At 35.5% G+C, this 72,089-nt stretch overlaps 4 protein-coding genes and 1 pseudogene across 5 annotated transcripts in view; all 5 read right to left on the minus strand.

The window, feature by feature from the left end:
- Positions 1-4,327, minus strand: part of LOC309869873 (olfactory receptor 6C1-like) — a gene marked incomplete at its 3' end in the record, with an annotated part of 4,882 nt that extends 555 nt beyond the window's left edge. Inside the window, exons 1-2 of the mRNA XM_082741648.1 lie at positions 4,055-4,327; positions 1-406 (exon numbers count right to left, since the gene is read on the minus strand). The exon at positions 1-406 is cut by the window's left edge and continues 555 nt beyond it. Coding sequence (XP_082597774.1) covers positions 1-384 — 384 coding nt within the window. The 5' untranslated portion in view covers positions 385-406; positions 4,055-4,327. The remainder of the gene's footprint in view (positions 407-4,054) is intronic.
- An 11,176-nt stretch (positions 4,328-15,503) lies between these two features.
- On the minus strand, positions 15,504-16,732 carry LOC309870317 (olfactory receptor 6C1-like; annotated as a pseudogene). Its single transcript has 2 exons — positions 16,689-16,732; positions 15,504-16,512 (listed from the first exon to the last, which is right to left on the minus strand). The product of its transcript is annotated as an olfactory receptor 6C1-like (transcript).
- Positions 16,733-20,995: 4,263 nt separating this feature from the next.
- On the minus strand, positions 20,996-21,934 carry LOC309869861 (olfactory receptor 6C3-like; the record flags this gene model as incomplete). Its single annotated transcript, XM_082741635.1, has 1 exon — positions 20,996-21,934. One exon carries the CDS (start codon positions 21,932-21,934, stop codon positions 20,996-20,998), a length of 939 nt encoding a protein of 312 aa, XP_082597761.1.
- A 15,362-nt stretch (positions 21,935-37,296) lies between these two features.
- Positions 37,297-38,235, minus strand: LOC309869863 (olfactory receptor 6C1; the record flags this gene model as incomplete). The annotated part of the gene is made up of 1 exon (XM_082741637.1): positions 37,297-38,235. The coding sequence occupies one exon, from the start codon at positions 38,233-38,235 to the stop codon at positions 37,297-37,299; it is 939 nt and encodes a 312-aa protein (XP_082597763.1).
- Positions 38,236-65,791: 27,556 nt separating this feature from the next.
- Positions 65,792-66,730, minus strand: LOC309869884 (olfactory receptor 6C6-like; the record flags this gene model as incomplete). The annotated part of the gene is made up of 1 exon (XM_082741658.1): positions 65,792-66,730. The coding sequence occupies one exon, from the start codon at positions 66,728-66,730 to the stop codon at positions 65,792-65,794; it is 939 nt and encodes a 312-aa protein (XP_082597784.1).
- Between the last annotated feature and the right edge of the window lie 5,359 nt (positions 66,731-72,089).

A 72,089-nucleotide genomic window follows, 5' to 3' on the forward strand; every position in this document is an offset into this window, starting at 1 on the left:
CAGAGGCTTGCAGATGGCAATGTAACGGTCATAGGACATGGCAGCCAGAACGTAAAATTCAGTGACTCCCAACAGAATGAAAAAAAACAACTGAGCCATACAGTCATTAAAAGAAATGGTTTTATCTCCTGTAATCAGGGTGCCCAGGAACTTGGGTATGCTGACAGTTGTGAATGAAACCTCTAGCAAGGAGAAATTTCTGAGGAAGAAATACATGGGAGTCTGGAGGTGGGAATCCAGCAGGGTAAGGGTGATAATGGTCAGGTTCCCAGTGATGCTGAGCATGTAGGTGATGAGCAGAAAGACAAAGATCACCCCCCGAAGCTGTGGATCATCTGACAATCCCAGGAGGATGAACTCTGTTATTTCTGTGTGGTTTTTCATTTCTTTTCTTCTTTTGTATAGACTAGAGGAGAAAACACATACAGAAGGATTAGAGAAAGGGGATTACATATAGGAAGCTGCTGGGGTTGGTCTGTGGAAGTAAACTAATTTAATTTAGTTTAATTTAAATTAATTTAATGTAAGAGAACTTTAAGAAAACTTAATAAAAGTAGGTGACATGTTGAAAGTAAATTTTTACCCTGTGCCACACTCTGTGTTTTACATAGAATGTTTCTTCATGAAACCTTCATTTCACTGATTGGGAACTGATTCTAAAAAGATTTTTAAAACTCTTATCTGCAATGCATGCCCTACATGAGAAGAACAGGAATTTTAACCCAGGTTTTTCTGAATATTTGATAACTGGAATAGAAATGCTTCCTGTTGACTCTTCAGAGTAATTCCCTGATGGATTCCCTTCCCATTGAGAAAATCTTTGTCCTCTTCCAACCACAAATTGTCTCATTTCCTCATTTCTGTCACATGAATTAGGTGTATTATTACTAAGTATTATTAGTATTAGTATTAGCATTATTACTTAGAAGTATAACATAGAAAAGACAGTATGTTTATAGGGAGGTCACTCAACTGGGGATGTGACCAAAATTTGAAAGTCAATGAAGTTCAATTTTTAACATTGTGACAAAATTCCAAAGTTTTTACTCTGGCTCACATTCTTCTTTTCCAACCTCCTGTGCCTTATCTGAAGCCACAGTTAATGAATTCTTTGACATGATGTCCTCGGACTATAGAAAGCGCAGAGTTGACAGAAGGCACGGTAGAAATTTAGCAGGTCGATTTACACATTCATGGGCTAAAGAAGCAATGTATTTATATCTAAAATTATTTTATAGAACATTTTTTCCTTCAGAGTTTCTTCTATCTAAATGTTGTTGGTATTATTCTTTATATATGAATTCTGCTTTCTATCCCATATTATAATTTTATATCTTTCCTTTTATCTACATATTTATAGAAGCTTTATTATGTCAACACCTTGGAGTACAGGATAAGACAGCCCATGAAATCCCTTTATATTCTTTTCCTGAATAATAATAACTTAAATAATACAATGCATTTTAAAGTGAAGTTAAATTTTTCTCAGTAAATCAAACCAGTCCATTATCATATCCCTCAATCTGTGTATTCTCACTAAATAGTACAGTGTTCAATTCAGAGTCATGAAGGAAGTTTTGCAATAGGATATTTAGTTTAAGATGTAGACTTATTGATTACTGGTATATAATACATCATAATACTGTGAAGTTTCTTGATCTCTTTTTCCCCTACATGTTTGAGTTCTCTTTTCACTCACTTCACACTGTTTAGCAAAGAAGTGTTGCTGTTGATTAACGCAAATTCCAACGAAGATGGATAGTGCCAATGCTATGGCGAAAGCATGTGAAAGTCACAGGAAATGAACATTTCTTTTGGTATTTCTCAGGACTAGAGGAAGCAGGCTGAAGGGCTTTTAAACAGACAATACAGTGACATATTTTGTAAACAAACTTATGGCAGTTCAAATGTATGATCAATATTTCAATCATAGCAGTCATTGTTCTCAATGAATAATCCTCAATAATTAACACTGTGTGTACACTCTTTGATCTGTAAGTTATTTCTGTGATGTTTTTGGTAGAGTCATGAAAAATATATCCAAGACTCTAAAAGATTATTTCAAGCTTTCCTTCCTAACTACTTAACCATGTTTCTTTTACCCAGTCATATGTAACTTATGTTCACAAGATTTGTAGTCCCATTTGCTCCTTTCTTTTCTTTTTTTTAAATTTTTTTTAAAGATTTCATTTATTTATTTGACAGAAAAGTAGGCAGAGAGGCAGGCAGAGACAGAGAGAGAAGGAAGCAGGCTCCCACTGAGCTCAATCCCAGGACCCTGGCATCATGACCTGAGCTGAAGGCAGAGGCTTTAACCCACTGAGCCACCCAGGGGCCCCTGCTCCTTTCTTTTCAATGAATTCTACTCTGTCATGGATATCTATCTAATTGTTGAATCAAGTGTGTCATTCATTGAAAGTGAAAATTAACATATTGTATAAACAAGCTACTTGCTATTTTCACCCACAAATTAACACACAATTTTCTAATTCTCTTTCTCTCTCACGTGACACTCCTTTTCTTGGTGTTAGATTTAGATGTGAGGCTAATTTGTTAAATAAGAGAACAAAATATTGGTTTAATGTGGTATCTTGAGTAATAATTTGGTTTTATAACAACCACTAACTTTTTTTTTTCTGGAATGATTCACTCCATTCCTGACCATGTTTGCTTACAGCTAATGTTATGCAAGAACTTTATGGTGAATATAAAAAATCTCATGAAGGACCAATTTAGTTTCTTTTTCTTCAGATTATTACTTTAGTAAATGTCTCAGAATATTCCTCAAATTGGATCAGAATCTTTTTTCCCTCAGTACCCTGAAAAAAATTACCTGTTTTTTTTCCTAATAGAAAGGGAGAATTTGGATCCCAAATCAGATGAAAGTATCAACCAGTATGAATAGGAATAATGAAGGGAAAGCAGTAATCATAAATTACTCTCAAAATCTGTAGGTTTTCATAAAGATATTCTACATATATCCTGATTATCTCAATTTGTTAACTAGGTATCTATATTTGGGTATAATTTTTAATGTAAAGAAGGAAAGGAATTCTTCAAAAACATAAAGCATCAGACCTTAATATTTAGTTATAAGGAATGATACTATTGGGGCACTTGTGGTCTTTGCCTTCAAAGAGAAATGGATTAAAAATGCAACTCATAGTATTGTGACTTTGGACAAGTTACTTAATCTCTCTGAATTTTACTTTTTCCTTCATTTAAAAAATAGGAATAGGGACGCCTGGGTGGCTCAGTTGGTTAAGCAGCTGCCTTCAGCAGAGGTCATGATCCCAGCGTCCTGGGATCGAGTCCCACATCAGGCTCCTTGCTCGGCAGGGAGCCTGCTTCTCCCTCTGTCTCTACCTGCCATTCTGTCTGCCTGTGCTTGCTCTCTCCCCCTCTCTCTCTCTGATAAATAAATAAAATCTTTAAAAAAAAATAGGAATAATAATTCATGGAATAGTCATAAGTACAAATTTAAGAATAAGTAAAATTAAATCATATAAAATCTGTATAAAATGTACTCCCAAACAGTGGTTAATATTATCTTTATTCTCCCCAAAATAAAGTCAATGAACATATTTGAGGAATATAGTCCCATGTTAAACACCAAAACCATTTTTGAGACAGTGAAAGACTGCAGGCACTTATCTCATTTACTCAGTGTGAGTTATCTATGTTAATTTGAAGACACTGACAATGAAAGAGATTAAGTATAATAAGCAAGATCAGACATCAGATGTTAGCTGATAGTAGAATTGGAATTCCTAAGTCTTTCTGCTTGAAACCAGCACATTTACTACTTATTAAACATGTATTCAATGAGGAAGATCAAATTGAGAGACAATAATTGTATGAAAAGTAATAGAGGAATAAAATATTATGACAAACAGGAAATGTAACATACTCATTTTTCATAATCCTTAATAAATACAGCTGACATAAGAAACCCAAATTATTCTATGTATTCCAAAATAAAGTTAAGGTAAACATTAATGAATCAGTGCTAAGAAAAAGAAATTTTCTGTTGACTACAACTTTACAATCTTACCTCTATTTGTCACACAAATGACATCATCAGCTGGTTGAAATGGTTAAAAAAAATAAGCAAAATAACAACTATTTCAGTTTTAGGTTAAGAGATTCAGTATTTTAAAAACCAGTATTTCTCAATACATTGGAGCTACTTTATTTCTGTAACTAATATTCTTTTACACACTTTTCCCTATAGCTATGGGAGCAAAATTAGTGAAGAGAAGTTAGATTTGGAGTTACTTTGGACCTTTTGGAAGAAGATTTCATGTGGATTTTCTCTTGCCTAATGCACATGTTTTATTTAACATATATACACATGTCTCAGAGCAGATACTCCAGTGAATCAAATGTGCCAACAAGGGCCTAGAGGAAAATACACTAAGGATTGTACAAATGTTATCAACAGTTGCACCAATATTGGAACCAGACACTTTTGGGATAATGCCAAAAGAGATAGAAAGTGCATAAGAAATCAGCTAGAAGCACATGGAATATTTTGCATATAATCTAAGTGAGAAAATAACTAAATGTGCACAGCTTTTTGGGGAACATTTACTGAATTTCCTGAATCAGGATTTCTCTCAAGAATAGAATCTCCCATTTCTTCTTTTGCTGAGTAAAATACTGGGACAACTTAATCTTATATGAAAACATTACATTTTTATCATACTAAAACATCTCCATAAAAGTGGCACTCCAAGCTAGTAGGTATCAAATAAAATATACAAAAACGCTGAATATAGAATGATAACAAGAATGCAGGGAATGATCCCAGTCTTTTGGTACTGGTTGAGACCTGATTTGTGACCCAAGATGTGATCTATTCTGGAGAATGTTCACTAGAGAAGAATGCATATTCTGTTGTTTTGGGATGGAATGTTCTGAATATATCTACAATGTCCATCCAGTGCGTCATTTAAGGCCTTTATTTCCTTGTTGATATTTTGCTTGGATGATCTGTCCATTTCAGTGAGGGGGGTTTTAAGTGCCCTTCTATTATTGTATTATTATTGTTGTGTTTCTTTGGTTTTGTTATTAATTGGTTTATTTAGTTGGCTGTTCCCATGTTAGGGGCATAGATATTTAAAATTGTTAGATCCTTTTGTTGGACAGACCCTTTGAGTATGATATAGTGTCCTTCCTCAACTCTTATTGTTGTTTTTAGCTTAAAATCTAATTTATCTGATAAACGGATTGCCACCTCAGCTTTCTTTTGATGTCCTTTAGCATGGTAAATTGTTTTCCACCACCTCACTTAAAATCTGGAGGTGTCTTTGGGTATAAAATGAATTTCTTGTTGGCAGCACACTGATGGGTTTTGTGTTTTTATCCATTCTAATTCCCTGTGTCTTTTGGTTGGGGTATTTAGGTCATTTACATTCAGGTTAACGATTGAAAGAAATGAATTTAGACATGCTATGCCATTGTATTGCCTATAAGGTGAGTGTTACTGTATAATGTCTCTGTTCCTTTCTGGTCTACTACTTTTAGGCTCTCTTTTTGCTTAGAGGACCCTTTCACTATTTCCTGTGGACTGGTTTGGTGTTAGCAAATAAATAGAACAAATTGTGATGTATATGTAAGACAAAATCACCAAAGCCAAAGTAAATAGCAAAGTACCCCAACCAAGCAAAAGTCAGTTACTACAAAGAGTCACGTATCTGAATGAGACCATTGCAAAAAGGAAAGATAGTCACATGCAAAGTGTTCAACGACATTGAAAACACAGTAATCCAGCTGAGTAAACCAGTATAAGTGGTGGGAAAATGATCAGAAACCTGCCCAGCAATGCACATAGCATAAACAGGTTACAGAGTTTCCTGTTCTTGATGGTTGTATAATGAAGGGGCTTGCAAATGGCAATAATAGTGATCAAAGGTCATGGCAATTAGAATTTGAAATTCAGTTGCCCCTATGAAAATAAAGAATAGTTGGGCAACATAACTGTTATTGGAAATGATATTATCCCTGGTGATAATTAACCCCAGAAATTGAGGAATACATGTAATTGAAAATGAAATTTCTAAGAAAGACAAGTTCTAGCTAAGAAATACAGAGGCCTCTGTAGAGGAGAGCTCACCCAAGTTAGGGTGATGACTGTCAGGTTTCCATTGACATTTTACATGTTTGGGATAAATAGGCAGAGTAAAATAAGAATCAGAAATCAAGATCATCACACACAAAACAGACAATCATATCAAATAATGGGCAGAAGATATGGACAGACACTTCTCCAATAAAGACATACAAATGGCTATCAGACACATGAAAAAATGTTCATCATCACTAGCCCTCAGGGAGATTCAAATTAAAACCACATTGAGATATCACCTTACACCAGTTAGAATGGCCAAAATTAGCAAGACAGGAAACAACATGTGTTGGAGAGGATGTGGAGAAAGGGGGACCCTCTTTCACTGTTGGTGGGAATGCAAGTTGGTGCAGCCTCTTTGGAGAACAGTGTGGAGATTCCTCAAGAAATTAAAAATAAAGCTTCCCTATGACCCTGCCATTGCACTCCTGTGTATTTACCTCAAAGATACAGAGGTAGTGAAAAGAAGGGCCGTCTGTACCCCAATGTTTATAGTAACAATGGCCACAGTCACCAAACTGTGGAAAGAACCAAGATGCCCTGCAACGGACAAATGGATAAGGAAGATGTGGTCCATATATACTATGGAGTATTATGCCTCCATCAGAAAGGACGAATACCCAACTTTTGTAGCAACATGGACGGGACTGGAAGAGATGATGCTGAGTGAAATAAGTCAAGCAGAGAGAGTCAATTATCATATGGTTTCACTTATTTGTGGAGCATAACAAAAACCATGGAGGACATGGGGAGTTAGAGAGAAAGGGGTTGGGGTAAATTGGAGGGGGAGGTGAATCATGAGAGACTATGGACTCTGAAAAACAATCTGAGGGGTTTGAAGTGGTGGGGGGTTGGGAGGTCGGGGTACCAGGTGGTGGGTATTATAGAGGGCACAGATTGCATGGAGCACTGGTTGGTGAAAAAATATTTCCTGTAGAGCTGGTTTGGTATTTGCAAATTCTTTCAGTTGATGTTTGTCCTGGAAGCTTTTAATCTCTCCTTCTATTTTCAATGATAGCCTAGCTGGATATAGTATTCTGGGCTGCATGTTTTTCTCGTTTAGTGCTCTAAAAATATCATGCCAGCTCTTTCTGGCCTGCCAGGTCTCTGTGGATAAGTCAGCTGCCAATCTAATATTTTTACCATTGTATGTTACAGACTTCTTTTCCCGGGCTGCTTTCAGGATTTTCTCTTTGTCACTGAGACTTGTAAATTTTACTATTAGGTGACGGGGTGTGGGCCTATTCTTATTGATTTTGAGGGGCATTCTCTGAACCTCCTGAATTTTGATGCTCATTCCCTTTGCCATATTGGGGAAATTCTCCCCAATAATTCTCTCCAGTATACCTTCTGCTCCCCTCTCTCTTTCTTCTTCTTCTGGAATCCCAATTATTCTAATGTTGTTTCGTCTTATGGTGTCACTTAATTCTCGAATTCTCCCCTCGTGGTCCAGTAGCTGTTTGTCCCTCTTTTGCTCAGCTTCTTTATTCTCTGTCATTTGGTCTTCTATATCACTAATTCTTTCTTCTGCCTCATTTATCCTAGCAGTGAGAGCCTCCATTTTTGATTGCACCTCATTAATAGCTTTTTTGATTTCAACTTGGTTAGATTTTAGTTCTTTTATTTCTCCAGAAAGGGCTTTTATATCTCTCGAGAGGGTTTCTCTAATATCTTCCATGCCTTTTTCGAGCCCGGCTAGAACCTTGAGAATTGTCATTCTGAACTCTAGATCTGACATATTACCGATGTCTGTATTGATTAGGTCCCTAGCCTTCGGTACTGCCTCTTGTTCTTTTTTTTGCGTTGAATTTTTAGGTCTCGTCATTTTGGCCAGATAAGAGTAAATGAAGGGGCAAGTAAAATACTAAAAGGGTGGCAACAACCCCAGGAAAATATGCTTTAACCAAATTAAAAGAGATCCAAAATCGTGAGTGGGGAGAAAGGGGATAAAAAGAGGTTCAAAAAGAAAGAAAGAAAAAAAAAGAAAAAAGAAAAGAAAAAAAAAAAAAGAAAAGAAAAAAAATTTTTTTAAAAAAGAAAACACCTGAGAAAAATGTAAAAAAGAAAAAATATATATATTAGATAAACTAGTAAAAAATCGTTAAAAAAGAAAAAGGTAACAGTTAAAAAAAAAAAAATTTTTACCCAAAGGCGAGAAGAAAAAGAAAAAAAAAAAAATGAAAAAGAAAAAATTAAATTAACTGCAAGACTAAAAAAAAATCACAGGAAAAAAGCCATGAGTTCCGTGCTTGGCTTTCTCCTCCTCTGGAATTCTGCTGCTCTCCTTGGTATTGAAACCGCACTCCTTGGTAGGTGAACTTGGTCTCGGCTGGATTTCTTGTTGATCTTCTGGGGGAGGGGCCTGTTGTAGTGATTCTCAAGTGTCTTTGCCCCAGGCGGAATTACACCTCCCTTACCAGGGGCCGGGGTGAGTAATCCGCTCGGGTTTGCTTTCAGGAGCTTTTGTTCCCTGAGCGCTTTCCGTAGAGTTCCGGAGGACGGGAACACAAATGGCGGCCTCCTGGTCTCCGGCCCGGAGGAGCCGAGAGCCCGGGGCCCCACTCCTCAGTGCGCCCTCAGAGAACAGCGCCCAGTTACTCCCGTCTGCCTGACCTCCGGCCGCGCTCCGAGCTCACCGAGCCTGCGATCGGTTCAAGGTAACACCGTGCTGCGAGCTTACTGTCGGCTCTGTTTCTGTAGCCGGCTTTCCCGTTCCAATACCCGCAAGCTGTGCGACATTCAGACACCCCCGATCCTTCTGTGACCCTGCGGGACCTGAGGCCACGCTGACCCCGCGTGGGCTTTGCCCCGGTTTAGCCTCTGGAGCGATGTCCCTCAGCGGAACAGACTTTTAAAAGTCCTGATTTTGTGCGCCGTTGCTCCGCCGCTTGCCGGGAGCCGGCCCCTCCCCCCAGGGTCTATCTTCCCGTAGCTTTGGATTCACTTCTCCGCCGGTCCTACCTTTCAGAAAGTGGATGTTTTTCTGTTTCCAGAATTGCTGTTCTTCTTCTCTTCGATCTGCCGATGGATTTTCAGGTGTTTGCAATCTTTAGATAAGCTATCTAGCTGATCTCCGGCTAGCTGAAGCAGTCTCAGCTTGCTACTCAACTGAAAGAATTTGCAAATACCAAACCAGCTCTACAGGAAATATTGAAAGGGGTCCTCTAAGCAAAGAGAGAACCTACAAGTGGTAGATCAGAAAGGAACAGAGACCATATACAGTAACAGTCACCTTACAGGCAATACAATGGCACTAAATTCATATCTCTCAATAGTTACCCTGAATGTGAATGGGCTAAATGCCCATGTCAAAAGACACAGGGTATCAGAATGGATAAAAAAACAAAACCCATCTATATGTTGCCTCCAAGAAACTCATGTTAAGCCCGAAGACACCTCCAGATTTAAAGTGAGGGGGTGGAAAAGAATTTACCATGCTAATGGACATCAGAAGAAAGCAGGAGTGGCAATCCTTATATCAGATCAATTAGATTTTAAGCCAAAGACTATAATAAGAGATGAGGAAGGACACTATATCATACTCAAAGGGTCTGTCCAACAAGAAGATTTAACAATTTTAAATATCTATGCCCCCAACGTGGGAGCAGCCAACTATATAAACCAATTAATAACAAAATCAAAGAAACACATCAACAACAATACAATAATAGTAGGGGACTTTAACACTCCCCTCACTGAAATGGACAGGTCATCCAAGCAAAAGATCAGCAAGGAAATAAAGGCCTTAAACGACACACTGGACAACATGGACATCACAGATATATTCAGAACATTTCATCCCAAAGCAACAGAATACACATTCTTCTCTAGTGCACATGGAACATTCTCCAGAATAGATCACATCCTCGGTCCTAAATCAGGACTCAACCGGTATCAAAAGATTGGGATCATTCCCTGCATATTTTCAGACCACAATGCTCTAAAGCTAGAACTCAACCACAAAAGGAAGTTTGGAAAGAACCCAAATACATGGAGACTAAACAGTATCCTTCTAAAGAATGAATGGGTCAACCGGGAAATTAAAGAAGAATTGAAAAAAATCATGGAAACAAATGATAATGAAAATACAGCGGTTCAAAATCTGTGGGACACAATAAAGGCAGTCCTGAGAGGAAAATATATAGCGGTACAAGCCTTTCTCAAGAAACAAGAAAGGTCTCAGGTACACAACCTAACCCTACACCTAAAGGAGCTGGAGAAAGAACAAGAAAGAAACCCTAAGCCCAGCAGGAGAAGAGAAATCATAAAGATCAGAGCAGAAATCAATGAAATAGAAACCAAAAAAACAATAGAACAAATCAACGAAACTAGGAGCTGGTTCTTTGAAAGAATTAATAAAATTGATAAACCCCTGGCTCAACTTATCAAAAAGAAAAGAGAAAGGACCGAAATAAATAAAATCATGAATGAAAGAGGAGAGATCACAACTAACACCAAAGAAATACAAACTATTATAAGAACATACTATGAGCAACTCTACGGCAATAAATTTGACAATCTGGAAGAAATGGATGCATTCCTAGAAACATATAAACTACCACAACTGAACCAGGAAGAAATAGAAAGCCTGAACAGACCCATAACCAGTAAGGAGATTGAAACAGTCATTAAAAATCTCCAAACAAACAAAAGCCCAGGGCCAGATGGCTTCCCGGGGGAATTCTACCAAACATTTAAAGAAGAACTAATTCCTATTCTCCTGAAACTGTTCCAAAAAATAGAAATGGAAGGAAAACTTCCAAACTCATTTTATGAGGCCAGCATCACCTTGATCCCAAAACCAGACAAGGATGCCACCAAAAAAGAGAGCTATAGACCGATATCCTTGATGAACACAGATGCGAAAATACTCAACAAAATACTAGCCAATAGGATTCAACAGTACATTAAAAAGATTATTCACCATGACCAAGTGGGATTTATTCCAGGGCTGCAAGGTTGGTTCAACATCCGCAAATCAGTCAATGTGATACAACACATCAATAAAAGAAAGAACAAGAACCATATGATACTTTCAATAGATGCTTAAAAAGCATTTGACTAAGTACAGCATCCCTTCCTGATCAAAACTCTTCAAAGTGTAGGGATAGAGGGCACATACCTCAATATCATCAAAGCCATCTATGAAAAACCCACCGCAAATATCATTCTCAATGGAGAAAAACTGAAAGCTTTTCCGCTAAGGTCAGGAACACGGCAGGGATGTCCATTATCACCACTGCTATTCAACATAGTACTAGAGGTCCTAGCCTCAGCAATCAGACAACAAAAGGAAATTAAAGGCATCCAAATCGGCAAAGAAGAAGTCAAATTATCACTCTTCGCAGATGATATGATACTATATGTGGAAAACCCAAAAGACTCCACTCCAAAACTGCTAGAACTTATACAGGACTTCAGTAAAGTGTCAGGATATAAAATCAATGCACAGAAATCAGTTGCATTTCTCTACACCAACAGCAAGACAGAAGAAAGAGAAATTAAGGAGTAAATCCCATTTCCAATTGCATCCAAAACAATAAGATACCTAGGAATAAACCTAACCAAAGAGACACAGAATCTATACTCAGAAAACTATAAAGTACTCATGAAAGAAATTGAGGAAGACACAAAGAAATGGAAAAATGTTCCATGCTCCTGGATTGGAAGAATAAATATTGTGAAAATGTCTATGCTACCTAAAGCAATCTACACATTTAATGCAATTCCTATCAAAGTACCATCCATCTTTTTCAAAGAAATGGAACAAATAATCCTAAAATTTATATGGAACCAGAAAAGACCTCGAATAGCCAAAGGGATATTGAAAAAGAAAGCCAACGTTGGTGGCATCACAATTCCGGACTTCAAGCTCTATTACAAAGCTGTCATCATCAAGACAGCGTGGTACTGGCACAAAAACAGACACATAGATCAATGGAACAGAATAGAGAGCCCAGAAATAGACCCTCAAATCTATGGTCAACTCATCTTCGACAAAGCAGGAAAGAATGTCCAATGGAAAAAAGACAGCCTCTTCAATAAATGGTGCTGGGAAAATTGGACAGCCACATGCAGAAAAATGAAATTGGACCATTTCCTTACACCACACACAAAAATAGACTCAAAATGGATGAAGGACCTCAATGTGCGAAAGGAATCCATCAAAATCCTTGAGGAGAACACAGGCAGCAACCTCTTCAACCTCTGCCGCAGCAACATCTTCCTAGGAACAACGCAAAAGGCAAGGGAAGCAAGGGAAAAAATGAACTATTGGGATTTCATCAAGATCAAAAGCTTTTGCACAGCAAAGGAAACAGTTAACAAAATCAAAAGACAACTGACAGAATGGGAGAAGATATTTGCAAACGACATATCAGATAAAGGACTAGTGTCCAGAATCTATAAAGAACTTAGCAAACTCAACACCCAAAGAACAAATAATCCAATCAAGAAATGGGCAGAGGACATGAACAGACATTTCTGCAAAGAAGACATCCAGATGGCCAACAGACACATGCAAAAGTGCTCCATATCACTCGGCATCAGGGAAATACAAATCAAAACCACAATGAGATATCACCTCACACCAGTCAGAATGGCTAAAATCAACAAGTCAGGAAATGACAGATGCTGGCGAGGATGTGGAGAAAGGGGAACCCTCCTACACTGTTGGTGGGAATGTAAGCTGGTGCAGCCACTCTGGAAAACAGCATGGAGGTTCCTCAGAATGTTGAAAATAGAACTGCCCTATGACCCAGCAATTGCACTATTGGGTATTTACCCTAAAGATACAAATGTAGTGATCCAAAGGGGCACATGCACCCGAATGTTTATAGCAGCAATGTCCACAATAGCCAAACTATGGAAAGAACCTAGATGTCCATCCACAGATGAATGGATCAAGAAGATGTGGTATATATACACAATGGAATACTATGCAGCCATCAAAAGAAATGAAATCTTGCCATTTGCGACAACATGGATGGAACTAGAGCGTATCATGCTTAGCGAAATAAGTCAAGCAGAGAAAGACAACTATCATATGATCTCCCTGATATGAGGAAGTGGTGATGCAACATGGAGGCTTAAGTGGGTAGGAGAAGAATAAATGAAACAAGAGGGGATTGGGAGGGAGACAAACCATAAGTGACTCTTAATCTCACAAAACAAACTGAGGGTTGCTGGGGGGAGGGGGTTTGGGAGAAGGGGGTGGGATTATGGACATTGGGGAGGGTATGTGCTTTGGTGAGTGCTGTGAAGTGTGTAAACCTGGTGATTCACAGACCTGTACCCCTGGGGATAAAAATAAATGTTTATAAAAAATAAAAAGTTAAAAAAAAAAAAAAAGAAAAAATAATGGTACTGTTATGCTGAAAATAAATAAATGAAAAAAAAATCAGGATCATCAGAAAGGCTCAGCAGGACAAACTCTGATCATTGTGGGGTAGTTTATTTCTTTCTCTTCCATTTTTATTTCTATCAAAGATATGACACAACACTGATGAATCTGGAGGACATTACCCTAAGTGAAACAAGTGGAAGGACAAAAAAATGCATGATTCCACTTTTATGAGGTGTTAAAATCAGTCTATCTCATGGAAATGGAGTTAAATGGCAACTATCTTAGGGTGGAGCAAGGTCAGCAATGGGGAGTTGCTATTAGCTGGTATAAAGTTCAGTTCTGTAAGAAGGATAAGTTTTCAAGATGTTGAAGATGAATACTGTTGAAGAACATTGCTTCCTGTACTACATTTTGCCTGCAGTTAACAATACTATATTGTGCCTTTAAAAATACAAGTGGGTAAATCTCAAGTTAAGTGTTCTCACCACTTTATAAATATAATTTGTACTTATTGACAACCATAGCAGTTAACTATAAAGACAATGTTATAATAATAGCTACTATTTATTGATAGCTAATTATGCTGTGTGCTTGAAAGGTTCATTCTCATCCCTATGGTACATTATATATGCCAGATTTATCTGACACCTCATTTACCTCTTTGAAAATATAGATTGAGAGGTCATAGAAACCCTAACTTTGTCAACTATTTGCCTTCTTTCATATACAAAATATACTTCAGATAGAATGAAATTGAGAAACCATTCATAAGTTGTCTATTACATTTTGAATACCCTTCAATTTTCTATTACTTATTTTATTTTTTTCTCTATAATTCCTGTGCTGTATTTCTCAGTTGAATATTTTACATAGAAATCATTAGGAATGGTATGGCATGAGTTAGGATTATAGTATATTTTCTATTACTAAATAATCATTTATATTATTTAGAATACTTTATTGTATTCATAATTTTCTTTCATTTTCTCTCTCACACACATAGAGAAACACGCATCCATCTTTCCAAAATACTTTAGGCACTTAATACCTTAAGTAGAGTGAGTGGAGGAGTATTTTAACAGGTGAAATTCTAACTTTATATGAAAGTTATGATCTGTTATGATCTGTTATGAAGATTTTATTTTATACAAAACTTAAATGATTTTGCTTTTTAGGCATCAAATAATTTAGACACATGCCCAGTTTCAACCTAGTCCAAAACTAGAAGGGAGCTATACATATGTATTTCAGCATTATCAGAAAGCAAAACTTACACCATGGAATTAGAGAAATCCAACTTATTCTACATATCTAAGATGGTATTTCTTCACTATTTTCTACAGTATGTGTATGTGTTTGTATGTATGCATGTATGTATGTCTGCATCTACTTGTATATCTACCTATATCTAGTGAGTCATAATGGATTTTGGAAATAAGGAGATGTATTTAGCAGCATATCTACAAAAGTATATATGTTAAGTATCTATTCTTTTTTTGACAATAGATAAATTATGTGAACACACCCTATTTAGTGAGCAATATTCTGTGGTTTTTAAATGAAAGCTTTCACATTTTTCAAAAAATCATATGGCAGTTGAAGAATTGTTTTTCCTAGAGAAACTGCAAGATTGGGAAAGGATTTCTGGCAAAGATCACTGAAAATCACAAAATTATATTTTCTGTATAGAGTAAGGAAAATATCACATCAATAATTACAGTGCCTCCTCCATTCTGCGTGATAATCATTTTCCTAAACAAAATGCAAAGTAAATTACATTTACAAATTAAAAGAATTAATAATCAAGACGTTGCAAGTAATCAAAGTTTCAGAAGAATGGGAACCAGAAAAACGTATGAAGTTATTTCATCTGAATGGGAAATATATTAAATGTGCTTATAAACTCTTAGAAAGAAAGAATGAATAAGGATAGCAGGAAGACCACTGCCATTTAAAGGTGGCTCAAATTTCATGTTTGTATATTTTAAATTGTCCTGCAATGTGCCTAATTTGTAAAACCATAACATTTCATTTGCTTGAGAAAAATGCAATCTTCCTTGCCCTGTCCATGAAGGCTCCCTTGACTTGCTGGTTCCTTAGGCTGTAAATAAAGGGGTTCAGCATGGGGGCTACTGAGGTGTTTAGCACAATAACACCCTTGCTCAGAGACACTCTGTCTTTTGCTGCTGGATTAATGTACATGAAAATGCAGCTGCCATAGGAAATGAAGATGACAATCATGGGGATGAACAGGTGGAAAAGGCCTTTGTCCTCTGACTAACAGAAGGAATCCTCAAAATTGTTCTAATGATATATATGTAGGACAGAATTATTATTACCAGGGTAAACATTAAAGTAAACAGAGACCAGGAAAACCCCATTATCTCTAGGAATTTTGTGTCTGAACAAGAAAGTTGCAGCAGGGGGTAAAAATCACAGGCAAAATGGTCAATAATATTAGACCTACAGTAATTAAGGTTTAAGAGCAACATGAGTGCAGGGAATACAATTAAGAATGAAATCAGCCACGAAGAGAAGACAAGGAGTATGCAGATTCTGGGATTCATGATGGTCATGTAATGCAGAGGTTTGCAGATGGCAATATAACGGTCATAGGACCTGGCAGCCAGGAGGTAAAATTCAGTGACTCCCAACAGAATGAAAAAAAAAAAAAAAAAAAAAAAGAAACAAAAAAAAACCAAAAACTGAGCAATGCAATCATTAAAGGAAATGGTTTTATGTCCTGTAATCAGAGTGCTTAGGAACTTGGGTATGCTAACAGTGGTGAATGAAACCTCTAATAAGGAGAAGTTTTTGAGGAAGAAATACATGGGTGTCTGGAGGTGGGCATCCAGCAGGGTAAGGGTGATAATGGTCAGGTTCCCAGTGATGCTGAGCATGTAGGTGATGAACAGAAAGACGAAGATCACTCCCTGAAGCTGCGGGTCATCTGACAATCCCAGGAGGATGAACTCTTGTTAGTTCTGTGTGGTTTCTCCTTCTCCAGTTTCTTATTTGTTGTTCTCCTGTCAGACCTCTAGGAGAAAACACAAGGAAGAAACTCGAAGAGAGGATTAGCAGAGGTCCAAGTTTGGAGACAGAATTTGGCAAAAACAAAAACAAAAAGAAAAACAAAAACAAAAAAACCCTATGTGCTTTCATCTACAAGGGAGATTTTATGAATCTTTGACTGATTCTTCCCAACCCACAAACATCTTGCTGAAATCTCCTGTGAACTCCTCCACTATGCTGTGCATGTCTGAAAGTTTAGGAAGAGTCTGACCTTCAAAGCTTTTGCAACACATTCAAGTGCCTGAAAGTTACAGGGGCTTAAAATAAACACTTGTCTACTTAATTTACTCATTCATTCTGATTTTGTTCTTGCATCACAAACACCCATCAGGTGAAGTTCTCTATTGTGTACCCAATTCCTGGCTGCATATTACATAGGTTGTGTCTTTGTTTTATAAGATGTTTTCCCCTTTCTTTTATAAGAAAGGCCATGTAAAAGAAGCCCCCAATTTTTGACATATAATAAAAAAAAAAAAACTTCATTAAACATTATTTCAAAATAGGTCTCATTAAATTTCTTTAAATGCTTTCTTTTAATTAACTTTACTCCTGCTCAGTAACAATGCTCTTCCTTCATCAGGGTTTGCTTTTCCTATGAAGCACTAGTTTCTCATAACACCTGGGAGCCTCAATATGCATTCTCATCAAATAGGCAATATTTGGTTTCATTTGAATTGAATTTCAATTCAATCCCCAAATTGAAATTTCTGCACTAAATTTACTTCCTTTGGAGATATTATTTTAAAAAGGCATATTATTACTCTTCCATAGGTAATAATGTGTCAATGCACTGCATTTTTAACCTTATTTCAAGGGTTTGTTTTTTTTTTGCATATTCTTTATTTTCTTAACTTTCCTACCAATTTTAACACTTTCTGAAAAAGAATAACTTGACTGAATTACACATTTTGGCTACTGAAGAAACATACGAGGAAATGTATGAAGAGCTGTGAAAGAAGGTATTAATATATATAGAAATGTTTATGTGAGCATTACTGAAAAGGAGTACTTAAAGGCCAATTTCTAGGATCAGTGAATATTGGCTTAAAACAACTCTACCAAGAGAAGATCTAATATCACAGACCTGGGGGAAGCACACTATACTATTATGTAAAAATATTAATGAAAATCAATGGACTATATTCATTTACTATATTCATTCATTTTTACCAACAGTGCCAACATGGATGTTATTCATTCATTCATTCATTCATTCAGCAGGATTTGGGGAGAAAAAAACCTCTATGTTTAACAAGGTGCATATGATTCCTCAAGCCTGAAGCCACCCCAAGGATGTACTCATGCAGAGTATGAAGGATATTCTAAGAATTTAGCCCATCTTTTTATTTCTGAACACAGATCCATTTTTCCCCTGGAAGAATATGGGTTAGGTTCAACTTAAATTATTTTCCACCCATTTGGTTAAAAATCAAGAACCCTTTCTAAGAACCCCTGAGGCATATACTTTGAGCTATTCAAACTGAAAGTTAGTAATAATACTTTGTGTTTGCTAAATAAGATGGCCACAAAGTACCTTCAAGTTTCATTCCAAAAATATCACTGTTCCATTCTTCATTTAGTCATCAATAATCAAATAAAAAAGGAAAAATACATAAACTCATAACAAGATCATGGTATAAAAATCCTATTAATTTCTTACTTGTGACAATCTAAGGTAAATAGCTGTTACAGAAAGTTTATGGGATCTGCAGGTTAGAGGAACATGAGCTAAAAATTCAAATGGGCTGTTTAATGGATTTGTGACTTTAGATGGTACTTAATTTCCCTAAGCATCTGTTTTCTCGGCTTACCGTGGATGTAAAATTTCAAGGGCATTTTGGGAATTAATTGAAATAATATAAATGAAAGTGCTATATAAACCATGTGGCATTAAATATGCTTTAAGAAGAGCTGGTTTATTTATCTTCTTTTAGTGGAATTGTTTTCCAAGTTTGAGCAGAATATTCATAGTAACTGTGATTGTACAAGGGCATTATTTATTCAAATGAAATATTAAGGACTTTTACATTCTATCTCACTAACTTTTATGACACCCTGATAGAATGTTATTTTTGTTCCCAAATGAAGCACTAGGGTACTGTGGTTTTGTACCTTAGATATATTTGTGTTGTTAACAAGTGTTCAATATATTAGAGACTACCTAAAATTAAAGTCTGTTCTCTTAAAGAAAGTACTACATAACTTATATTCAATTAGAAACACAGCCACAGAGATGATAATTTCTTCCTTTTGTTTGAGAATGAATAAATTATATAATAAAGCAAAATATACTAACATCCCTTTACATTGTTAAAAATAAATCCAGTTGAAAAATAAAATTCCAACATATCCTATTTAATCTGACTAAAAGTTGAGCTGATAAGTAATGAAGCAATGACACAGTTTGGGAGACTCCATTGCCTTCTATATGTCCGACAGTCTGATTTTCATACAGGTTCACTAACATTCAGAATGGCCAGCACATAAAAAATACTAGCAGTTGGCATTGTTGCAATCCAGGGAAACCAGCATTCCTGAACACATTTCCTCTTAGTGTACCTCTTTGCTTTCTGTTGTTAATGTTTTTGTCCTAAGTTTCCTGTTATTTCTTGAGTATAGAGAGTGAGAGAGGAGCAGATGTATGAAAGAGAAAAAAACACCAGAAAGTATTTTAAAACACAGACCTTATGTAGCATGAGTTACGTAATGTTTTATCTGTTCTCTCTGCTGATGGTGCAGAAATAATTCAGTGAATCAAAATTGCCAGAACAGGACTGCACTCAAAATAGTAAGGAATATAAAACACAATACACTTTACAATTGAGATTTGACAAAAAAGCTTGGGGGACAGTGTCCAATGAGACAGAAAAAATAACAATGAACAAACAACCATTCTAAATGTGATCTGTTTCTCTTGAGAAACAAACATACTGACAGAAATTATTTTTCAGACAGACAATACCAAAAAAGTATCTCAATTCATACTTCAGAGCTCTACCAAAAGTGCCTTTACACCATGACATTTTTTTAAAATGGTAATCTACCACATTGTACCAAGTCATTCATTGCCTCTATTAACTTTTTAAAAAAATATATTTTATTTATTTGACAGACAGAGATCACAAGTAGGAAGAGAGGCAGGCAGAGAGAGAGAAGCAGGCTCCCTGCCAAACAGAGAGCCCTATGTGGGGCCCGATCCCAGGACACTTGGATCATGACCTAAGCCAAAGGCAGAGGCTTAACCCACTGAGCCACCCAGGCATCCCACCTTTATTAACTTTAATCTGCCTTCCAAGAAGAATTTTTGCTACTCTAATATTGCTAGTGCTTTATACTTTTTTCCTTTCTCACTCTGTTGCTCACCAGCAATGTCAGTTGAGGAGGTTCTTGTTTTGATTGATTAATGTCCAGTATATATTGGCACCTTCCTTGACTTGATCATGATAATATAATCATCCCCAAATGATATAATGTGAGTGTAAAAAACCAATAAAATTGTGCCTGTCTTTAGTAAAACCTAAGCAATATATACAGGTCCGTAAGAGTTTGGAAAATGTAAAGTAGAACAAGCATAACTTTTTAGTCATTTTATATTGTTTCATTTTCAAATCAGATTATTATATCAGCTGTTATAGCTCAAGAACTCAATCAAAACCTCAACCTCTCAATTTACATATTTGTGAAAAAGAGATAATCACCCTAATTTGCCATATAGCTTTGAAAACTAAATATGGTATGATTGAGGACATACTTAGTTGAGTATATGGCATAGAATAAATGCTCTCTAAAAAAGAGACATTAATATTTGTGAAATTCCTATTAGACTTCCAGGTGGCATGAGTGTTACAGTAACTGCCTGAATACTCACTTATCTCATAGTTTTAAATATAATACAGATAAACAAGGAGAGTATGTAAAATAAGACATAACATATACCTTAAGCATAACTACAAAATAGAAGATATATGACCTTCAAATAATTTATAAGCAGTAAAGTAAACATTCAATCCTATACTTGAAGGGAGGAATTGGACAAACACTGCGGATATTATGTAAAAAATATGGCTGTTGCAGATAATATATTTCATTTTTTATAACTTTAAGAAATAAACTGCAATATCAGTAACAAAGTAATATTTAAGAGTAAGTTGACTAAAATGTTTACTCCTTTAGCTATTACCATATACAATATTTGTATTATTCATAACAATCAGCAAAATTAGGTATGTTTTATAGCCACTGCCTTTCTGTATAGAAGTGTAACCCATTAAAGAAACGGAACCTATGGAGGGTTTGAAAGAAAGATATAATATAGCTGCAGAAAAATTAAAGTGCTTTGCCTTACAAATATCTGTGAGATGGATATTGGAGGATACTATAGAAGTTGAAATTTTATTTGTCCTTTATTGGGTCTTCACAATGACATCTATTCATGTTAATATATATTTTCATTTGTGTCTAGAAAGTAGTACTTTATGAAGCAAGTTTCTGAAAGCTTGTTTTACTTGCTGATTCCTCAAGGTATAAATAAAAGGGTTCAACATGGGGGCAATTGAGGTGTTGAGAATAGCTACTCCTTTGGTCAGTGATGCTCTTTCTTTTGCTGAAGGCTTGACATACATGAATATACAGCTCCCATAAGAGATGGAAATGACAATCAAGTGAGAGGAACACGTGGAGAAAGCCTTTTTCCTCTGACTAGCAGATGGGATTCTCAGGATGGTGCTAAGGATGCACAGGTAGGAGAGAATCACTAATGCCAAAGTGAAGAGTAGAGTGACAAAAGCAAAGTAAAAGCCAATCATCTCCAAAAGCCATGTATCTGAGCACGAGAGTTGTAAGATGGGGAAATAGTCACAAGAGAAATGATCAATTACATTGGAAGCACAGAAATCTAGCTGGAGGATGAGCATGAGCGGTGGGAAAATGGTAAGAAATCCTCCTAGCCAGGACCCAAAGACAAGCAGGGTGCAAAATTTTTTGCTCATGATGGTGGTGTAATGAAGAGGCTTGCAGATGGCAACATAACGATCAAAAGACATGGCAGTGAGAAGAAAAAATTCAGAAACACCCATGAAGATGAAGAAAAATAGTTGAGCTAAACAATTGTTATAGGAAATGGTCTTGATATTTGTAATGATTGCCCCCAAAAATCTGGGGATAGAGACACTGGTGAATGTGATTTCTAAGAAGGAGAAATTCTGCAGGAAGTAATACATAGGAGTCTTGAGATGACAGTCTATCAAGGTGAGGATGATGATGGTTAGGTTTCCAGTGACACTTAATAAATAAGCCATAAATAAAAAGATGAAGATTACAACCTGAAGCTGTGGGTCATCTGAGATGCCCAAGAGAATGAACTCTGTAATCATTGTATGGTTTCTCATGTTGCCTTTTATTTTCTTTAAGCAAAATCTACTGTTGGGAAACAAGACAAAAAGAAAGAGTATGTGAATAGTAAAGGAATTGAAGGTTTAAAAATTTTTAATGTTCATATTAGTAGCTCCAATGACATGAAGCAATGGAACTTTTTTCCTGTGTGCAGTTTTGCAATATCCACTCAGTCTGTTAAAGCACATATATCTTACACATCCTCTCTTGAAAAGGAAAACCATATCATTAGGTCTATGTTAAAAGTCCCCTCATGAGTGACTTTACATAACACCTGTACCTGTAAGCAAATTGTCTATATATGCAAAATATGTCTTAATTTTTATTTCTTAATTTTTATTTTGTTTTAATTCCAGTGTTGGTAACACACACTTATATTCAATGCACTTGTACAATATAGTGATTCAACAATTGCATACATCACCCAGTGCTCATCAGGGCCTGTGTACTCCTTCCTTAATCCCCATCCCCTATTTCTGCCTTTCTCCCACCCATCTCCCCTCTGGTAATCATCAGTTTGTTCTCTACAGTTAAGAGTGTCTTCATTCCATAAGGGAGGAAAGAACATCCAATGGGAAGAAAGAGAGTCTTTCCAACAAATGGTGGTATAAACTGGTCAGCTACATGCAGAAGAATGAAAATACACCACTCTCTTACACCATCCACAAAACTAAACTCGAAATGGACGAAAGATCTAAATGTGAGACCTGAAATTGGCCACAGTAACATTTTTTTAGATATGTCTCCAGAGGCAAAGGAGATTCATTCCTGCAATACTAGTTATCACATCTGTAATTTAGATATTGAAGCATTGTTTTCCAGTTTCCAAGATTCTGTGTTCTTAGGACTGAAATACCTAATTCTGATTTTTAACTTTGATTCCACTTACAAACTTCATCTTCTGATTTTGGTGGAAGCTCATGTCTCTGTTATAATTCCTGAGTTTAATAAGAACATGATTATTGTTATTCTTAACATATATACTTTTTAAATGTGACCAGAAGAAATAAATGTATTTCCTGTCTTAGAAATATGAGACTAGAATTGCCTTAGTTGTAAATGAGAGTAAAATTCTTTATTTGTATGAAAGAAAAGAGAAGCCAGAAATATCATTTAATACACGGAAAAAGCATATAAAGAACATAGTTTATACAACATAGTGATCCATTCATGTCAGCTTCATGTTCTTTATTTAAATTAACAATTGACATCCTTTTTTTTTTTTCATTTTAAAGTATGTTCACTTTGTTTTGTTACTCTCCATATTTGAGGACAAGATGAGTTCATAAGGGAATTTTTTGATCACAAAATATCTCCTTGTCTTCTTTCCAGAAGAGTAAATAAATAGAATTAATAAAATTCTCTGTAAAATGTACATTATAGAAACTATAGATTATTAAAATGTAATCAATATAGGGCACATGGGTGGCTAAGTCAGTTATACATCTGCCTTCAGCCAGGCCATGGTCCCAGGATCCTAAGTTCTAGTCTGGCATCAGGCTCCCTGCTCAGTTAGGAACCTACTTCTCCCTCTGCCTCCAGCTCCCTCTGCTTGTGTTCTCTCTCCCTGTCAAATAAATAAATAAAATCCTTTAAAAAAATGTAATCTATATGTTGGCTAACTGAACATAATAAGAAAATTTTTAAAAAATTATTTAAAAAATGAAGCTCATTTTGTTACAATTAAAAAAAAAAAAACAGTTAACCAAAATAAATAAGTTTCTTTTTTAGCAAATTCAGTGAATTTGGTTTTAGAGTAATGTTCAATGCAGAAAATTGTAGTCTGTTTATGATTAAAAAAATGTAATCTTATATGACTTTTATCCATCATGTTCTGTCTTTATTCTTAGAAACCAATATTTTATCTATGCTATAAGTTCTCAATAATATTTGTGGTATTATTTTCTTCCTGTAGGGGATAAGTGTCAAGCTTATATTGTGCCTCTTTTTTTCTTTTAATTTTTGCTGACAATCAACTTTTCTTCCTTCAGGAATAAACACACTACTAAATATAAAACACCAGCAAAACTGTCAGATCAAAAGACAGAGATTGCTACCATATTTTGAAAAATGACTGAAGTATTAAATCATAAAATTAGTAATTATAAATATACTAATGTGATAACTTGGGAATCCCTGCAATATATTTCAACAAAATAACCTCAGGAATGGGAGGTAAGCACATTCACTGACAAGTATGGAACATACTTACTTTTTGTTATGTCTAATGATTCAAGTCATAAATATAACCCCAGATTTTCTTACTTTATTTAAAATGTGAGAGGCAGTGCATTCATAATCTACTTCAGGAGGTTTTTGTCATGAGTTTATCCTTGTCTCTGTCATGTAAAAGCCTCTTACATTGAGAAAATGCAGGCTTGATTGCACACAAGCTTTCTATAGCCTCTGCTCCAATCAAAGAAATTTCTTTTTATCACTTTTATCTTTCCATATTACCATAAACATTTTTCTGACCTGAACATCAAGAATTACTATTGTAAGCCTATGAGTTCTTTAAGAGATTTCCACGGGGTAAAACCCTATGATTGGAAGGTAAAATATTTCACGGCTCCCTGGATAAGATGAAGATTGACTGAATACTATCCAAATACTAAACAATCTTACCTTCTCTGGTCATTGTATAAATCCCTGAACGACCAGAGTGAAGAAAGGAAAAGTTGCAAAAAGTGATAAACTCAAGAAGTATAGTGATGCCGTGACATTCATCTTCCTAGAAAGCTAGCAATGCAGTGACATAAAAGCAAAAGTATACTTACCAGCAACACAATCAGACTAGTTTCCATTTGTGTGTACTTATTTTTCCTGATATGCCCATGGAGCTCAGTCTACACTCAGGAGATCGTTTATTCTCAGTTCCTTTGGGACGGGTTAAATACAGGGCTGAGCTACACAGTAGTGGATCCTTCACCAAAAGTAAGCAGCCAGACTTTATTAAATGATACACCTCCACCTGTAAAAAGTAGAATGAATAAGCAAATTATTTTATTTATTTATTTTTGTTGTGTGTTTTTGTTACTAACTTTAAAGTGAAAATGGGGCTTTGAAATGAAAATGCCTCAATTACCAAGTTCATTGTTAAAAAAAAAGAAAAAAATCCAAAGAAACATTTTCAGACTTTAGTATTAGGCTATTGATCACCTTCTTCCAAAAACTAGAGAATTAAATCCTCTGCCAGATCTAAAATCCTCCTTTATCTTGTCAGCTCTCAGCCCCAACCTGCTTACTGTATCCACAATCCATGGGACCAGTTCTGGATCTCATTATTCCCTTGGAAATGTCTGCTCTGTGCTCAACAAACTTACCTATTCTTTCTTTTTTGTTATTAATTAAAAAAAAAAAAAGACTATAGTTGACCTACACTTTTACGTTAGTTTCAGGTACACACTTAGTAATTTGACAAGTTTATACATTACGTTATGTTCATCACAAGTCTAGCTACCATCTGTCCCCTTACACTGGTATTACAATATCATTGATTGTATTCCTTCTGTTGTGTGTTTTACTCCCATGACTTACTTATTCTATAACTGAAAGCCTGTATCTCCCTCTCCCCTTCACCCATTTTACCCAACCCCCAACCCACCTCTCCTCTGACAACCGTCAGTTTGTTCTCCATATTTACATGCTTGGTTCTGCTTTTTGTTGTTTATTTGTTTATTTAAAATATCTTATTTATTTATTTGAGAGAGAGATAGTGAGAGAGAACATGAGCAGGGGCAGGGGAGAGGGAGAAGCAAACTCTCCCACTAAACAGGGAGTCCCATGTGGGCCTCCATCCCAGGTTCTTCAGATTATGACCTGAGCTGAAGGCAGACACTAACTAAGTCATCCAGGTGCACTGTTTATTCATTTTTTTTTTAAAGTAGCCACTATGAGGAGAATCATATGGTGTTTGTCTTTCTCAGTCTGAGCTATTTCACTTATGATAATACCTTCTACATCCATCCATGTTATTTCAAATGCAGGATCTCACCCTTTTTATGGCTGTGTATTATTCCATTATATATATGCATATATTCACATACACTTATGTATGTATACACATACATATACGTATATCACCTTATTTTATATATATGTATATACATACACACAACTGTATATATTATATATAATTATATTATTTATATTATATATATATATGTATAAAATCACCTCTTCCCTATCGATTCATCTATTGTGTCTATTGACAGATACTTAAGTTGTCTCATATCTTGGCTATTGTAAATAATGTTGCAATAAACATAGAGGTGTATATATTATTGAAATTAGTGGGTTTTGGGGGACTGGTAAATACCCAATAATAAAACCATTAGGTCAAAAAGTACTTTTGACCTAAATTCTTTAAATTCTTAATTTTCTGAGGAAACTTCATAATGGTTCCCACAGTAGATGTAACAATTTACATTCTCACCAACAATGCATATGGGTTCCTTTTTCTCCATATCTTATCACAATGTGTTTTTGTTTTGTTTTTTTGTTTGTTTTTGTCATTTTGACTTCAGTAATTCTAACTGGTATAAAGTAACATCTCAGTGTGATTTTGATTTGTATTTCCCTATTGATTCATGATGTTGAGCATCTTTTCATGTGTCTGTTGGCTACCTATATGTCTTTGGGGGAATGTCTGTTCAGGTCTTCTGCCCATTTTTTAAACAGACTGTTTGCTTTTTTGGTATAGAGTTCATAAGTTCTTTATGTATTTTGGAATTAAACCCTTATCAGATATATTGTTTGCAAATATTTTCTGTCATTCAGTAGGTAAACTTATTGTTTTGTTGATGGTTTCATTTTTTTTGTGTGTGTGTAACAACTTTTTATTTTTCTGCAGTCCCAGTAGTTTATTTTTATTTTTGTTTCCCTTATCTTAGGGGATATATCTAGAAAATTGTTGTGACAGTCGTCAGAGAAATTACTGCCTGTGATTTCTTCTAGGATTACTTATGGTTCCAGGTCTCACATTTAGGTTTTTAATGCATTTTGAGTTTATTTTTTAGAACTTTTTTTTTAATTTGAGTACATGGTTTTGGAAAATGGCCAGTTTCATTCATTTACGTGTAACTGTCCATCACTGTTTATTGAAAATACTGTTCTTTCTCCACTGTATTTTCCTATCTACTTTTCAAAGATTAATTGACCCTATGATCACAGGTTTATTTCTTGGATATGTAGTCTTTTGCATTGAACTAATGATCTATTTTTGTACCATACTGTTTTGAGTACTATACCTTTGTAATATATCATTTTATGATTATCTGTTCTTGTGAAAAATGCTATTGGTACTTTGATAGGTATTGCTCACTGGAGGCAGATGCTAGTCCAGTCTGGGATTTTAAGGTATATGAGAAACAGCAACACTGCAGCTCTTTGGTGTTTTTAAATTGCATTTTTTTTTCTTGCCCAAGGACAGAGGAATCTATTCCCAGTCCCTTAGTACTACCCCTTCCACTTATGTTCTCAGTAAGGGGGTGGGGGCTCCCTTTGTTCTGTGTCTCCTGTTTATTCTGTGCTCTTGCCTTTGTCTTTGTCATTGGTTGCTCAGAAGTTGTTCAGTCAGCCCTAGTTCTTCAGGAGGAATCGTACTACTAATAGGCATAATTTGGTGTGGTCTGTGGAGGAGGCATGTTCAGGGTCATCCCACATACCATCTTCTCCTATCAAAGATGCATTTTAAAATCTTGAAAACTCAGAAGAGTATTTGAAACTTTAACTTTTTTTTTTTTTAATTATACGAGTGAATTGCAGAGGATATTAGAAGAGACTTGTATATAACTTAGCAGTTTCATTGTTGGTTAAGTTTTAGGAAATCAGTTGCTACCAATATCACATCATTAGCTGCAGTGCTAAATCCATTTGCATGCATTCCCTTGCATATATACAACTACTGGTAGAACATATATGTGAGAACTAAATTTTGATAGATATTTCAAAATTTCCCTCCCACAGACAAGAATAAACACCATTGCAAGCCAAGCATCACAGATATTAGATGTCTGTTCATCTAATATCTGATATTAGATGTCTGATATTAGATGTCTGTTCTTCAAATATGTAAGTGTTAATATCACTTACATATTTTACAAATGGAAAGATGAAACGAAGCCACAGTACACATACTACTAAAGATAGTCATGTGAAGACCAGATCACAGAGCCCAGATATTAAGGGTAAAGAGACACAATATCTTTGTAAACTTGGAAAAATTAATTAACCTTTCTGAGCATTAATTAGTCTACTCATAAAATGAGAAGACTAATAGTCTTAACTCCTAGGATATCCTAAAGATTAAATGAAATAATGAATGAAAGTGCTTACAGACTAGTTAGGATACAGGAAGTTCTTAACAGAAAAATGTTTACTCATTTAATTTTATATTCCCCAACTGTTAGAGAGGTTGAACAATCTTTTAAGAAGATATTATTTATTTATTTGAGAGAAGGAGAGAGAGAGTGGTGCCTGGGTGGCTCAGTCATTAAGCGTCTACCTTCAGCTCAGGTCATGAGCCCAGGGTCCTGGGATGGAGCCCCACATCGGGCTTCCTGCTGAGCAAGGAGCCTGCTTCTCCCTCTCCCACTTCCCCTGCTTGTGTTCCCTTTCTATTTGTGTTTCTATCAAATAAGTATATAAAAATAAAATCCTAAGAAAAAAAAAAAAAAGAAGAAAAAAAGGAAGAGACTGAGATAGCAGTAGAGAGCACCAGCAGTTAGTAGAGGCAGAAACAGAGTCCAAGGTGGGGATCTATCCCAGGACCCTGAGATTATGATCTCAGCCAAACTCAGACACTTAACTGACTGAGGCACCCAGGCTCACCCAACGTTGAACATTTTTTGTACCTAATGTAACTTTAGTGAGTTAAGCACAGGGGTAATCCACATGCTCCTACAGTTTGTTTACAAACACATATATTTTAATGAAAGAAGATTTTACTTGAACAATTGATCAAACATAGAGCCATTTCGATGAGTTAAGCATAAGGCAATCTCCATATGCTTCTACACTTAAGTTTACAGACGCTTGTATCTTAATGAAAGACATGCTACTTGAAAGAATGATAATACGGTGTATAATAAGCACAGGGTTATTCCCATATGCATCTACACTTAAGTTTATAGACACTTAGAGCATAATAAAAGAAGATGCTGCTTGAGAGAAAGATTATAAATAGTGGAGTTTTGATGGCTAAAACACAGCAAAATCCCCATATGCTTCTACACTTAAGATTATAATCACATCTTTTTTTAAAACTTTTAATTTAAATTCCAGTTAGTTAACATACAGTGTAGTTTTAGTTTCAGGTGTACATTATACTAACTGAAAACTTTCCTACAACATCTGGTGCTCATTCCAAGGAGTGCTCCCCTTAATCTGCATTAACTATTTCACCCATTCCCCTACCCACCTCTCCTTTAGTAAAGTTCAGTTTGTTCTCTAAAGTTTAAGAGTCTCTTTCTTGGTTCGTCTCTATTTTGTTTACTTTTGCACATTTGTTTTGTTTTGTTTTGTTTCTTAAATTCCACTTAGGAGTTGAAATCATATGGTATTTGTCTTTCTCTGACACACTTATTTCAGTTCGCATACTTTAGAGATTGAACATTTTTCATCCATGAATTATCTATTCCTATCTCATGTTCACTTTTTGGGGATTATGTCTTATTTAATAGTAGGAGATATTTATGTACTTGGATATAAACCCATGGTGAATTTTTGCTGAATCAAGTTTTCAGAGCCTCCCCTTAACTTATTTATGAGGTGTATCTACTCAAAAAAAAAAAAAAAAGTATCATGAATTCTTGGTGACCTATTCTTCTTAGAGCACTTTTCCACACATTCATGTGCTCACTGTTTCTATGGTTTTGCTGTTCCCATTTTCTTCCTAATCCATCCAGAATTTATTCATATGTAAGATATGAATCTTTTTTTTCTTTTTAAATAAAAAAATAAATGGTCAACTTCTCTAATATTATTAGGCTAGGGATAACATGAGAGTTTGGACAGTGAATCACTTAAAGCACCAAAGCCATGGTATCCCCTACAAGTAACGTTTCTAGTTCAGAGAACATATTGTTAGGATCCATGATCAAAGGAACAAGACCGACACAAAGCGAAATTTAAGCAAAGCTTTATTTCACGCCAAGCATCGAAAATCAAACCGACCAGTCTGGGCCATCTCTTACAAAGAGGCAACGATGACCAGGGCATTGACTCCAAGGATTCCCCTATCCCACGGCTCCCCTACCAGGCAGAGGCCGCTCCCCAACAACCCCAACGCTCCCTACCACTACTCTTTCTGATGGCGCTGCTCCCTACAACTACCCTTCTTGCCTCACAGACTAACCTTTATAGAGGTGGTTGAGCCTGGCCCACACATAGGTAGCCAAGAGACTGCAACGCACAGGGAAAACTGCACAGTCATACTTGGTCAGCAATACGGGTGGCCAATTGAATTCTAATTCACCATAGCAAATATATGTATGCCTCACTGATTGGATGTCTCCATCCACCTGGCCCACCCCTATATCCAGGGTTTGCAAGTAAGTTCCTCCAGGAGGGGCAGCGTCAATCCAAGCTTACAAGGAAATAGTTCCTCCAGCCAAGCAGACCCCTACAATGTGTTTGAGAAATTCATACTTCTCATTTTTCAGGAAAAGAAGAAAGGTTTCTTAGTATCCTCAATATAAGTGTCTAATTATACCAAGGACAAAGCATAGTAGTATGACCCTTTTCTGCAATTTCACTTCACCCCATCCACCCTCACCTTTTCCATTCCAGAATACCTGTGGTTTTCTTCCTTATTGTTTTAATAATATTACTTTTACTTCTCCTTTAGGATGTTCACAGTCACATAAGGTCTTTCCCCTTTGGCACCTCAGTTCACTTCTACTTGTTCATCAATCATGCTTTGTTTGTTTTTATTGAGTATTGCTGACACACAATGTTACAGTATCTTCAGTTTATGACATTGCAATTCAGCAGGTCTATACATTGTGCTATGCTCACCGTAAGAGTAGTTATCACCTGTCACCATACAACAGGATTACAATAGCATTGACTACATTCCCTCTGCAGTACATTTTATTCCTGTGACTTATTCATTCCATAAGTAGAAGCCTGTACCTCCCACTCTTCTTCCCCCATTGTGCCCATCACTCCAACATCTTTCATCTGGCATTTGTGATTTTGTCATCATATGTGTTCACTGTATTGTTCTCTGTATTGATTTGTCTTTTTCTGCTTTGTTTTCTGGTTTACCTGTTTGTTTTGCTTTTGATTCTACATATAAGTGAAAGCATATGGTATTCGTCTTTCTCTATCTGGCATATTTCACTTGGCATAGTGTCCTCTGTGTCGCTTGATACTGTAAATGGCAAGATCTCATTCTTTTTTTATAGCTGAGTAATATCTCATTGTGTGTATATGTATATGTATATTTTTCTTTCTCTATTCATCTATAAACATACACTTAGGCTGCTTGCATATTTTGAGCATTTTGAATACTGTAAAAGTGTGGGGGTGTATATATCTTTTGGAACTAATGTTTTTGATATAATATTTATATTATTTATAATAGTGAGCAAAATGATTGATATTCCATAAACACAGACTTTATATTCATAATTATAAATCACTTACACAGAACCTACAGTAAAGAAAGACACAACTCAGCCATGATGTAAAGAATGTTTAACAAATAATCTCAGCATTTCCTATAGCTGTGACATTGATATAAGAAGATAGTAGATTAGAAATTTTAAATTTCATTTTTCTCTTGTTAAATCTTCATAATAACATTAGTTCATATTAATCAGAACTTTGATTTCTTTGTATGAGACAGTACTATAAGGGTCAAATCTTTGAAGGTTTGTATCTTTCCAGCTCCTTAGAGAGTAAATGAAGGAGGTCAGCATAGGGTCAACAGAGCTATTGAGAATAGCTACTTCTTTGGTCAATGAAGCCCCTTTTCTCCCTGCTGAGTAATTAGCATATATGAAAATGGCAATGACAATCAGGTGAGAAATATAAGTGGATAAAGACTTTTTTCTCTCACTGGCATGTGTGATGTATATTAGGAGAAAATCACAATGCAAATAAATAATAAATAAATAACAAAGTAACCAAAACAAGGGAAAAACAGATTACTTCTAGGAATCATGTATCTGAGAAGACAGTTATACAAGCAAAAGATATGCACAGGCAGTTATCCTTGATATTGGATGTACACTTCTCCAGCTGGAGCAGAAAAATAACAACTGGAAAAATGTTCAGGAACCTGCCCAGCCATGCATAGGGCACAAACAGGATGTATAGTTTCCTGCTAATGATGGCGGTATAATAAAGGGATTTAGAAATAGCAACAGAGGGGTAAAGGGACATGGCAATTAGAATGGGAAATCCATTCACCTCCATGAAGATAAAGAAAAGTTATTGGATGGTACAACTCTTATGAGAAAGGATTTTATGCATGGTGATGATTGTCCCTAGAAATCTACAAATACATACAGTGGTAAATGAGATTTCTAAGATAAAGTAGTTTCAGCTAAGAAACACATAGGGGGCTGTAGACGGAAGTCTACCAAGTAATGATAGCCAGGTTGCCAGTGACACATAATATGTATGTGATAAATAAGAAAGGTAAAACCTCAACCAGAAGATCAGGATCATCAGAAAGGCTCAGCAGGACAAGCTCTGACCAATTTATCATCGTTAATTTCCCTCTTTCTCATTTTTCTTTTGTAAGGATATGCCACAACATTGATGAGTATAAACACATTGATAATAATAAAACAATCATAGGAAACTTTAACACCCCACTGATTGCAATAGATAGATCATCTAGTAGGTAACAAAGGATTTGAATGACATATGGGGCCAGATGGACTTCACAAATATATTCAGAGCATTCAATCCTAAAACATCAGAATACACACTCTTCTTGAGTGCACATGGAACATTCTCAGAACAGATCATATACTGGTTCACAAATCAGGTCTCAGCTGGTACCAAGTGATTGGGATCATTCCCTATATATTTTCAGAGCACAATACTTTGAAACGAGAACTCAATCACAAGAGGAAATTTGGAAAGAACTCACATACATGGAAACTAAAGAGCATCCTACTAAAGAATGAATGGGTCAACCAAGAAATTAAAGAAGAATTTTTTTTTTAAATGTGGAAAGTAATGAAAGTGAGAACACAACTGTTCAAAACCTTTGAGATGCAGCAAAGGTGGTCCCAAGAGGAAAGTATATAGCAGTACAAGCCTTTCTCAAGAAACAAGAAAGTTCTTAAATATACAACCTAACCTTACACCTAAAGGAGCTAGGGGAAAGAATAGCAATAAAGACCAAATCCCGGAGGAGAAGAAAATTAAAAGTTTAGAGCAAAAGTCAATGAATAGAAACCAAAAGAACGGTAGAACAGAACAATGAAACTAGAAGCTGGTTCTCTGAAAGAATTAATAAGATAGATAAACCCCTGACCATTCTTTTTTTTTTTAAGATTTTATTTATTTATTTGAAAGAGAGAATCACAAGTAGATGGAGAGGCAGGCAGAAGGAGAGAGAGGGAAGCAGGCTCCCTGCTGAGCAGAGAGCCCGATGTGGGACTCGATCCCAGGACACTGAGATCATGACCTGAGCCGAAAGCAGCAGCTTAACCCACTGAGCCACCCAGGCGTCCCACACCTGACCATTCTTACCAAAACACAAAGAACCTAAGTAAATAAAATCATGAATGAAAGAGGAGAGAGCACAACCAGCACTGAAGAAATACAAACAATTATAAGAACATATTATGAGCAACTATATGCCAACAAATTAGGCAAGCTGGAAGAAATGAATGCATCCCTAGAAATGTATACACTATCAAAAGTGAACAGGAAGAAATAGGAAACCTGAACAGACCCATAATTAGCAAGGAAATTGAAGCAGTCAAACAAGAGCCCAGGACCAGATGGCTTTCCGGGATGATTCTACTAAAATGTTTAAAGAAGAAATAATACCTATTCTACTGAAGCTGTTTCAAAAAATCAAAATGGAAGGAAAGCTTCCAAACTTTTTCTATGAGGCCAGCATTACCTTGTTCCTAAAAGCAAACAAAGACCAAAATGGAGAATTATAGACTAATATCCCTGATGAATATGGATGCAATAATTCTCACCAAGATCCAACAGTACATTATGATCTAACCAAAAGGATCTGCCCAAAGGATCCAAAAGTATACATTAAAAGGATAAATCACCACAATCAAGTGGGATTGATTCTTGGGCTGCAAGAGAGGTTCAACATCCACCTATCAATCAATGTGGTACACTATATTAATAAAAGAAAGGACAAGAGCCATCTGATCTTCTCAATAGATGCAGAAAAATCAGTTGACAAAGTACAGCATTATTTCTTAATTAAAACTTTTCACAGTGTATGGATAGAGGGAATATACTTCAATATCATAAAAGCCATATATGAAAAGCCCAGGCAAAAATCATTCTCAATGGGGAAAACCTGAGATATTTTCCCCTAGGGTCAGGAACATGTCAGGGATGTCCACTCTTACCACTGTTGTAAAACATACTCCTAGAAGTACTAGTCTCAGCAATCAGACAATGAAATGAAATAAAAGGCATTCATATTGAAAAGGAGTAAGTCAAACTCTCTCTCTTTACAGATGACATGATACTTTACGTGGAAAACCCAAAAGACTCTACCCTCAAATTACTAGAACTCAAGCAGGAATTCAGCAAAGTGGCAGGATAGAAAATCAATGCAAATAAATCAGGTATATTTCTATACACTAACAATGAGACAAGAAAGAGAAATTAAGGAATTGATCCTATTTACAATTGCACCAAAAATAATAAGATATCTAGGAATAAACCTAACCAAAGAGGCAAAGTGTCTATACCCACAGAATTATAGAACACTCATGAAAGAAATTGGGGAAGACACAAAGGAATGGAAAACCACTCTGTTCATGGAATGGAAGAATAACTACTGTTAAAATGTCTATGCTACCTAGAGCAATCTATACATTCAGCACAATCCATGTCAGAATACCATCAACTTTTTTCACAGAGCTGGAACAAAAAATTCTAAAATTTGTATGGAACCAGACATGTCCTTGAATAGCCAAAGGAATGTTGAAAAAGAGAATCAAAGCAGGTGACATCACAATTCCAGACTTCAAGTTTTATTACAAATCTGCACTCATCAAAATGGTATAGTACTGCCACAAAAACAGACACATAGCTCAAGGAACAGAATAGAGAACCCAGAAATGTATCCCCAACTCTATGGTCAACTAATCTTTGACAAAGCAGGAAAAAATATGCAGTGGCAAAAACACAATCTTTTCAACAAATGGTGTTGAGGAAATTGGACAGACATATGCAGAAAAATGAAACTCGACCATTTCCTTATATCACACATAGAAATAGACTGAAAATGGAGGAAAGACCTCAATGTGAGCCAGGAATCCATCAAAATCCCAGGGGAGAACACAGGCAGCAACCTCTGTGACCTCGTCCACAGCAACTTCTTGCTAGACATGTCTTCAAAGGCAAGGGAAACGAAGGCAAAAATGAACTATTGGGACTTCATCAAGATAAAAAGCTTTTGCACAACAAAGGAAACATTCGACAAAACCAAAAGACAAGCAACATAATTGAAGAAGATATTTGTAAATGACATATCAGATAAAGGGCTAGTATCCAAAATCTATAAAGAACTTATCAAACTCAACACCCAAAGAACAAATAATCCAATTAAGAAATGAGCAGAAAACATGAACAGACACTTCTCCAAAGAAGGCATACAAATGCACAAAAGACACATGCAAAAATGCTCAACAACCCTTGACATCAGGGAAATACAAATGAAAACCACAATGTGATACAACTTACACTGGTCAGAACAGCTAAAATTAACCACTCAGGAAATAACAATTGTTGGCAAAGTGGCAGAGAAAGTGGGAATGCAAGGTAGTGTAGTCACTCTGAAAAACAGTATGCAGGTTCCTCAAAAAGTTAAAAATAGAGCTACGTTATGACCCAGCAATTGCACTATTAGGCACTTAGCCAAAGATGCAAAGGTAGTGAACCAAAGGGGCACTTAGACCCCAATGACCACAATAGTGAAACTACAGAAAGAGCCAGGCTCAGCAAGTACTGTGCTGTATTTCTCAGTTGAATATATTGCAGAGAGATCATTAGAAATTGTGCAGCACTAATTAGGATTATAGTATAAATAATCATTTATATTATTTGGAATACTTTATTCTATCCATAATCTTCTTTTACTTTCTCTCTCACACACAACCACACACACACGTGCATACACACACATCATCCAAAATACACCTAATACTTTAAGCTGAATGAGTGGACGAGTATTTTAATCGCTGAAATTCTAAATTTTGTTCTGTTATGAAGTTTTTATTTTCTACAAAACTGAAATGATTTTACTGTTTTGGAATTAAAAATTTAGATACATGCCCAGTTTCAAACTAGTCTAAAACTAAGAAAGGAGCTATACATATATATTCCATTGTAGTCAGAAAGCAGAGCTTACATTCCATAGAAATAGGGAAAGTTAACTTATTCTACACATCTAAAACAGCTATTTCTTCACTAATTTCTACAGTATTTCTATATCTGTGGATATATATATGCATGTATCTACCCTGTATAACAGTCTATATCTACTGAGTCATTACGATATTTGGAAATATGGAGGTCTATTTTTGTTCTTAAAGATCTATTTTTTTTTATTTTTAGCATTAGGTAAATTATATGGACATAATCTATTAGGTAAGCAACAGTTTTTGGTTTTTAAATAAAAACATTCACAATTTTCAAAAAATCATATGGCATTTGAAAAACTTTTCCAAGAGGAACTGCAAGACGCTGAAGGGATTTTTGACAAAGATCAATGCAAATGAAAGATTATATTGTCTGTATAGAATAAGGAAAATATCATATCAATAATTATACAACATCCCTTCCATTCTGGGTGATAGTTGTTTTCCCAAATAAATCTCAAAGTACACCTCTCCAAATTAAAATAATTATTGTTCAAGAAGTTTCAGCTAACAATGGGTTCAGAAGAATGAGAACTAGACAGACATCTGAAGTTATATCAATTGAATGGGAAATATATTAAATGTGCTTTGAACTGTTAGAAAGAAGTAATGAATAGGATGACAGGAAGGCCTTTTAAATTGGAGACGTTGCTCAGACTTCATTTTTGCATATTTTAGTATATGTGCTGCCAAAACGAGCAAATCATTTTTGTGTATTTTAAACTGCCTGCAATGGGTGTGTCTAATTCATGTACCATAGTATTTCATTTGCTTGAGAAAAATACAATCTTCCTTGCCCTGTCCATGAAGGCTCGCTTGACTTGCTCATTCCTTAGACTGTAAATAAAAGGGTTTAACATGGGGGCTACTGAGGTGTTTAGCACAGCAACACCCTTGCTCAGAGAAACTCTGTCTTTTGCTGAGGGTTTAATATACATAAAAATGCAGCTGCCATAGGAGATGGAGATAACAATCATGTGGGATGAGCAGGTGGAAAAGGCCTTTGTCCTCTGACTATTAGAAGGAATTCTCAAAATTGTTCTGATGATATATATGTAAGATAGAAATATTAATGCCAAAGTGAACATTAAAGTAAACACAGCACAGGAAAACCCCATTAGCTCTAGGAATTTTGTGTCTGAACATGAAAGTTGCAGCAGGGGAAAATAATCACAAGTAAAATGGTCAATAATATTAGATCTACAGTAATTAAGGTTTAAGAGCAACATGAGTGCAGGAAATATGATTAAGAATGAAATCAGCCATGAAGAGAAGACAAGGAGTATGCAGACTCTGGGATTCATGATGGTCATGTAATGCAGAGGTTTGCAGATGGCAATATAACGGTCATAGGACATGGCAGCCAGGAGGTAAAATTCAGTGACTCCCAAAAGAATGAAAAAAAATAACTGAGCAATGCAATCATTAAAGGAAATGGTTTTATCTCCTGTAATCAGGGTGCCCAGGAACTTAGGTATGCTGACAGTGGTGAATGAAACCTCTAATAAGGAGAAGTTTCTGAGGAAGAAATACATGGGTGTCTGGAGGTGAGCATCCAGCAGGGTAAGGGTGATAATGGTCAGGTTCCCAGTGATGCTGAGCATGTAGGTGATGAACAGAAAGATGAAGATCACTCCCTGAAGCTGTGGGTCATCTGACAATCCCAGGAGGATGAACTCTGTTAGTTCTGTGTGGTTTCTCATTCTCCAGTTGCTTATTTGTTGTTCTCCTGCCAGACCTCTAGGAGAAAACACAAGAAACAAATTTGAAGAGAGGATTAACAAAGGTCTAAGTGTGAAGCCAGAATTTGGCTGAAATACTACATGTTTCCATCTACAGATGAGAATGTACTTGAACTGATAACCACAAGGATCCATTAATTTCCTCTCTTTTACCAGTGAAATCTCCAGTGAAGGCAAGTTTGAAAATATTCAATATCACAGAGCAAAAAGGGCTAGAACAAGGAGTTTCCTCAAGCTTTTCTGACTCCAAATAGCACGTGGTAGCTTTCAAAGATAATCACAAGGGAGGCTGGGAGTCAAGATAGCAGAGAAATAGCAGGCTGAGACTACTTCAGCTAGCAGGTGATCAGCTAGATAGCTTATCTAAAGATTGCAAACGCCTACAAATCCAATGGCAGATAGAAGAGAAGAAGAACAGCAATTCTACAAACAGAAAATCAACCACTTTCTGAAAGGATATTTTCATGGGGTTGTTGCCACCCTTTTGGTATTTTACTTGCTCCTTCATATGTTCTTATCTGGACAAAATGACAAGGCGGAAAAATACACCACACACACACACACAAAAAGAACAAGAGGCAGTACCGAAGGCTAGGGACCAAATCAATACAGACATTGGTAATAGGTCAGATCTAGAGTTCAGAATGATGATTCTCAAGGTTCTAACTGGGCTCGAAAAAGGCATGGAAGATAATAGAGAAACCCTCTCGGGAGATATAAAAGCCCTTTCTGTAGAAATAAAGAACTAAAATCTAACCAAGTTGAAATAAAAAAAGCTATTAATGAGGTGCAATAAAAAATAGAGGCTCTCACTGCTAAGATAAATGAGGCAGAAGAAAGAATTAGTGATATAGAAGACCAAATGACAGAGAATAAAGAAGCTGAGCAAAAGAGGGACAAACAACTACTGGACCATGAGGGGAGAATTCGAGAGATAAGTGACACCATGAGATGACACAACATTAGAATAATTGTGATTCCAGAAGAAGAAGAGAGAGAGGGGGGAGCAGAAGGTATACTGGAGAGAATTATTGGAGAGAATTTCCCCAGTATGGCAAAGGGAACAAGCATCAAATTTCAGGAGGTGCAGAGAACACCCTTCAAAATCAATAAGAATAGGTCCACACCCCATCACCTAATAGTAAAATTTACAAGTTTAGTGACAACAAGAAAATCCTGAAAGCAGCCTGGAAAAGAAGGCTGTAACATACAACGGTAAAAATATTAGATTGGCAGCAGACTTATCCACAGAGACCTGACAGACCAGAAAGAGCTGGCATGATATTTTCAGAGAACTCAATGAGAAAAACATGAAGCCAAAAATACTATATCCAGCTAGGCTATCATTGAAAATAGAAGGAAAGATTAAAAGCTTCCAGGACAAACAGAAACTGAAAGAATTTGTAAACATCAAATCAGCTCTACAGGAAATATTGAAAGGGGACCTCTAAGCAAAGAGAGAGCCTAAAAGTAGTAGGTCAGAAAGGAACAGGACAATATACAGTAACATTCATCCTTACTGGCAATACAATGGCACTAAATTCATATCTCTCAATAGTTACCCTGAATGTTAATGGGCTAAATGCCCCAATCAAAAGACACAAGGTATAAGAATGGATTAAAAAAAAAAATCTATATGTTGCCTACAAGAAACTAATTTTAAACCCAAAGATATCTCCAGATTTAAAGTGAGGGAGTGGAAAAGAATTTACAATGCTAATGGACATCAGAAGAAAGCAGGAGTGGCAATTCATATATCAGATCAATTAGATTTTAAGCCAAAGACTATAATCAGAGATGAGGAAGGACACTATATCATACTCAAAGGATCTGTCCAACAAGAAGATCTAACAATTTTAAATATCTATGTCCCCAATGTGGGAGCAGCCAACTATATAAACCAATTAATAACAAAATCAAAGAAACACATCAACAATAATACAATAATAGTAGGGCACTAACACCCCCATCACTGAAATGGACAGATCATCCAAGCAAAAGATCAACAAGGAAATAAAAGCCTTAAATGACACACAGGACCAAATGGACATCACAGATATATGCAGAACATTTCATCCCAATGCAACAGAATACACATTCTTCTCTAGTGCACATGGAACATTCTCCAGAATAGATCACATCTTCTGTCCTAAATCAGGTCTCAGCTGGTATCAAAAGATTGGGATCATTCCCTGCATATTTTCAGACCACGATGCTCTGAAGCTGCAACGCAATCCTAAGAGGAAATTTGGAAAGAACCCAAAAAACATGGACACTTAACAGCATCCTTCTGAAGCATGAATGGCTTAACCAAGAAATGAAAGAAGAATTGAAAAAATTCATGGAAACAAATGATGATGAAAACACAACGGTTCAAAATCTGTGGGACACAACAAAGGCAGTCCTGAAAGGAAAATATATAGCGGTACAAGCCTTTCTCAAGAAACAATAAAGGTCTCAGGTACACAACCTAACCCTACCTAAATGAGCTGGAGAAAGAACAAGAAAGAAACCCTAAATCAGTAGGAGAAGAGAAATTATAAAGATCAGAGAAGAAATCAATGAAATAGAAACAAAAAAAAAAAAACAATAGAAGAAATCAATGAAACTAGGAGCTCGTTCTTTGAAAGAATTAATAAGATTGATAAACCGCTGGCCAGACTTATCAAAAAGAAAAGAGAAAGGACCCAAATAAATAAAATCATGAATGAAAGAGGAGAGATCACAACTAACACCAAAGAAATACAAACAATTATAAGAACATCCTATGAGCAACTTTCCGCCAACAAATTTGACAATCTTGAAGAAATGGATGCATTCCTAGAGACATATAAACTACCACAACTGAACTAGGAAGAAATAGAAAGCCTGAACAGACCCATAACCAGTAAGGAGATTGAAACAGTTATTAAAAATCTCCAAACAAACAAAAGCCCTGGGCAAGACGGCTTCCCGGGAGAATTCTACCAAACATTTAAAGAAGAACTAATTCCTATTCCCCTGTAACTATTCCAAAAAATAGAAACAGAAGGAAAACTTCCAAACTCATTTTACGAGGCCAGCATCACCTTGATCCCAAAACCAGACAAGGATCCCATCAAAAAAGAGAACTACAGACCAATATCCTTGATGAACTCAGATGCAAAAATTCTCACCAAAATACTAGCTAATAGCACTCAACAGTACAGTAAAAGGATCATTCACCATGACCAAGTGGGATTTATTCCAGGGCTGCAAGGTTGGTTCAATATCCACAAATCAATCAATGTGATATAATACATTTGTAAAAAAAGAACAACCACCATATGATACTCTCCATAGATGCTGAAAAAGCATTTGACAAAGTACAGCATCCCTTCCAGATCAAAACTCTTCAATGTGTAGGGATACAGCACACATACCTCAATATTATCAAAACTATCTATGAAAATCCCACCACAAATATCATTCTCAATGGAGAAAAACTGAAAGCTTTTCCACTAAGGTCAGGAACATAGCAGGGATGTCCATTATCACCACTGCTATACAACATAGTACTAGAAGTCCTAGCCTCAGCAATCAGACAACAAAAGGAAATTAAAGGCATCCAAATCAGCAAAGAAGTCAAACTCTCACTCTTCGTAGATGATATGATACTATATGTGGAAAACCCAAAAGACTCCACTCCAAAACTGCTAAAACTTGTACAGGAATACAGTAAATTGTCAGGATATAAAATCAATGCACAGAAATCAGTTGCATTTCTCTACACCAACAACAAGACAGAAGAAAGAGAAATTAAGGAGTCAATCCCATTTACAATTGCACCCCAAACCATAAGATACCTAGGAATAAACCCAACCAAAGAGGCAAAAATTCTATACACAGAGAACAATAAAGTACTCATGAAAGAAATTGGGGAAGACACAAAGAAATGGAAAAAAGTTCCATGCTCCTGGATTGGAAGAATAAATATTGTGAAAATGTCTCTGCTACCTAAAGCAATCTACACATTTAATGCAATTCCTATCAAAGTGCCATCCATCTTTTTCGAAGAAATGGAACAAATAATCCTAAAATTTATATGGAACCAGAAAAGACCTCGAACAGCCAAAGGAATTTGAAAAAGAAAGCCAAAGTTGATGGCATCACAATTCTGGACTTCAAGCTCTATTCCAAAGCTCTCATCATCAAGACAGCATGGTACTAGCACAAAAACAGACACATAGATCAATGGAACAGAATAGAGAGCCCAGAAATAGACCCTCAACTCTATGGTCAACAAATCTTCAACAAAGCAGGAAAGAATGTCCAATGGAAAAAAGACAGCCTCTTCAATAAATGTTGTTGGAAAAATTGGACAGCCACATACAGAAAAACGAAATTGGACCATTTCCTTACACCACACACTAAAATAGACTCAAAATAGATGAAGGACCTCAATGTGAGAAAAGAATCCATCAAAATCCTTGAGGAGAACACAAGCAGCAACCTCTTCGAACTCAGCCGCAGAAACATCTTCCTAGGAACATCGCCAAAGGCAAGGGAAGCAAGGGCAAAAATGAACTATTGGGATTTAATCAAGATCAAAAGCTTTTGCACAGCAAAGGAAACAGTTAACAAAACCAAAAGACAACTGACAGAATGGGAGAAGATATTTGCAAATGACATATCAGATAAAGGACTAGTGACCAAAATTTATAAAGAACTTAGCAAACTCAACACCTGAGAACAAATAATCCAATCAAGAAATGGGCAGAGGACATGAACAGACATTTCTGCAAAGAAGACATCCAGGTGGCCAACAGACACATGAAAAAGTGCTCTATATCACTCAGCATCAGGGAAATACAAATCAAAACCATAATGAGATATCACCTCACACCAGTCAGAAAGGCTAAAATTAACAAGTCAGGAAATGACAGATGCTGGTGAGGATGCGGAAAAAGGGGCACCCTCCTACACTGTTGGTGGGAATGAAAGCTGGTGCAACCACTCTAGAAAACAACATGGAGGTTCCTCAAAATGTTGAAAATAGAACTACCCTATGACCCAGGAATAGCACTACTGGGTATTTACCCTAAAGATAAAAACGTAGTGATCCGAAGGGGCACATGCTCCCAAATGTTTATAGCAGCAATGTCTACAATAGCCAAACTGTGGAAAGAACCTAGATGTCCATCAACAGATGAATGGATAAAGAAGAGGTGGTATATATACACAATGGAATACTATGCAGCCATCAAAAGAAATGAAATCTTGCCATTTGCGTCAACGTGGATGGAACTAGAGTGTATCATGCTTAGCGAAATAAGTCAAGTGGAAAAAGACAACTATCATATGATCTTGATATGAGGAAGCGGAGATGCAACATGGGGGGTTAAGTGTGTAGGAGAAGAATAAGTGAAACAAGATGGGATTGGGAGGGAGACAAACCATAAGTGACTCTTAATCTCACAAAACTAACAGGGTTGCTGGGGGAAGGGCGGTCTGGAGAAGGGGGATGGGATTATGGACATTGGGGAGCGTATGTGCTATGGTGAGTGCTGTGAAGTGTGTAAACCTGGCGATTCACAGACCTGTACCCCTGGGGATAAAAAAATATATTTTTATTACAAAAATTAAAAATCATTAAAAGAAAAAAAAGATAATCACAAGGAAAAGTTCAGAAGGAACTCAAACACCTGGAAGCTAAAGACCAACTTGCTTAAGAATGCTTGGATCAACCAAACGATCAAAGAAGAACTGAAACAATTCATGGAAACCAATGAGAATGAAGACACATTGGTCCAAAACCTATGGGATACAGCAAAGGTGGTCCTACGGGGAAAATACATAGCCATCCAAGCCTCCCTCAAAAAAACTGAAAAATCCAGAACACACCAGCTCTCTCTCTACACCTTAAAGAACCAGCATCTGTTCCTGATCAAAATGCTGCAAAGTATAGGGATAGAGGGACCATTCCTGAACTTCATAATATCTATCTATGAGAGACTCACAGCAAATATCACCCTCAATGGGAAAAAGCTTGCAGCCTTCCTGTTGAGATCAGGAACACGACAAGGATGCCCATGAGGTTTTTTTCCCCATCGAAGACCATCTTTGTGCTCTTGCTCTGATTGTTTACTAGTTTTCCATTCTCTGTAAGTTAAAGCTTAATTACATTGAGAATCCTCAGAAATAGGAAAGAGCCTGTATTTTTTAATGACTTGTGAGTGTTTTGTCCTTAGACATTGATCAACTTTTGGTAACACTCAGCTTTTCCAACTCTTCCTATCTCTCCGGTCAAATATCCCTTGCCATTGCCACCAGCAACCTTAGAAGTTAGAGATAGAGGGGAGAAAGAGGCAGGAAATAATTTAAGCTGGAGAGTGTAGAACTGAGTTTAATCCCATCTGAATCCTTGCCATAGTTTATGATGTTTCAGACTATATGTAATTATTATGACCTGTATATGTACAAATGACTTCTCTTTCTATTGAAAATAATAATTATTACTCTTATTATTGAAGTATATACTCCAGTTAAAGAGTTCAGTAAACATTCCCCAATAAAACTCAGGTAAATAGTTTAATTTCTTTACTTGTATGTGGTTTTAAGATAGTACATTTTAATTTCTTTTTTTATATTAAATGATATTACCATAGTTATTTCCATTAGTAAGAGTGAGGCTATCTAGGCATGAGTCCAAGCTTATTACTAGGCCTGAAACCATGTCTGCATTTATTCTATAAATATAATTTATTCTTCTGCATGCAGGCCTTTCTTTCTTTCTTTTTTTAAAATTAATATATAATGTATTATTTTCAGCAGGTGTACAGGTCTGTGAATCATCAGGTGTACATATTTCACAGCACTCATCATAGCACATACCCTCCCCAATGTCCATAAGCCAGCCACCCTATCCATAGCTCCCCACTGACCTAGCAACCTTCAGTTTGTTTCATTAGATTAAGAGTCTTTTATGGTTTGTCTCCCTCCCAATCCCGTCTGGTTTCATTTTTTCCTTCCCTGCCCCCCACAACCTCCCTCTCTGCTTCTTAAATTACTCATATCACAGAGATCAAATGATAATTGTCTTTCTCTGATTTACTTATTTCACTCAGCATAATACCCTCTAGTTCCATCCATGTCTTTGCAAATGGCAAGATTGCATTTCACTTGATGGCTGCATAGTATTCCATTGTATATAGTATTTCATTGTATATATATACCACTTCTTTATCCATTCATCTGTTGATGGACATGTAGCCTCTTCCCATAGTTTGGCTATTGTGGACATTGCTGCTATAAATATTTGGGTGCACATGCACCTTCAGATTACTACGTTTGTATCTTTAGGGTAAATACCCAGTAGTGCAATTGCTGGGTCATAGGGTAGCTTTATTTTTCACCTTTTTGAGGAATCTCCATACCATTTTCCACAGTGACTGCACCAGCCTGCATTCCCACTAACAGTTTAGGAGGGTCCCCCTTCCCCTGCATCCTCACCAACATCTGTCATTTCCTGACTTGTTAATTTTAGCCATTCTGACTGGTGTGAGATGGTATCTCATTGTGGTTTTTATTTGTATTTCCTTGATGCCAAGTGATGGTGAGCACTTTTTCATGTGTCTGTTGGCCATCTGAATGTCTTCTTTGCAGAAATGTCTGTTCATGTCTTATATGCAGGCCTTTCTTAAAAAGTTATTGTGAGTATTAAATGAGTTAATATTGAAGCATTTGGAAAAGTGCTTTACATGAAAAAAAAAAAAAAAAAGCTATATAAGAATTAGGGTGCCTGGGTAGCTCAATCAGTTAAGCATCTGTCTTCAGCTCAGGCCATGACCGAGAATCTTGGGATCGAGCCCCACATCAGGCTTCTTGCTCAAAGGGGAGACTGCTTCTCTCTCTCCCTTTGCCTCTCCCCATGCTTGTGCTCTCTCTTTCCCTCCCTCTCTTCCTCTGTGTCAAATATATAAATTAAAAAAAAAAAAAGCTATATAAGGATTGCTCAGTGGAGAAATCCCTTGGTGAAAAACTTCAGGATTAAGATGGAGTCCTATATTAAAAGCTTTGTCCCTTAAAGTGATAGTAATGAATAAAGTAACAGCAAGAAAATCACATAGGAGCAATGACAACAACAAAAATTGAGGTGGAATCATCTGGTTGTACAGTATCTGGGAGGCTCTGAGCAAGTGAATTTTAGCTTTGCTTTTCCACTTTGTGAACATGGTGACCTCTCCCCACCATGGTTTATCTCTCTCCTGTACTCCATCACACCCTCAATAATTCACTGTTTTCCTTCAGCTAAGATATGGTCACCTCATTTGAGGCATGTTGGATATTTGTAATACGTTATCATTGCTACCAAATGCTACTGATATCCACTTTGTTTCTCTGCTGTTCTTCAGTAAGAGTAACCTTTCTGACAATGACTGTGAAACTTGCGTTAAATAGAATATGCGTATGTAAGTAGCCTTATGGGTAGCAGTTTTCAGGAACACTCCAAATCACCTTCTTCCTTATTCCCATGACAATATGTTTATTACTCTTTGTATGAGTCTCATAAAAATCTTTCAGAAATTCTTCCTAGTCCATTACACATCTGTGCTGAAATTTCCTGTGAATACCTCCACTATGTTGTGCATGTCTGAAAGTTAGGACAGAGTCTTCAAGCCTTTACAACACAGTCCAGTGTCTGGAAGAGTCATATCATAGGAGGCTTAAAATAAACGTTTGTCTTCTTCATTCATTCATTCATTTTGAGTTTGTTCTTGCATCACAGACACCCATCATGTGAAGTCCTTTATTGTATGCCCAATTCTTGGCTGTGTAGTATATAGGTTGAATCTTTGTTTTACAAGATCTATTCATTTATAAAATGAAATATTAGTCATCAGAAAGGGTGAATACCCAATTTTTACATCAACATGGATGGGATTGGAGGAGATTTTGTTAAGTGAAATAAGTCATTAGAGAAAGTAAATTATCATATGATTTCATTTATTGTGGATCATAAGGAATATCATGGAGGACATTAAGAGGAGGAAGGGAAAAATGAAGGGGGATAAAATAAAGTGGGAAATGAACCATGAGAGACTATGGACTCCAGGAAACAAATGGAGGGTTTTAGAAGAGACAGAGGTAGGTGGATGGGTGAGCCTGGTGATAGGTATGAAGGAAGGCACAGATTGCATGGAGCACTGGGTATTATCCGAAAGTAATGAATCATGGAACACTACATCAAAACCTAATGATGTACTACATGGTGACTAACAAAACACAATAAAAAAAAAAAACAAAAAAAAAAAAAACCAAGATGTGTTTTCTTAGTTTACCTACTTTTCAAGATATATGTACTCACTGGGCCTAAAATCCCCATATCAAGTAAATTATGACAAAGGACATATAGAAGAAGCCATTTTTTATATAAAATTTAAAAAAATTATAAGAAATTATTTTAAAATTACTTTCATTAAATTTCTTTAGCATTCATTCCTTTAATTAACTGTAATTTGCTCACCAGCAGCTCTCTTCCTTCATCACGGTTTATCATTGATAGCATTAGCTTTTCATAACACCTGGAAGTCTTAAAATACATTTCCAATAAATAAGCAATATTTGGTTTAAATCTCAAGATTGAAATTTCTGCACTATTTTATTGAAATTGGAGATCCAGTTTAAAAAAGTATATTATTACTCTTCCATAGGTAATAATGTGCCACTTCACTGTATTTTTACCCTTATTTCATTTTTTTTTCATATTCATTTTTCCTTTTAGATTCCCTATCAATTTTAAGACTGTTCTGAAAAATAATACCATGACTGAGTTACATAATTTTGCTACTGATTAAACCTTTGAGGGAATAAATGAAAAGCTAAGAAAGAAGGTATTATAGATAAGGAAAGGTTCATGTGAACAACACTGAAAATCAGTAGTAATAGGTCAATTTTGTAGGAGCAGAGAACATACTTAAAGAAACTGTCAGAGAAAATGGTCCAATATCACAGAATTGGGGGAGGTATACTACACTACTGTGTAAAAATGTTAATGAAAATTCAATGGACAGTATTCATTTGCCAACATCAACTAAGCCTGGTGGATGTTATTCATTCCTTTATTCAGCAGGCTTTGGGGAGAAAAAAATCTTCAGTGTTTAACAAGGTGCATATGATTCCTCTAACCTGAAGCCATATCAAGGATGTACTCATGTAGAGTATGAAGGATATCTCTAAGATTTCGCCCATCTTTTTACTTCTGAACACAGATCCATATTTCCCTTGGAAGAACATGGTTTAGGTTCAGCTTAAATTATCTTCCACCCATTTGGTCAAAATCAAGGACCACTTCTAAGGACCCCTGAGGGATACTCTTTGAGCTATTCAAAATGAAAGTTAGCAATAATACTTCACATTTGTTAAATAAGATGGCCATCAAGTACCTTCAAGGTTTCATTCTGAAAACACCACTGTTCCATTCCCTATTTAGTCATCAATAATCCAATAAAAAAGGAAAAATATATAAGCTCATAATAAGATCATGGTATAAAAATCCTATTAATTTCTTATTATAACACTCTAAGGTAAATTGCTATTGCAGAAAGTATATGGGCTCTGCAGTTAGAAAAATGTGGGTTAAAAATACAAATGGGCCACTTAATAGATTTGAGATTTTGAATGGTACTTCATTTCCTTAGGCATTCATTTTCTCTCTTTACCTTGTACATGAAATTTCAAGCATATTTTGGGAATTAATTGAAATAATATAAATGAAAGTGCTATATAAACCATGTGGTACTAAATATTTTTAAGGAGAGCTGGCTTATTTATCCTTTTATAGTTAGAATTGATTTCCAACTTTGGGCAGAATATTCTTAGTAACTGTGTTTAAAGAAAGGCATTATGTATTCCAATGACATACTAAGGATTTATATATTCTATCCCGTTCAATCTTCATCATGACACCCTTATGCAACTTTATCTTTATTCCCAAATGAAGAACTGGGGTCAGTTTAGTTTTGTACCTTAAATATTTTCATATAACTAACAACTGTTCAATGTAATCAGAGACTACCTAAATTAAAATCTATTCTCTCAAAAAAGGTACTACCTAGCCTGTTTAAAAAAACAGGCACAGCGGTAGTAATTTCCTGTTTTTTATTTAATATGGAATGAATAAATTGATTAATAAAACAAAACATGGACTTCTATACCCACTTGCAAAATAGAACTCCAGTATACCCTATTTAATCTAGTTAAAGGTTGAGCTGGTTTGTAATGATACAATGATATAGTTTGGGAGACTCCATTGCTTTCTATATGTCTGACTTACCTCTGATTTTCATACAGGCTCAAGAACACGAACAGGCTCCAGCAGAATGGCTGGAACATAAAAAAATATTAGCCGCTGTCATTGTTGTAATCCAGGTAAACCCAGCATTCCCGAACACACTTCTTCTCAGTGAGCCATTTTGCTTTCTACTGCTAATGTTTTTGTCTTAAATTTTCCATTTTATCTAGAGGAAGTATATTTCTTTGAGTACAGAGAATGAGAAAGGAGCAAATAGATGAGGAAGAAAAAATATCAAAAGGTATTTTAAAATTGTCTGGCATGGTTTCTACACAGATTTTATGTAGCATAAACTACTTATTGTTTTATCTGTTCTCTCTGCTGTTGGCTCACTGGGAATAATTCAGTGAATCAAAATTGCTAGAATAGGACTAAACACAAAACACTAAGGAATATAAAACATCATACACAATAATATTGAATTTGAAAATGAAGCTTGTGGGACAGTGTCCAATGAGACAGAAAAAAAAAAAAAAGCAAGCAAGCAACCACACTAGGTAAAGTTTGTTTCCCTTGATATTATTTTTCAGAGATTAATAGATAAAATCTAGCTCCTAATGCATATCTCCACTGAATGTGTATCTACCCCATGCCATTTTTTAAAATAGACATCTATTTCATAGTACTAAGTCCATTCTTTTTTTTTTTAGATTTTATTTATTTATTTGACAGAGAGAAATAACAAGTAGGCAGAGAGAGAGAGAGAGAGAGAGAGGAGGAAGCAGGATCCCTGCTGAGCAGAGAGCCTGATGCGGGACTCGATTCCTGGACCCCGAGATCATGACCTGAGCTGAAGGCAGCGGCTTAACCCACTGAGCCTCCCAGGTGCCCTACTAAGTCCATTCGTTACTCCATATTTTTCATCTGCCTTCCAATAAGAATGTTTAGTATTACTACTAACACTTTATATATTTTCTCCTTGCTCTGTTGCTCACCAGCAATATATGTTGAAGAGTTTCTTCTTTTGATTGATTAAAATTCTAATGTAGGGGTGCCTGGGTGGATCAGTCAGTTAAGTGTCTGCCTTCAGCTCAGGTTATGACCCCAGAGTTCCAGGATCAAACCCTGCATCTGTCTCTCCTTCTCGGTGTAGAGCCTAGTTTTCCCTCTGCCCCTCATACACTCATTACTCTTTCTCTCAAATAAATAAATAAAATCTTAAAATAAAACAAAATAAAATTCTAATTTATATGCCAAGTATAATATTAGGAATTAGAACCTTTCCTGACACGACTATAATAATATAATCATGCCTAAATGATATAATGTGAGTGTAAAACACCAATAAAATTGTACAGATCCTAAGTAAAAGCTATAGATATTTTCAGGTTCTCACAATTTTAAATATGCATAAAAGAAATACCACTTTTTGTCTCTTTGTTTTGTTTTACAAGCCAGTTATCACATTGGCTATTATACTTCAAGACCTCTGGAAAATTACTCAACCTTTTGAAGCATCATTTTGCCCACCTGTAACAGAGATAATAAGTCTATGTTGCCATATATCTGTGAAGATTAAACATGATATTATTTAGGACATATATGGTTGAGCATATGGCACAGAATAATTGTTCTCTATAGAAGAGATATTATTATTTAAAATTTCCTATCAATCACTCACATGGCATAGGTGTAATGGTGGCTGCTTGTATCTTCATTTGTTGCATATTTAAACAAATTACACAGAAATGGGGTATCTGGTGGCTCAGTTGGTTAGGCATCTGGCCTCAGTTCAGGTAATGATCTTAGGGTCCTAGAATTCAGCCCAACATTAGGTTCCCCACTCAGCAGAGAGTCTGCTTGTCCCTCTCCCTCTGTGTCTCCTCTTCTCCCTGCTCATGTTTTCTCTCTCTCTCTCAAATAAATAAATAAATCTTTAAAAAATAATAATAATACAGTCAAACAAGGGTAGTACATAAAAAGGACATAACACATGCCCTAAGCATAACTAGAAGGCAGAAGGTGTGTGACTACAAAATAGCCTATAAGCTGTGAAATAAACACTCAACTGAGTGGGAAGAACTGGCCAGATATGCAGCTACTGTGCACAAAATATGGTTGTTACATAATTTGTTTCATACTTTTTATAGCTGTAATAACAAACATGTAAGAAAAAAAAGAAAATGTGATATTAGGAACAACAAAAAATTTAAGACTAAATCAATGAAATGAGAATTTACTCAAATCTTTCGGGTAAAAATAAGTATTTTTATTATTTGGAACACTCAGGAAAATGATTCTTGCTTTATAGCCACTAATGCTCTATTTGGTATTGTAAATCAACAAGGAAATGGAACCTATAGAGGATTTAAAAGAAAGACACAACAAAGTTACTTCAGGTTTCACAGTAAGCTTAAGGAAATGAACACAACATTGCAGTATCTGTGAGATGGATATTGAAGGATACTCTAGAAGTTGAAATTTTATTTGCCCTTTATTGAATCTTCACGATAACATCTATTCATGTTAATAATACTTTCATTGGTTTCTAGAAAACAGTAAGTTTTTATGCAGTAAGTTTTTGAAAGCTTGTTTTACTTGCTGGTTCCTCGGGGTATAAATAAAAGGGCTCAACATGGGGGCAATTGAGGTGTTGAGAATAGCTGCTTTTTTGGTTAGTGATGCTCCTTCTTTTGCTGAACATACATGACTATACAGCTCCCATAATAGATGGAAATGACGATCAAGTGAGAGGAGTACATGGGAAAGCCCTTTTCTTCTGACTAGCAGATGGGATTCTTAGGATCGTGCTAAGGATGTACAGGTAGGAGAGAATCACTAATGCTGAAGTAAAGAGCAGAGTGACAAAAGGAAAGTAAAAACAATCATCTCTAAAAGCCATCAACTCTCTGAGCATGAGAGTTGTAAAATTGGCAGCTAATCACACAAGAGAAATGACCAATTACATTGGAAGCACAGAAATCTAGCTGAAGGATGAACATGAGTGTTGGGAAAATTATAAGAAATCCTCCTAGCCAGCACCCAAAGACAAGCAGGGTGCATATTTTTTTGCTCACGATCGTGGTGTAATGAAGATGCTTGCAAATGGCAATGTATCAATCAAAAGACACAGCAGTGAGAAGAAAAAATTCAGAAATACCCATGAAGATGAAGAAAAGTAGTTGAGCTAAACGATTGTTACAGGAAATTGTCTTGGCATTTACAATGATTGCCCCCCAAAATCTGGGGACAGAGACACTGGTGAATGTGATCTCTAAGGAGAAATTCTGCAGGAACTGAAACTCAGGAGTCTTGAGATGTCATTCTATCCAGGTAAGGATGATGATTTTTTTTGTTGTTGTTGTTTTTACAGTGATATTTAATACATAAGTTATAAATAAAAAGAAAGATTACAACCTGAAGCTGTGGGTCTTGTGAGATGCCCGAGTATGAAGTCTGTTATCATTGTATGGTTTCTCATGCTGCTTTTATTTTCTTTAAGCAAATTCTACTCTACTATTGGGAAACAAGACCAAAAAAAAAAAAAAAAAAGTTTATGTTAATAGTAAAGAAATTGAAGATTTAAAAATTTTAATGTTTATATTAGTAGTCCACATGAAATAAAGCAATGGAACTTTTTTTGTGTGCATTTTTGTAATATGCACTCAGTCTGTCACAAATAATTTACACAACCTCTCTTGATAAGTAAAATCGTATTCACAGTTCTATGTTAAAAGTCCCCTTTTCAGTGCCTTCATGTAAGACCCATACCTCTACCCAAATTGTCAATAAGTGCAGTAGCTCTCTTAATTATGTTACTACAGCAACACAGTAATTATATTTGGATTTACATATTGAGATACCATGTTCCAGTTTCCAAGATTGTGTGCTCTTAGGAGTGAAATATCTAATTTTGAGTTTTAATTTTCAGACTTTTAAAATCCTTTCTTGTTTTGTAAAGCTTTGATGGAAATTAAAGACCCAACACAATTAGAGACCTTATGAATAGCTTAATTATTTATTCTCAAGGTGCATTCTTTTAAATATGTTCTTCAGAAATTAATGTTTCCAATCACAGAAATATAAGACTAGAATAATCTTGGTTGTAAATAAAAGTAAACGTCCTACCTGTACCCCTGGGGATAAAAATATATGTTTATAAAAAATAAAAAGTTAAAAAAAAAAAAAAAGTAAACGTCCTAATTTATGGGAAACACTAGTGACACCAGAGATACTAATTAATACTCACATAGATAGACCTAGATCAATAATATAGTTCATATTACATATTGATCCCTTTTTATCATTTTAATGTTCTTTTTGTAAATTAACAATTAATTTTGTTTTGCAACTATGTTCACTTGATCTTTTCTATCTTAAACTTGTTTGAGAACAAGGAGGAATTCATAAAGGAGTTTTTAAATTCCAACATGTCTCATTGCCTTCTTTCTAGAAGAATAAATTGGTAGAATAAAAAAAATTCTAAGATTTACTTTATAGAAAACACAAATTATAAAACTAATCTATATGGCTTTCACCTGTGTTGTTCTCTTTTTATCGTGGTAACCAGAATTTCCTTTGTTGTATAGGTTCCCAATATTTGCTGATCTTTATTTTATAACATGAACAGGTCAAGTGAGTAGGTGATAAGTGTCAGTGCTGTATTGTGTCTTATTTTCCTATTTTAATTTTTTCCTGATGATCAGCATTGTCTTACTTTAGAAATCGACACATATTTTGAACAAAGTAAAATATTAAAATGCTCACTCTTTTGGGTTTTCCACATAGAGTATCATGTCATTTGCGAAGACTCCACCCCAATAATGCTACAATTCATACAGTAATTCAGCAATGTGGCAGGATATAAAATTAATGTACAAAAAACAGTTCCATTTCTATACATTAGTAATGAGACAGGAGAGAGAGAAAGTAAGGAATTGATCCCATTTACAATTGTACCCCAAACCATAAGATACCTAGGAATAAACCTAACCAAAGAGGCAAAAAATCTGTACTCAGAAAAATAGAGTACTCCTGAAAGAAATTGAGAAAGACACAAAGAATTGGTAAAACGTTCCATGCTCATGGATTAGAAGAACCAATGATGTTAAAATGCCTGTGCTACCTAGAGCAATCTACACAGTTAGTGCAATCCCTATCAAAATATCATCAACTTTTTTCACAGAGTTGGAAGCAATAATGCAAAAATTTGTATGAAACCAGAAAAGACCCCAAATAGCCGAAGGAATGTTGAAAAAATAAGCCACAGCTCTGGCAAAACAATTCTTGATGTCAAGCGCTATTTCAAAGCTGTAATCAATAAAAAAAAGTATGCTACTGAAAGAAAACAGATCAAGGATCATGATAAAGAACCCAGAAATGGGCCCCCAATTCTATGGTCAACTAATCTTTGACAAAACAGGAAAGAATATCCAATTGAAAATTGGATATTCTTCAAAAAATGGCACTGAGAAAATTGGCCACATGGAGAAGAATGAAAATGGACCATTTCCTTACACCACACACGAAAATAGACTCAAAATGGATGAAGGACCTCAATGTGAGGAAGGAATCCATCAAAATCCTTGAGGAGAACACAGGCAGCAACCTCTTCAACCTTAGCCGCAGCAACATCTTCCTAGGAACATCGCCAAAGGCAAGGGAAGCAAGGGCAAAAATGAACTATTGGGATTTTATCAAGATCAAAAGCTTTTGCACAGCAAAGGAAACAGTTAACAAAACCAAAAGACAACTGACAGAATGGGAGAAGATATTTGCAAATGCCATATCAGATAAAGGACTAGTGACCAAAATTTATAAAGAACTTAGCAAACTCAACACCTGAGAACAAATAATCCAATCAAGAAATGGGCAGAGGACATGAACAGACATTTCTGCAAAGAAGACATCCAGGTGGCCAACAGACACATAGAAAAGTGCTCTATATCACTCGGCATCAGGGAAATACAAATCAAAACCACAATGAGATATCACTCACACCAGTCAGAAAGGCTAAAATTAACAAGTCAGGAAATGACAGATGCTGGTGAGGATGCGGAAAAAGGGGCACCCTCCTACACTGTTGGTGGGAATGAAAGCTGGTGCAACCACTCTAGAAAACAACATGGAGGTTCCTCAAAATGTTGAAAATAGAACTGCCCTATGACCCAGCAATTGCACTACTGGGTATTTACCCTAAAGATACAAACGTAGTGATCCAAAGGGGCACATGCATCCAAATGTTTATAGCAGCAATGTCTACAATAGCCAAACTGTGGAAAGAACCTAGATGTCCATCAACAGATGAATGGATAAAGAAGAGGTGGTATATATACACAATGGAATACTATGCAGCCATCAAAAGAAATGAAATCTTGCCATTTGCGACAATGTGGATGGCACTACAGGGTATCATGCTTAGCGAAATAAGTTAAGTGGAGAAAGACAACTATCATAATATCTCCCTGATATGAGGAAGTGGTGATGCAACATGGGGGTAAAGGGGGTAGGAGAAGAATAAGTGAAACAAGATGGGATTGGGAGGGAGACAAACCATAAGTAACTCTTAATCTCACAAAACAAACTAAGGCTTGCTGGTGGGAGGGGTGTTGGGAGAAGGGGGTTGGGGTTATGGACATTGGGGAGGGTATGTGCTTTGCTGAGTGCTGTGAAGTGTGTAAACCTGGTGATTCACAGACCTGTACCCCTGGGGATAAAAATATATGTTTATAAAAAAATAAAAAAATTTTAAAAAAGAAATATAATCCCATATTTTCTCAATTTACTCAAAATGTGAGAAGAAATGCATTCATAAGCTACTTCTGGAGACTTTTTGTCAGGAACTCACCCTTCCTCTCTTACATAAATGCCTCTCACACAGAGAAAATACAGGCTTGATTGTGTCGATTGGTTGTTGTTGAGTTTTCTATAACCTCTCCTATAATTAAAGAATTTTTCTTTATCTCTTTTATCTTCCCATATAATCATAATCATTGTTGACCTAAATTCTAAAAAGCTACTATTGTGATCCTGAGATTTCTTTATGTAAATTTCCAGGGAATACTACTGCTTCATGACTGAAATGTAAACCACTTCAAAGTTCTCTCAGTAAGATGAGGATTGAAAACTATCCAAAGATGAAACAAATTTACCTTCTCTAGTCACTATATAAATGAATGAAAGGCCAGAATAAAGAAAGGCCAGGTGCAGGAGAGATGGGCCCAAGAGGTATAGTGATGTCATGATGTATACATTCCAGAAAGCAAGGCAATATAGTGGGATAAAAGCAAAAGTATACCTACCAACGCATCCAGTCAACTTAGTTGACCCTTGGCTATATCGAATTTTTCTAGTATGCCTGTAGCACTCGGTCTTCACTCAGGAGATAATTTATTCTCGATTCCTTTTAGGTTCATTAAATACAGAGCTGAGCTCCAAAATTTCATTGAGGGTAACACTCAGGTTTTATTCATTTATATATCCCTATCAGCACAAAGAAGAATGAATGATTCAAGAAAAAATTGTAATATTTTTTAAAAATCAGAAGGGCATTTGAAACTCAGTTTTTAAATGTTTACTTAATGCCATAAGAAATAAGTGACAGAGAATCAATTACCATATCAGTGGTATATAATGACAGATGGAATGACTCATGTTTCTAAGTCATCCTCCATTTGCCCTCAAATCTTCAAATTAACAGGTATCAAATATTTATAGTACATTCTATCAGAAATTTCATACACACTCAGTATCCACATAATGGGAACACAATTTTTTTAATACAGTAATAGAATTTTGCTACAGAAAATATTCAGCAATTTTTCTCCCCACCCTCCTTTTTTTCAGTTAACAATATGTAATGGGTATCATTCTTTGTCAACTTATACACTGGAAATCATAAATGAAAGTCATTCACTCTCACATATGTTATTTTCCTTGCTGGAAGTTGTTCCCTTGGCATCTTAACTCACTTCTAATCACTCATCAATGCTAATTTATTTGTTTGTTTTTATTGAGTATAACTGACACACAACTATTAGTTACATTAGTACATTAGTTACATTGTTATGTTAGTTTCAGGAGGAAAGTATAAGAAATAGACAAGCTTGTACATCATGCTATGTTGACCACAGTGTAGTTATGATCTGTTACTAATCCTATTGGCTGTATTCTTTGTGCTGTATGTTTTATTCCTGTGACTCATTTATTCCATAACCAGAATAAACATAATTTTGTACCTTCTCCCCTCTGGCAACCATATGTTTGTTGTCTGTATTTATGGTCTGTTTCTGCTTTTTGTCTGTCTGTTTGTTCATTTGTTTTTTGTTAATAGTATTTAAATTGTACCCTTTAATGCAGCCTTCTTGATTCTCTGGTTTTCTCAAACATATGTAAATCCCTGTGTTACATCTTCATAGTAATAAATGTATTTTAATTGCTAATGAGTGTCATTCTTGCTAGAATAAGTTTCAGGTTACACATGTGGTTATTTAAATTTAAGTGTGAATCCAACAAATAAGGTTTACAGGGAACATATCTCAATTTAATAAAAGCCATGTATGAAAAACCTACAGCTACTATCATCCTAAATGGGGAGAAATTGAGAGCTTTTCCTCTACAGTTAGGAGCAAGAAGGAATGTCCACTGTCACCACTTTTATTTAACATAGTACTGGAAATCCTATCCACAGGAATCAGACAACAAGAGAAATAAAAGGAACTGAAATCTGCAAGGAAGACATAAAACTTTCTCTATTCACAGATGACAGGATGCTCTATGTACAAAACCTGAAGGATCCCATGAAAAACTTCCTAGAACTGATATATACAAATTTGTAGAACTGATATACAAAGTCACAGGATTAAAATAATAATAATAATAATAATAAAATAATAAATAAATGCCCTCAAATCTGTTGCATTTCTACAAACCAATAATGCATTAGCAGAAAGAGAAATCAAAGGATAAGTCCCAGTTACACTACTTATTAATATTATATTTTGTTACCAACTTTTTCACTTTTCTTCTCCTTCTTTCCTTCAGGAGAAGCTCTTGAATATATCCTATATATATAGGATATATTTTATCCTGTAATATAATGTAATTTTCAACCAAGTTGCCAAATGTATTAGAAATAACAAGAGGGGGTCACATGCATATAAGCATTTATAATGTCAGGATCTTGACATAGTATCCTACATAGTGTGGGTAAATTGAACAAAAGGGTGCAAGACTAATCTCTTCTCTTCATCTTTTTTTTTTATTTTTAAAGGTTTATTTATTTAATTTAGAAAGAGGGAGAGAAAGAGAGAGCACAGTTGTGGGGGAGGCACAGACAGGGAGGATCTTCAAGCAGTCTCCCCACTGAGAGCAGATCCTATGGGGATTGATCCCAGGACCCATTGGATCATGAGCTGAGCTAAAACCAAGAGTTGGTTGCTTAATTGACTGATACACCAGGGGTCTGCATCTCATTTCTGCTACATTGCCCCCAATATTGATATCACACTTTGGTAGAGCCAGTGAAAAAAACACTCATTTGCAATTTCTGAGACTCCTTTTTTGGTTATTTTCAAAGTATCTGCATTGAACTGTCTGTTGCCAACTGAACATCACATTATATTCTCTCAGTTGTTCTCAGTGCTGTGGAGAAAACTGGGATGCTATTTCTGAGAGTTCCCCTCCCTCTATTTTTCTAATTTATGATTTGTCAGTGATAGGACTTGGTGAAAAATTTGGAGGTTGGAAGGGAAGCAGAGGACATTGCTTTCCACTTTGTACCCAGATTGGTGCATATAACCTAAATTCATAGTGGATTTTCAAAAGAACTTGAAAACTACCATCTTTATTGCTAACACTGTTAGTAGATGCTTTCTTAGAAATGACTGAGTCACTATGATTTCCCATTAAGCTTTTTTGAAGCATTCTCTCAGGGCTGCAACATACTTTGGTATTAGTTTCCTCAACATTCTCTCTGGTGCTCAAAGTTTTCCTTCCATAGCTATCTCTTTCATTATTTTTAAAAGCTAAAATTCCTCCAATATCGTCTTTCTTTCCAAAGGACTTACAGAAATCCTACCTTCACCTGAATCCTGACTGACAAGTGATCCATGCTGTAAGAATTTGCAAATTTATGATTTCTTATAATTACAACATTTTGTGATTCCATATATAACTGGCAGTATAGCCTTAAACCAAATATACTGATTCATGAGATGTTAGCAAAGACAGGAGGTAAGACAGTGTATTATTCCACAGCAACTCTTTGTGGGTGTAAACCCAAAAAGATCAAGTAGCTACTAGCTCAAAGGAGAAAAGTAGGTTGAGTCTTGCAACATGCTGCAGCAAAAAGAAGAGCAGAAAATGTTAATTAGCAGTTGGGATAAACAAAATGGTGAATGGTGTTCCTCTTCATGTATCCTTCTAACTTTTCTCTTAAAACAATTCCTGTAATTCTGTAATTCCAACTGCCATGGAGAATGGGTATTGAGGAATAGAGTCACCAAGGCATAGGGGACTGCCCCAATTAATTCTCCTTTGGCAGACACTTATTTCAGAAAGACAATTTGGGAGGATACAGGCTTTTAGGGATTGGCATTTCAGAATATGGTGTGTACTTGATATTACACTCATCAAATCAAATGATTCTGTCTTGTGGAGAGATTCCTCAGAGAATAAGAACACCAATGTGTGGGAACTGGGGAGGGAAAGCCGGCTAAGACAGAAGGATGCCAGAGATTCTGAATTTGCTACGCCAAATATGCTAAATGTAGATTTGGTCAAATTGCATGAGCAAAAAGGAAAGAACTTAAGGATGCAGACAATAAAATAGGTGAATCTCCAAAATATGACTGAGCAAGAGAAACCAGACTTCAACATTCACAATTTGTGATTTCTTTTATAAGAAATTCCAGAAAAGGAAAAGTGATTTCTGTGGCCAAAAGATGTCTGTGTTTATCTGAATCCACTAGCAGGCAAGGAGACCAGAGTGAATGGCTGGGAAGAGGCCAAAGAAATGATTAAGTATGATGCAGATATTCTATGCATGCTTTGTCAAATTTGTCAATAAATTTGTTGGATTTAAATGATTATATTTGCTTTTATGTAAGACATACTTAATACATTTGTTAACATTGACACTAGAATGTATCAGAAATCTTTAATTTATAAATGGTTCAAAATATGGAAAGATTCCCCAAACACAGAAATAAATAACTCATGCCTTGAATTTCTTCCAAGAATCACTTTCATTATTATAATATAAATGAATCTAAGCAAAGTCTGGCATTCACTTATTTCTACACAGAAGAAAAACTGACAAAATTTATAAATATTATATGTTGTAATCAACTTCTTCCAAAGTCCTGTTCATGTTGTCTCTTTTTAACATCTTCCTATGATTCAAAAAATGTCCTATATGGTATGTAGAGTGATAAATCCTTTCCAGGAAAATTTTGTTTCTTTGCCCAGAACCCTCAGAGAAATTCATATCCATACCATCTCTAGCCTTATGAAATGTTATTTCTAAAAGTATAAGACTTGAAAGTCAGAATTATTCCTTAATTCATGGCCTGCAGAATAGTGGTGTTAGGAGTCATGAAAACAACATTAACCATATTGTACATCTCCATAAGAGCTCTGGAATGGTCAGGCGCATTAATGAACAACAATATTTTGAAAGAAATCTTTTACTGAGCAGTAAGTCTCAACAGTGAGATTAAAATATTTAATAAACTATGTTATAAACAGAACTGCTGCCATCCAGGCTCTGTTATTCCATTTATAGAATTCCAGAAGAGTAGATTTAGCATAATTCTTAGACCTAGGTTTTTCAAAATTGTCAATGAACATTGGCTTCAATTTAGAGTCACTAGATGCCTTAGCCTTAACAAGAGTTAACCTAGACTTTGAAGCTTTGAAGCCAGGCATTGGCTACTCTTCTCTAGCTATAACAGTGGTAGATGGAATCTTCATCCACTATAAATCTTTTTCATCTACATTGAATGTATGTGGTTTAGTGTAGTCACCTTCTTTAATTGTGTTAGCTAGATCTTCTGGATAATTCACTTCAGGTACTACATCAGTCCTTGCTGCTTTCACCTTTTACTTTTGTGTTAGGTAGATGGCTTCTTTCCTTAAACCTCATGAGCAAACCTCTGCTTGCTTTGCCGTTTTTCTATAGCTTCCTCACCACTCTCAATCTTGATAGAATAGAAGAGAATTAGGTCCTTGCTTTGCATTAGGCTTTGGTTTAATGAAATACTGTGGCTTGTTTGATCTTCTATCTAGTAGATTAAAACATTCTCCCTATAAGCAATAAGACTGCTTCTGCCTTTCTTATCACTCAAGTGTTCACTGGATTAGCACATTTAATTTCCTTCAAGAGCTTTTTCTTATCTCTCTTTTTTTTCTCTTTCTAAAGATTATTTATTTGTTTGATAGAGTGATCAGGAGAGACAAAGGGAAAAAATAATCTGAAGTGGGTTCCACACTTAGCTGAGAGTCAGACACAGGGCTCAATCCCACAACCACAAGACCATGCCCTGATCAGGAACCAAGAGTCAGATACTTAGCCAACTGAGCACCCAGGCCCCCCAAGAACTTTACCTTTCTATTCACAGCTTGGCTAACTAGTGCAAGAGAACCAGGTTTTGGCCTATCCTGGCTTTTTGTATGCTTTTTGTATGCTTAATCATTTCTAGATTTTGACTTAAAGTGTGAGACAGGTGATTCTTCCTTTCACTTGTACACTTATAGGCCCTGTGGGGTCATTATTTAGTCCAATTTCAGTATTGGTGGGTGTGTCAAGGAATAGAGAGGCCAGAAGAGAAGGAGAAAGAAGGGGAAACAGCTGGCCAGTGGGGCAGTAGGAACACACAGAGCATTTGGTGATTAGAGGTGCTGTCCTATGTCGGCAGTGTTTATGGTGTCCCAAAATAATTACAATGGCAACATCAAAGATCACAATCACAGATCACCATAATAAATATACTAATAATGAAAAATCTTGTAATTTCATGAGCATTACCACAATATAATACAGAGGTGTGCAAATGCTGTTGGAAAATGGCACTAATAGACTTGCTTAATGTAGGATTATCACAAACCTTCAATTTGTAGAAAACATAGTATATGAATAGTACAGCAAAGCAAAGCAAAAGACAATAGAATGAAAATGAATAAAATTTACCTGTATCACATTTTGTTTATACATTCATACCTTGAAGTTTGCTTGTTGTTTTTTTTTCTACTTTTTTGCTCTTATGCATAATGTGTCTATGAAAATGTGTGTTGAAGTTCTTGTGTGAACATGTGTTAAAATTCAGTTCCTAGAAGTAGAATTTCTGGGTTATATAGTAACTCTATATTTATCTTCTTGATAAGCTGCCAAATTTTCTAAATGGCTGCACATTTTACATATGCAGTAACAGTGTATGAAAGTTTCAAATTCTGTATATCATGACTTGTTATTTTGTACAGTAGCACTTACGTAGAGTATACATAGTGTACATATACATATATGTACACACACATGCAGACACCCATACAAATACATATTATAAGTGTCTTACTGGTTGTAAAGTGGTAGTACTGGTCTTGAACATCTTTTCATGTGCTTTTTCCTGTTGCATATCTTCCTTAAGTCCCTTGTCTATGTTTTGTTGAGTGTTTGTTTTTTCTTATTGTTCAATTGTAAGAGTTATTTTATGTGATTTTAACCAGGGCAGTGCAACATTGTACCAAGAAATTAACAAAATTTTTAAAAAATTAAAAAGTCCGAGGGAACCTGGGTGGCTCAGTGGGTTAAGCCTCTGCCTTCAGCTCAGGTCATGATCAGGGTCCTGGGATTAAGTCCCACATGGCATCAGGCTCGCTGCTCAGCAGGGAGCCTGGTTCCCCCCCACCCCCGACTGCTGTTCTGCCTACTTGTGATCTCTCTCTCTGTGACAAATAAATAAATAAAATCTTAAGTAAAAAAAATTAAAAAGTCCTAAATAAATAACGACAAACTCTGTATGTGTGTGTGTATGTATTGGAGAGTAGACCCGACATTGAATTAGATGGTAATAGTTCCCAAACTAATCCACAGATTCAACACAATCATTATTAAATTTTCAGCTGCTCTTTTTGCATAAGTGAGCAATTGGATCCTAAAATTCATATGGAATTGCAAGGTACCCTGAATAACCAAAACAATAGTGAAAAAGGAAGAAAGTTGAGTCATCTTTCCGAATTTCATAACTTATTATAAAAGTACAGTGACAGAGAGAGTGTCATACTGACAGAGCAACTGACCAATAGCACAAAGGAATAAAACAGAGAGTCCTATAATAACCTATACATTTATGGTCAATTGATTTTTAACAGGTGCCCCAAGATTATTGAATGGGGAAATGATAGCCTTTTCAGCAAGTTATGTTGTGATAACTATTTTCATGCAAATATGACTTTAATCTCTACCTGAAACTGTATAGCAACATTAACTCAATAGAAGCCAAAGACCTAGATTGTCCGATACAAAACTAGAAATTTCTTAGAATAAATGGTAGGTGTACCTCCTTGCAACTTTGGATTAAGCAATGGTGTTTTATATATGATACCAAAAGCACATGCAACAAAATAAAAACTAAAAAAAAATGATTTCATCAAAATTAAAAATTCTGTAACCAAAGGACACTGTAAGAAAAATGAAAAGACAACACAAAAAATGAGGAACATATTCTCAAACATTATCTAATAAAGGTCTAATAGTTTTTAAAGAGCTTACTGGAAAGCTTTGGGGACTTGAATATCATAACATGAACTTATTCCCTTGTAGTTATCTTAGCAAAGAAGATGCTTAACAGTGTTGGCTTAAAATAGTAAAATAAATGAGGACAAAAACCTGAACTTAGATTGTTTTTTCTCAGAGTCAAATGGATAGGAGTTACAGCATTAAATACCTTAATGATTTTTGCACTCATAATTCTCAGGTGGCATAATATAGCCAATATGGAACTCTATTTATTTCATGGATTTCTTTGTAGATACTTTTTTTTTAATCTGACCAGATACCAGTAATACTGCCTTCTTTAAAAATATTGAATATATAAGGGAGTATGTGCAGGAATGGGTAGAATGAAGGTTTAAGGAAGCTACATTTTAGTTTTGAAAATCTTTTTTCATTTATCCCATATAGCCAAATGTTCAACCATCCCTTTCAGTTTGTTTTCCTAATATCTATGGAACCTTTTCCCAGAGCTTCAGATTCATGGACACTATTGCATTTCAATTCTCAAGTAACTCATTTAGTTTGAAGTATTAGCCATTTAACTTGTCTTCCTGACTCTAACATCCCAGAACCCATCCTCAATAAATTTAACATAATAATCTTAATAAAATAAAAATCTGCTCACATAGGCTTTTATATCAAAAAAGAAAACTCTCATAGGAACCACCGACAACAGAATCACCTGTAGTCCATGTTTCTATACCTTACTCCAGCTAAGTTAAAAAGACATTTTAGGGGGGCACGTGGTGGCTCACATGGTCAATCATCTGCCTTCAGCTTAGGTCATGATCTCCTGATCCTGGGATCCAGCTTAATGTCCTGCTCAGCAGTGAGTTTGTTTCTCCCTCTCCCGCTGCCTCTTCCCCTACTTATGCTCATTCTGTCTCTCTCTCTTTCTCTCTCTCTGTCAAATGAATAAATAAAATCTTTAAAAAAAAAAAAAGACAGTTTAAGGATGAGAATATTGTATTTGCCATTAAATAAGCCAACCAGGTGTGTGATTGTTACTCACTCCAAATTTTCAGGTCTACTGACATACCAGATAAAGTTGCTACATTTTAGAACATATGAGCTATTTATGACTTGCGGCCTACCTTCTTTTTTTGTTTTGTTGAAAACATTTGTGTGACATTTGAAGAACTTCCTAGAGTTCCAATAGTAGTTCATGTTATTATATTGATGTCTGTATACTTATTTAAAATTTTTATAATGATATCTATTTAAAATCATTTTTCTGAGGAGGTCAGAACCATGTTTTGTAGAGTAAAAGAAATTTCACATTTGTGTTGGTAACTCAAGTGAATACACATACTTTAGCGCAGGACTGTTAATCATAGAGTTGGAGGAAAAAGTTGAATTGTGGTGACAGGTGTGGTTAAATATTATGAGGTATAAATATTAGATGGACTATTTGAAGAATAGATTACGTAAGCTTATAAAATGAGTCAAAATTTTTATTTACTTTTTAGCTAAGATTTTAAAATTAAATTTCCTCTTCATTTTTTGAAAAAAGAGAAAATCTTTTGGAGTATATCCTTGATGACTTCTTTCACTTGCTGGTTTCTGAGAGTGTAAATGAAAGGGTTTAATAAAGGGGCAACTGAGGTGTAAATAACAGTTACACCTTTAGATAAAGTCACCCTTTCCTTCGCTGTTGGTTTTATGTAATTAAAGATACAGCTACCATAAGTAAGGGAGACTACAATCATATGAGAAGAACAAGTAGAAAAAGCCTTTGTTCTTTTCTGAGCAGAGGGGAGTTTTAGAATGGTCTTGATAATGTATGTGTAGGAAAGAATTACTAAAGGCAATGTGATCAGGAGTATTCCAACAGCTAAGGCAAATGAAAGCAATTCCAGTAAATGAGTGTCAGTGCAGGAAAGCTGCAGCACGGGGGAAGTGTCACACATGAAATGATCAATTACTTTGGAAGCACAGAAATCCAGTGTCAGTCCCAAGGCCACTGGTGGAAATGTAAACAGAAAACCAATTGTCCATGAACTGAATAGTAGTTGGTAACACACTTTGTTGTTCATAATGATGGGGTAATGGAGGGGTTTGCAGATTGCTACATACCGGTCAAAACACATGGCAGCCAGTAGGTAAAATTCTGTAATTTCTAATAAGAGGAAAAAGAATAACTGAGATGCACAACTATTGTAAGAAATTATTTTGTTTTTAGTCATGATGCTTATCAGGTATCTGGGAATACAGACTGTTGTCAATGAAGCTTCCAAGAAGGAGAAATTTCGGAGGAAAAAATACATGGGAGTCTTGAGGCGGGGATCTAGCAAGGTAAGAAGGATGATGGATAAGTTCCCAATCACGCTCAACACATAGTTTAGGAAGAAAAATATAAAAATCACAATTTGCAATTGTGGGTCATCAGTCAATCCTAGGAGAATGAACTTGATCTCTCTTGACTGATTCCTCATTTCTGATTTCAATATTATGAAATAGATATAGGAAAACAACTCCAGAAGTGGAAATAAAAGTTTGTAAAAAGGTACAGACAGAAACAAACAAACAAAAACAAAAACACATAGTCAGAAATGTAAATAAGTTTAAAAAAATGATCTGATATCATAAGAGAGCTGATACTTAAAACAAGAGCATTGATCAACCTAGGAACCTCTAACAGATTATTCCATTTAAACCTTAGTTATGGTAACAAAACTACTTAATTTTTTCTTTTTTCTATTGGAACTTAAAAGATAACTTAAATTTTAGCTGATCATTTCCAAATGAGCTGAATTTCGTTTCAGTGTTCTACATAGAATTAAGCTTGACTTTAAATGTATTTTCTATGTATATCTTTAAAATTATTGAAAAAATTCTTGTAACATTTAGAAAATTAATACCAATGTTTATATGTAATATTCTTCAAAACTTCTTAGCTCATTAAAACACTTAATAATTTGTAATATATAGAAATAATCACAGTTACATATTTTCTCTATGATCGAAATCTTCTGATATATATTATTATTTTGTTCTGATGCAGTACTTCTGCATTGTTTCTTTATCTCATTTCACTTAATTATTCTTTTCTTTGGTTTCAAATGCATCAGTCTTCTCATATCAGTTGCATTTAATCATGAAGCTTTGACTATTGCATCTACATAAAAACAGAAAAGTAAATGACAGTTCAAAAGTTACCTGGATTACCTGACTTTTACTTGTAAGAATGCTTTCATTTATGATCTAGATATTTATTGCAAATTTTAAGTGACTTACCATATCTCAAATACATTCATATAATTTTTTCCCTTATAGTAAAATGGTAGAAACAGTGGACAAAAATAAATGATGACTATTCTCTCTCAAGAAGGATTCTAAAAACATATGCATTCTCAAAATTATATGCATCTGTTAATTACTTTCACCTCCACTGCTACTCATTAAAATGACAGAATCTAGATATTACATATAATTAGAATCCTCTTTCAGGCTAGGTAAGATTCATTTTCTGTCTTCTTTTCTTATATATTGAAATGAAGCTGAATGTTTCCATAAAAATTCTAAATGGAAATGTAATGCTGTAAATGAAAAGAATTTTGGAAAATCCCTCATATGAAAGGAACCCAAATTTTGAAACAAAGAATTCTTGCTTCATATTGTGCACTAACAAAAGGCACAGTTTTATCACTTTTCTCAAAAGACACACAAGGGATTAATTTAAAAAAAAGAAGAAGAAGAAGAAAAGAAAAATAAATGACCTCTGGAGACTCATGTCAGGAATATCAGTTATGTAAGAAATAAAACAACCACCAAAACAACAATCAAAAAAGGAAAGAAAGAAAAACTGAATTGCTTTAAGCACAGAACTGAATTTCTTAAACTATAAAACAAAACAAATATGCTCCCAAAAGAGAACTAGAAATATTTTAAACTCTATACTTAATGCCAAAAGAATTTCAGATGTTCCAGTTCCCTGGGACAGTATGATCATTTCTACATATTAAGGTGGTTTACCCCAAAAGGAAACTCTCTCTTGCATTCTTAGTCAATTTTAGGATTTCACTAACTTGTGACTTATGCCCCAAATTGGAGGTCGATAACAATACTTAAATGTTTTGCTATTTTTAAAATTTTGAAACAATATAAAATATAATAAAAAAAAACAACAAATAGACAATGAACATCTTTAATTCCTGCACCATTTGATGCTCCGTCAGCATAGTAGTATGTGTTTATATCAAAAAAGTATATTCTACTAGAAAAACATGCTATAACCATTAGTGTCAGGACATTAACAATGATACGTTATCAACATGAAGTTCTCCAATCCTATTTATGTTTCACCCGTGACTAAAAATTTTCCTTATAGAAAAAAATTTTAAAAGTACATGTTTATTTAATTACCATAATATTTTAGTCTCCTTTAATTTGGAAAGCTCCCTAGTCTTTCCTTAATTTTCAAGAACGTTGGTTAATAATTACTTTTTTCTTTTTTCCTTTTTCTTTTTCGTTTAAGATTTTATTTATTTATTTGTCAGAGACAGAGGGAGAGAGAGCGAGTGAGCACAGGCAGAGAGGCAGGCAGAGGCAGAGGGAGAAGCAGGCTCCCTGCCAAGCAAGGAGCCTGATGTGGTACTCGATCCCAGAACCCTGGGATCATGACCTGAGCCGAATGCAGCTGCTTAACCAACTGAGCCACCCAGGCGTCCCTCTTTTTTCCTTTTTCTATGTTTTCTTCTTTAAATTGACTCTAAGTACGTTTTTTAAAAATTTAAAATCCAGTGTAGTATATATATACTGTTATATCGGTTATAGGTGTACAATACAGTGATATATCAATTCTATACATTACTCAGTGCGCTTCAAGGTAAGCGTGGTCTTTATTCCCTTCACCTATTTCAGCCATCCCCTCACCCATATCTCCTCTGATACCCATGAATTACTTGGTTCTTGTAAGTTAAGATCAGATTTTTGGTATCCCTCTCTCTTTTTTTTCCTTTGTTCACTGGTTTTGTTCCTTAAATTCCACATGTGAATGAAGTCAAATGGAATTTGTCCTTCTCTGACTTATTTTGCTTAGCATAGTGTACTCTATATCCATCGATGTTGATTCAAATGGCTAGATTTCATTCTTTTTTATAGCTAAATCACACACACACACACACACACACATTATATCTTCTATTGTATTTTTCTAATCCATTCATCTTCTGAATCTTCTTTATCCATTCAAATCTTCTTCAGCACACCTTCTTTATCCATTCGCCTCTCCATGCACACTTGAGCTGCTTCTATATTTTGGCCATTATAAATAATGCTGCAAAAGCATAGATGTGCACATATCCTTTTAAATTACTGTTTTCATATTCTTTGGGTAAATGCCCAGTAGTGGAATTAATGGATCATATAGTAGCTCTACTTTTAAGTTCTTAATAAACCTCCCTTCAGTCTTCATCAGTGGCTCCCCCAGTTTGCATTTCAACGAACAAGGCATGAGTAAGTTTCCTTTTTCACCACGTCCTCACAAACACATTGTTTCTTTAGTTTTTGATTTTAGACATTCTGACAGGTGTGAGATCATATATCATTTTAGTTTGATTTACATTTCCTTAATTATGAGTGATGTTGAACACCTTTCATGTGTATGATGACCATCTGGATGTCTTTGGAGAAATGTCTTTTGCCAATTATTTAATCGAATTGCTTGTTTTTCTGTGTTGAGTTGTGTAAATTCTGTGTATACTTTAGATACTAACCCTTTATTAATATGCCATTTGAAAATATTTTATCTCCTTTGGTAGATTGTCTTTTAGTTTTATTGATTATTTCCTTCACTGGACAGAAGCTTCTAATTTTGGTGAAGTCTCAATAGTTTATTTTTGCTTTTGCTTCTGTGCCTCAGGAAACACATGAGGAAAAATATTGTGATATCCACTGTCAGAAAATTACTGCCTGTGCTCTCTTCTAGGATTTTTATAGTTTCAGGGTCACATTTAGGGCTCAAATTCATTTTTTTGTTTGGTGAAAGAAAATCCTTTTTTTTTGCATATGGCTTTCCAGTTTTCCCAACCTGAAAAGACTTTTCCTGTTATGTGTTTGTGAAAGAATAATTGAATCATGGGTTTATTCTGGGTTTTTTTATTCTGTTCCATTGATCCATATGTCTACTTACTGCCAGTACAATACTGTTTTGATTATCACAGCTTGGTAATATAACTTGAAGTCTGGAATTGTGATAACTCCGGTTTTGTTCTATTTAAAGTTTGCTTTGGCTATTAGGTTTGTGTGTGTGTGTGTGTGTGTGTGTGTGTGTGTGGTGTTCCATACAAATTTTAAGTTTTGTTTTATTTTGTGTTTTTTCTGATTCCATACAAATTTTAGGATTATTTGCTCCAGCTCTTTGAAGAATACCGGTGGAATTTTGATTGGAAGAGCATTAAAAATATCAATTGATCTAGGCAGTATAGACATTTTAACAATGTTTATTCTTCTGATCCAAGAGCATGGAATGGTCTTCCATCTTTTTGTGTCTTCTTCCATTTCCTTCATGAGTGTTCTGTAGTTCCTCGAATACAGATCCTTTACTTTTTTGGTTAGGTTTATTCCCAGGTATCTTATGGTTTTTGGTGCTATAGTAAATGGAATCGATTCTCTAATTTCCCTTTCAGTATTTTCATTATTAGTGTATAAGAAAGCCACTGATTTCTGTATATTGACTTTGTATCCTGCCACGTTGCTGAATTGTATGAGTTCTAGTAGTTTGGGGGTGGAGTCTTTTGGGTTTTCCATATAAAGAATCATGTCATCTGCAAAGAAAGAGAGTTTGACTCTTCATTACCAATTTGGATACCTTTTATTTTCTTTGTTCTCTGATTGCTGTTGCTAGGACTTCTAATACTATGTTGAACAAGAGTGGTGAGAGTGGGCATCCTTGTTGTGTTCCTGATCTCAACAGGAAGGATGCAAGCTTTTTCCCATTTAGGATGATATCTGCTGTGGGTCTTTCATAGATAAGTTTGATGAAGTTCAGGAATGTTCCCTCTATCCCTATACTTTGAAGTGTTTTAATCAGGAACTGATGCTGGATTTTGTCAAATGCTTTTTCTGCATCCATTGAGAGGACCATGTGGTTCTTTCCTCTTCTCATATTAATTTGTTCTATCACATTGATTGATTTGTGATGTTGAACCATCATTGTAGCCCAGGGATGAATCCCACCTGGTCATGGTGGATAATCTTTTTAGTGTGCGGTTGGATCCTGTTTGCTAGGATCTTGTTGAGAATCTTAGTTTCCATATTCATCAGTGATATTGGTCTGAAATTCTCTCTGGTAGGGTCTTTGCCTGGTTTGGGCATCAGGGTAATGTTGGCTTCATAGAGTTAGGAAGTTTTCCTTCTGCTTCAATTCTTGAAACAGCTTCAGGAGAATAGGTGTTACTTCTTCTTTAAAAGTTTGGTAGAATTCCCCACGGAATCCATCAGGTCCTGGGCTCTTGTTTTTTGGGAGGTTTTGTGGTTTTTTTTTTGGTTTGTGAAAATGCTGTTACTATTTTCATAGTGACTGCATAAAATCCTTAGATTTCTTTGCATAGCATAAGACATTTTAATATTATTTCTTCTTCCAACCCATGAGTATGGACTATCTTTCCATTGATTGTGTCATTTTTAATTACTGTCATCAGTGTTTTACAGTTTTCAGAGTAGGTCTTTCACTCTCACAGAGTATTTCTTCTTGGTTGAGTTTCTTCCTAGGTATTTTATTATTTTCAGTGTAGTTGTAAATGGGATTTTTTTCTTAGTTTCTACTTCTGTTGTCTCATTATTGGTATATAG

Source organism: Mustela nivalis, assembly GCF_964662115.1.
Source record: "Mustela nivalis genome assembly, chromosome: 7".
Taxonomy (NCBI): domain Eukaryota; kingdom Metazoa; phylum Chordata; class Mammalia; order Carnivora; family Mustelidae; genus Mustela; species Mustela nivalis.